At 47.3% G+C, this 72,089-nt stretch overlaps 1 protein-coding gene and 1 long non-coding RNA gene across 2 annotated transcripts; one reads left to right on the forward strand and one right to left on the reverse strand.

Moving 5' to 3' along the window:
• Nucleotides 1–15,469: 15,469 nt before the first annotated feature.
• On the forward strand, nucleotides 15,470–16,899 carry LOC124699883. Its single transcript, XR_007001549.1, has 3 exons — nucleotides 15,470–16,105; nucleotides 16,220–16,358; nucleotides 16,854–16,899. It is a non-coding gene; the product is annotated as an uncharacterized LOC124699883 (long non-coding RNA).
• Nucleotides 16,900–31,305: 14,406 nt separating this feature from the next.
• LOC124699884 (VAN3-binding protein-like) lies at nucleotides 31,306–33,168 on the reverse strand. The gene is made up of 5 exons (XM_047232112.1): nucleotides 32,772–33,168; nucleotides 32,417–32,692; nucleotides 32,267–32,316; nucleotides 32,127–32,184; nucleotides 31,306–32,045 (listed from the first exon to the last, which is right to left on the reverse strand). The coding sequence occupies exons 1-5, from the start codon at nucleotides 33,166–33,168 to the stop codon at nucleotides 31,837–31,839; spliced, it is 990 nt and encodes a 329-aa protein (XP_047088068.1). The 3' UTR covers nucleotides 31,306–31,836.
• Between the last annotated feature and the right edge of the window lie 38,921 nt (nucleotides 33,169–72,089).

Consider the following 72,089-nt stretch of genomic DNA (forward strand, 5'->3'; position numbering starts at 1 on the left):
CGGATGAAAATAGGAACTTTGGCGTTGATTTCGTCCGATTCCGAGAATATTTCGTTACTAGGATTTACGAAACCAAAAACAGCGAGAAAACGAGGAGCGGCACTTCGGCATCTTGTTAATAGGTTAGTTCCAGAAAATGCACGAATATGACATAAAGTGTGCATAAAACATGTAGATAACATCAATAATGTGGCATGGAACACAAGAAATTATCGATACGTTGGAGACGTATCAGGGACTTCTCAGTCCAACCCGGGGGCTTCATCGCCACACTCGGGGGCTAGCAAGCCGAACCCGCCGGCTAGCAAGCCGAACCCGGCGACCATGCAGTCGAAGCCGGAAGCTCCCACGCGGGAGACCCTGTTGGTCGGCGTATTCGAGATAAGATGCGTACCTTCATGGGCACAAGAATTCCTCTCCTACCTCACCGACGGTGTGCTGCCCGATGACGGAGTCCGGGCCGGGCAGATTGAGAGAAGGGCCAAGGCCTATACAATCATCAACCACGAGCTGTACAAACGCAGCGTAAGTGGGGTGCTCCGACGGTGCGTCGAGCCGGCCGAAGGGATTGAACTCCTAAGGGAAATCCATCAGGGTGAGTGCGGCCACCACGCCTCCTCCCGAGCCATAGTGGCCAAAGCCTTCCGGCACGGTTTTTACTGGCCGACTGCGCTCAGAGACGCAGAAGAACTGGTGAAGAGGTGTAACGGCTGCCAACGCTTCGCCAAGCAAAGGAACACGCCGGCTTCCGCCTTGAAGACCATCCCCATTACCTGGCCATTTGCCGTATGGGGCTTGGATATGGTGGGCCCATTCAAAACAGCCCGAGGCGGCATGACTCATCTCTTGGTGATGATTGACAAGTTCACCAAGTGGATCGAAGCCAAGCCAATCAAGAAGCTGGACGGCTCCACAGCCGTCACATTCCTCAAGGAAATAATCGTGAGATATGGCTACCCGCATAGCATCATCACCGACAATGGCAACAACTTCGCCGAGGGCATCTTCAAACGCTACTGCGGAGAGATGGGGATCCGGATGGACCTGTCGTCCGTGGCGCACCCGGAGACCAACGGCCAAGTGGAGAAGGCTAATGGCTTGATCCTAGCCGGCATCCGGCCCCGGCTGGTGGAGCCGCTTGAGCGCTCAGCCGGCTGCTTGGATTGAAGAGCTGCCCGGTGTCTTGTGGAGCCTGCGCACGACGCCAAACCGCTCGGTCGGGTTCACACCCTTCTTCCTCGTATACGGGGCCGAAGCCGTCCTGCCAGGCGATATCGAGCACGACGCGCCAAGAATCAAGCTCTACACGAAGCTGAAGCCAAAGAAGCTCGCGAAGATGGAGTCGACCTGGTTGAAGAGGTCCGGCTGATGGCCGAGTCCGGGTCAACCATGTATCGGCAAAGCCTCCGTCGCTACCACGGCCGGAAGGTCAAGACCTTAGTATTCCGAGAAGGAGACCTAGTGCTCCGGCTGATCCAACGGACAGCCGGACGGCATAAACTAGCATCCCCATGGGAGGGTCCCTTCATCGTGAGCAAGGCGGTAGGCAATGATTCCTACTATCTCATAGATGCCCAAGAGGCTAAGAAAAACAAGCCGGACAAGGCTGACGAGGAGACTAAACGTCCCTGGAATGTCGGGTTACTCCGCCCATTTTACACATGAGAACAGGAATGTATGTATCCCTTGTATCCCTTTTGTGAGTTATGAAAAAGCTTGCGCCAAGAGCGCCGTTTCCGACAAGTTTTTCGCGTACTTTACCTTGTTTCGCCAATTGGCTTGAACCCTCTCACGCGGTCGGCTCGGTAACGTGATCCGGTTTCCGACGGCCGGCTTCCGATCCGGCTACGGACCGCAACCCGGCTGTCCGGCTGGCGGGAGTAAGGCCTAGGGAGCCGGCACGCGAAAAACGACTAAGGGAAAGAGTAAAAGCGAGTTGACTTGCAACTTTTCATAAAAGTGCCGGATTGCCGAATTCAGCTCGTTCGGCGAAATCTTGTCGGCCACACCCAGCGGCCCGCTCTTGATCCGGCGACGGATCGCAAGTCGGACGTACGACCGGCAAGAGCACAGCCAAAGAGTGGGGCGGATGGGAAAAAGCGAACGAGTCGAAAGAAAGCAACTCGGTACACAAATGATTAACAAACACATTAAAGTGCGACATAATTAAAGGGCGATAATATTCATACATCTGCACCCGGCATCCCGGGGATTTAATAAATTGTCTTGGCAAAAGAACAAGCTGGAAAGCGGGAAATCTAAGCCGGAGGGGCATCAGTGGAGCCGGCTGCCGGGTCGTCCTCGGGCACGTCCTCCGCCTCCTCATCGTCCATGTAATCTCCATCGGACGGAGGAGGGTTCGGGTCCGCGACGAAGAGGGTCTTGTCGACGAACTCGGCGATGGTACTGGCTCGAGCAAGACGGGCGGCCTTGAGATCGGCTGGGAGCTTGTCCTCCACGCCGGCTCGCCGGAACTCAAGCTGCCCCAGGTCCACCTCGTTGTACCAGGGAGAGGACGAAGGACGGCGCCATGTCGGCACCGGCGCGCGTGGCCGACTCCTTCCGGTCGAGGAAACGGTCCGGCGCCCGCTCCATCGCGAGAGATGAGGCCGGAGATATCTTGCGGCGCCGCCTCTTCGGAGCCACGGCATGGGCACCGGCTCTTCGGCCGCCTTCCGAAGCTCCCAGCCGAGCTTGGTGATGGGCTCGATGCGGGCAGCCATGGACGCCAGGTGGTCCTCCATGGAGAAATACTCCGAGCTGCCCTCGCCGGTCTCCCGCCTCCTGGAGTCGCGCGCGACGCCAACGGCTGTCAAAGCCGCCTCCTGCGTCTCCGGGAAGGCCGCTGCAAGAAGAAGAAACATGTCAGGAGCTGTCAAAGCCGAAATAAGCTGAAAAATGCAAATTTTCGAAGTCCTAAAGTAGGCCTGGCGGCAGCCGGCAAGAACCGACTGCCCCCAGCCCGAAGATGGAGATTCCGAAGCTCTAAAGTAAGCCTGGCGGCAGCCGGCAAGAACCGACTGCCCCCAGCCCGAAGATGGAGATTTCGAAGAAAAAAAGAAAGCCTGGCGGCAGCCGGCAAGAACCGACTGCCCCCAGCCCGAAGATGGAGATTCCGAAGCTCTAAAGTAAGCCTGGCGGCAGCCGACAAAACCGACCGCCCCCGGCCCGAAGATGGAGATATCGAAAAAATCAAGTTTCGCCGCCGGCTGCTAACCTAAGCCGGCAGCCGACGGCCGAAAGCCGGCAAAGGGAAAGGAACATAAAGATGCACTCACCCGACAAGCCGCGATCAAGCGCGCCAAAATCGTCGGTCCGGCGTTTGGCGGTAGCCGTCGGCTACTGTGGACTTGGCGGTGACCTCCTCTGCGGCGCAAGCCGCTGCTTCTCCACCTCCGTCGGCCGCCGGCTCGGATCATCCACCTTCTCCTTCTCCGCCGTCCCGAGGAGTTGAGCTCGGTGAGGTGGTTACTGCTCCGGCGGGCGCAGCCGCGTCGGCTCTGCTCGGCCGGCTTAAGCTTGCGGGCGGCGGATCGGCCCGCCTCCTCGCTCACGGCGCAGCGGTCGCGAGCGGCTCGGAGATCCGACTCCGAGCTGCGGGACCTTGGCGGCTTCAAGCTGCGAGGCGGCCGGAAAGAAATGTCGGCCAACCAAGATTAGAAAGAAAACAAGACATCAAGTCGAAAGAAGCATAGAGCTTACCCTTGACGGCTTCCAGCTCGCGGGCCAAGTCGGCCCGGTCCAGCTTGGCCTTGTGGTAATGGGTGACGGCGCGATTATACAAAGTGGTGCGCCGATCCATCACAGCCTGAGGAAAAGAAAAAGTTAGTCGATCAGGCGAAACCCGTGCCGGCTCCAAGCAGCCGGCCCATGCCTCGGAGGGCTACCAGGATAATAATCAGATCAAAAACAATCGAAGCTTACCTTGCTGGCTTCCTCCACCTTGGCGACGTTAGCCGCGGCCTCGGTTGCCCCGGCCTTGAGATTGGCCTGCGGGCTGGAGAAGAACATCTCCACCGATGCTTGGCCGGGGTTCCCCTCCCGGCTGGTCACCTCGTAGGAGTCGGCGCGGAGCCACGCCTGCTCCATGGTGGCAGCCGAGCCGAGGCTGGAGTCGGAGGCGGACGGCACCTGAAGAAGAAGTGCGCCCTTGGCCACGTGCAGGCCTTGCGGTGATGCCGATGAGGTTCCCGTCCTCACCAGCGCGCGCGAGTCGGCGCCCTCCGTGCGCGCCGGCTCGTCTCTCGCCGGCTCTGCCGGGCCGGCTCCTCCGTCGTCGGGCTGCGGTGGCGGCGTCGCTTCGGGCGCGGCGGATGGCCCAGCCGGCCCGGTCGCCTCCCGGCGCAGGGGCGCCCCCTCCGGACTCCCGTCCAGCTCCACCACGGTGGGCCCGGCGCCGGCTCCGGCCGCAGGCGGCACAGCCCTGCCAGCGCCGGTTCCAGGAGCAGCCCTGCCGGCTCCGACTCCGGCTGAAGGCGGCATTCCCAGACCAGCCCCAGCAGCTGGGCCCAGAGGACGAGTCCGGCCCGGGAACATGTCGTCCAGCGTCGCCTGGCGAGTCGGCTCAACCCGCGTGCCGCGATCGGGCGGCGAGGCCGGCGGCACGGCGAAGGAAGGCGCCCCTGCGGCGGGCGGCGGCGGTGTAGCTGCGCGCGAGGAAGGCTGCGGCGTGCTGCTCCCTCCTGCGGCGGGGAAGCGGCGACACAACGCGCGGAGCTTGCCGGGAGCCGCCGCCCTGGGCAAACTTGATAGGGGCCCTAGCCGGATAAACAGAGAGATAATAAGTATAAAAGTAAGGAAAGAAAAGGAATCAAACAAGAAAAGGAGAGAAAGAGCTCACCCGGCCTGCTCCGGGACCATCTTCGGCTGCTGCCGGCGCAGTTTCTTCGCCTTCGCCTCCAAGGCGGCGGTGGAGCCGGCTCGCTTCGTGCCCTTGGGCGCCGAAGTCGCCGTGGTGCTTGGCGGCCTTGTACGCAGAGGCACGGCGGGGATGGGCCCCGTGCCGGACATCGCCGGCTCCTCCTCCTCTTGCTTGCTCCGGTGAGGGGCGGATTGTGCTCCCCCGGCCGCCTAGATCAGGCGCCTGCGGCAGGTCGTCGTCGCCGGCATGTTCGCCGGCTTGATCAGCCGGATCGACGTGATCCGGCGTCCACCTCTTCGTCGCCAGGTCGCCGTCCTCGGCGTTCTGGCGCTCAAAAAGCTAGAAAAACAGAAAAAACATGAACATATGACAAGCCGGCAGTCGGCAGAGGAAAAAGGAAGTCGGCCTCGCAGCCGCAAGCCGGAAAATGGCAAAGACATGGGACTTACCCGCGCCGGCGGATGCTCCCTGTCGCAAGGCACCAGCCCGTAGCTCCAGTTCTCCGTTAGGTTCGCCTTGGTGATGTGGTTCACCCGGCTGGCCACCTGGGCCTTGTTGAGCGGCGCCTTGGACGTGCGGTTCGGATCGAACCGGCCGGACATGTGCCCGATCTTGTGGGTGCGCATACTGGAGCGGCAGCACCCGGCGCTCGGCGATGGTGCGAGAGGAGATCCTCGGCGGTCAGCCCGCCATCGGTGGCTGTCGCCGGGAAGTCCCACAGCAGGTTCACCTCGGCGTTCGGATCCGTCGAGCGGGCGTTGTGGCTCCAGTTGATCCGGCCGACTGGAGGAGCCGGGTTGAACTCCGGCAAGTTGATCCGGTCGACGAGCGCCCCGTCGTTGCGCACGTAGAAGAATGACATCTGCCAGTTCTTCACCGAGTCGACGGTGGGGATTTTGGGGAAAGGCGTGCCAGGCCGAGTGTAGATCGAGGCGGCGCCGCAGGCCCGCAGGCGGCCCTCAGTGGTTTGGGCCTTCAAGTAGAAGAGCCGGCTCCAGAAGTCGATGTCGGGCCACAAGCCGGCGTAAGCCTCCATGAACGCTACGAAGCAGCTCAGGAGGACGCACGCGTTGGCCGGCAGGTGATGCGGCCGAAGGCCGAAGTGGTCGAGGAATTGCCGGAAGAATGTCGAAGCCGGCGAGGCCCGGCCCGCGATCGAGGTGCGCGCCGAGCGCGCGCTCGCCGGGCTCCGGCTTGGGCTCCACCTCCCCGCCGGGCGCCCGCGTGATCACCAACCGCGGGATCCGCCGGAGGCGCACCGGGCGCTCGATGTCATCCTCCCGCATGTAGGAGCCCCTCCACGATCCGGCGGGGGACGCCATTGACGAGGCCGAGGAAGAAGATGACCAGGAGAGGCGGAACGGCGAGGAAGAACCTTGCGACCGCGGCGGCGACAACGGCGGCTGAGGACGCTCCGTCGAGACGCGCGGCCCCGTGGCGCCGGATTGACGGAGTGGCGGCGGCGGATCGGTGGAGGTTCGCCCGCCGGAGTTCGCCAGCGGAAGACGTTCGCCGGAGCAACAGCGAGCTCGAGCGCGCGGAGAGCGATGGAAGCAGGAGCGCGAGGAGGAAGAGAATGGCAAGTGGCCGCCTCGATGCCTCCCCCACGGCATTTATAGCCTCCTGCCGCGGGCGGTTGGCCTCCAAGTGGCGGTCGTGGGCCACGTCCCCGGATTTACTGCGCCGTAACTCCGCCCACGTCCACAACGGTTATCGGAAACGGCCACACCACGTCGCCCACTACCGCACCGGATCCGGAGGGACATTGATGTGACCAGACGAACCGACCGCCAGGCCAGGCGTCAGACCGGTCAAGTCGGGCGCAGGACCCGAGGCGGCGGAGACCCCGGCGCGCAGCAAGCCGGAGCCGGACAAAAAGTTCCACTCGAACCAAAATTCATCAGCAAGGCGGAGGCGCCATCAAATCTTGCGAGAAAGCAAAAAACTATACAAGTGTAAAAAGCGGCCGGCTGGGAGCAGCCGGCAGGAACAAGCCGGATGAGGGCGCAGCCGGCTGAAAGGAAATCCTCAGTCGGCCCCTCCAAGTGCCGTCAAATATATTCAAGAAGCCAGGAAAACCTGCCTAGGTCCTTCTAAACGCAGGACCTTGCCGGCTTCGGGGGCTAATGTCGGGGGAAGACCCCGGGTAGGGCAATGGACGCGGAGCAGCCGGCTGGCCGCGGCCGGCTCGCGGCAAAGGCCGGCCGAGGAGCAGCCGGGCTGGCGCCGTGGCCGGCTGGTCGGAAGCCGGCGGGCTCTAGGTCCTAGTCGGCCCGGCTACGGCCGCCAATGCTGTAGGCTGGGCCGGCTTCTACAAGCCATATCCGGCGGGGGTCCGTACCTCGGACCGACTCGAGGCTGGCGAGTCTTGCCTTTGGAAGGAACCGGGTTGGTGATCCGGGTTCCCAAAGTCCACGCTGACTTCATCTTCCGTAAAGCGCGGGGCACCGTGGAGCAATAGTGCCACGCGCCGGACAGGCCATCATGGCTTACGACGCGCCGTACGGGCTACGGTGGGCGGCGGCGACGGGGACGCTTCCTCTCCATACCGCTGACCAAGGCAGCCGGATGGGACAGAGCCATGACGCCTCAACGGCTCCTGACGTCACCGCCTCGGGAAGGAGCGGAAGCCGAAGCCGGCCAAGCCGGCCAGTAGACTATAGGGTCTTATATGTAAAGTGCCGGTGCCTATATAAGCCGCACTACCCCCTCTCGTGCGGGGACGATCGATCACTTATTGCTTTCACCTACCTACAGCGCTGCCCTGTGAGAGAGACCTTCGTCTCCCTTAGCCTCCCGGGGCCAGCCGGACACGGCTCTAGGAGCACCATTGTACTTGTGTGATTACCATATACACTCATAGCAGGAGTAGAGGTGTTACCTCCACCGGAGGGCCTCGAACCTGGGTACGTCGCCGTGTCGCTCGTGCCCATACCCGCTTCCGGATACCGCCGTGAGATCTCTCAGGAGCCCCTTCGATTAGCCACCCTATGGCATATGCCGTGACGATACCACGACAGCGGTGATGATGATGAAGATTATGGTGATGATGATGGAGATGATGTCCAGCTCGATGACGGTGACGATGGCGTCGATTTCCCCCTCCGGGAGGGAATTTCCCCGGCGGATTTCAGCCTGCCGGAGAGCTCTTTTCTCTCTGGTGTTCTCCGCCCCGCAGAGGCGGCTGTGACTCTTCGCGACTATCCTCTGGAGCTTAGGTTTTCGGGACGAAGAAGTACGCGAAGGAGAGGAGGCCAGAGGGGGCTGTGGGCCCCCTCCCCACATGGCGGCGCGGCCAGGGAAGGGCCCGCGTTGGCCTATGAGGGGGGCCCATGGCGGCCCTCCTCGGCTCCCCCTTTTGGCTACCTCCGTCTTCTGGAAAAATAGGATTTTCAGTATAATTCTGTCAATTGTTGATCTTCCGAAATATTGCATTCTGACGGTGCTTTTTCCGGCGAGAATCTCGACTCCGGTGCGCGATTCTCCAATAATCATGAAACATGCAAAATAGATGAAATAACATAAGTATCATCCCTAAATATGAAATATATCAATGAATAACAGTAAATTATGATATAAAATAGTGATGCAAAATGGATGTATCAACTCCCCCCAAGATTAGACTTCGCTTGTCCCCAAGCGAAACTGAGCTCAGTAAAAGTGAAGAGTCGATAAATAAAATACGGACAAGAAGCATCATATCAATTCACACAAGGCATTCTAGTAGACAACTTCCTCATATAATTCAACTTGAAACAAGTAGAAGGTAGTCACAAATAAAGGTGCATAGGAAATCATAATTGGTGATGGCAAACTTCGTTCTTGGTCAGAGAACAGTTAACAGATTATACTTATCTATTGAGAAGTGCTCTCATATTAAAGCTTATAATAAACTTGCATACTGAATCATAGTAATCTTCTCATAATCATTGATAACTTTCAAAGCTATATTCATTCAGATAAAACTTGTACCAAACAAGGAAGAATAAAAGGCATGATTAAGTAGATCACAATATAGATGGTTGGATCACAACAACTCAATTGCTTGCTTAAGATGGAGGGAAATAGGTTTACTGACTCAACATAAAAATAAAAGAAAGGCCCTTCGCAGAGGGAAGCAGGGATTAAATCATGTGCTAGAGCTTTTTAAGTTTTGAAATCATAAAGAGAGCATAAAAGTAAAGTTTTGAGAGGTGTTTGTTGCTGTCAACGAATGGTAGCGGGTACTCTAACCCCCTTGCCAAATAGACTTCCTAAGAGCGGCTCCCATGAAGGACGTTATCTCCACCAGCAAGGTAGATCATCCCTCTTCTCTTTTGTTTACACATGTACTTTAGTTTATTTAAGGATGACACTCCTCCCAACCTTTGCTTTCTCAAGCCATGGCTAACCGAATCCTCGGGTGCCTTCCAACATTTCACATACCCTGGAGGAGTGTCTATTGCAAAATTAAGTTGCTTACTGATGAATCAGGGCAAAACATGTAAAGAGAGTTATTAATGAAAGTTGATTAATTGGGGCTGGGAACCCCGTTGCCAGCTCTTTTGCAAAATTATAGGATAAGTGGATGAAGCCACTAGTCCATTAGTGAAAGTTGCTCAACAAGATTGAAAGATTAAACACCACATACTTCCTCATGAGCTATAAAACATTGACACAAATAAGAGGTAATAGCTTTTGAATTATTTAAAGGTAGCACATGAAGTATTTACTTGGAATGGCAGGGAAATACCACATAGTAGGTAGTTATGGTGGACACTGATGGCGTAGGTTTGGCTTAAGGGTTTGGATGCACGAGAAGCAATCCCTCTCAGTACAGGTTTTTAGCTAGCAAGGTTGATTAGCAAGCATAAGAGTTGAGGGAAACAAACAAATATACATGTGATAGAAACAATCATGCATCTTCCTTGTAAGCACAAACAATTTTAACTTCGGAATACTAAGCTAGGAACTAACAAGAAAGATAATAACATATCTACATGTACTTCCTCTTTTCTAATTAAACTCAAAGTGTTGTTGCTATTGACCAATGCTAAGTTTGCCAAAACCAAATAGATTACTCAACGCTCCCAAAGTGATACCAATACTAACAACAAGATCAATCATATAATAGAAATTGCAAACTAAAATAAGATGTGCAATATGTAAATGATAAGACTTCTCATTAATATTCCATAACGATAACTCACACCAAGGGATACATAGATAACCAACTAAAGAGAGATACTTCCATAACGCAACACATCTTATATGATAACTTCCCTACTCATGATATGACACTGCTTGATAGTAAAAAGGTAAAAGATAGTGATGATGTGATACCGCGGTACTCCCCCAAGCTTGGAAAAAACCAAGGGGATGCCAATACCGATGATGAATTACTCCTTCGGCGGTGATAGTGGTAGCCCGTTACTGCGATTCTTAAAGATCTTCTTCAGCTTCCGCTTTTCAGTTTGGCAATTCTGCACTAAGACATGAAGAGATTCATTGTTATCCAAAGATGGCGGTGGTGGCCTTGTGATGGAAATTGAGTGATACTCCAGCATTCTGCGAAGTCGGTTGTTCTCCTCCTGAAGTATCTCCATTTCCCTTCTCAGAGCACGGTATTGATCACAAAACTCATCGGTAACCCGTAGTGCTTCCTCCACAGCAGGGAAAGAGCCGAGGCTAAGGGCAGGTGGTAGAGGTCCCTGCAAGTTATGAGAAAAAGAACGTCCAGTGTTAACCGATCCCACCAAGATTGGCTTACTCCCCGCAGTTTGCCGCCTCCTTTTTGTTGATGACATCCCCTTCACTTCCTCCAAAGGCTCCTTGTCCTTGTTGTTGGAGGCCATGATGCTTCTAGATCAAAGACAGATCCTGGCAGAAACAGCTCGAAACAAAACACATCGAGAAAACGATATACGGACCTCCAGGGGTCCGGGGGATTATATAGCAAAGATTTTCACGACAAAAGGAAAGTACCAGGTCGAACCAGAGTCGGAGAGGGGCAACGAGGGGCCCTCCTCATAGGGCGGGGCGGCCAGGCTGGGGCCCGCGCCGGCCTATGGGGGCACTCCCTCGTGTGTCTCCTCCACTCCGTTTCGATCTCGTAATTTTTCATATTTTCCAAAAGTTGCAAAAACATTGTTCGAAAAGTTAAACGCGGACTTTTTCTTACCAGTACTGTTACCTATTCAAAGTCGAACTCTGCAGGACTGTCAATTTGGCCTTTGATGAAAGCTTCCAGAGTTACCACTTGAATAACATCAACATCTTCATTATAAGAATCGCCGGAGATATAATGCTTGAGTCTTTGTCCATTTACCACTTGTGTGGCATTACCTTGCAGAGAGCTAATTTTAATTGCTCCTGAACGATACACCTCATCAATGACATATGGTCCTTCCCATTTTGAGAGTAATTTCCCTGCAAAGAATCTGAGACGAGACCGATACAATAGGACTTTATCCCCAACATTAAATTCTCTTTTGATAATTCTTCTATCATGCCATTTCTTAACTTTCTCTTTAAAGAGTTTAGCATTTTCATAAGCTTCACTTCTCCATTCATCTAGAGAACTCAACTGTAGCAATCTTTTCTTACCGGCAAGTTTAGGATCTTTATTTAGTTCTCTCACAGCCCAATAAGCTTTGTGCTCTAGTTCTAAAGGTAAATGACAAGCTTTCCCATAAACCATTTTATACGGTGACATACCCATGGGATTTTTATAAGCAGTTCTATAAGCCCAAAGTGCTTCCATCAATTTAATAGCCCAGTTCTTTCTAGATTTATTAACAGTCTTTTGCAAGATAGATTTAATCTCTCTATTTGATAATTCTACTTGCCCACTAGTTTGAGGATGATAAGCGGAAGCAATTCTATGATTAATACCATATTTAGCAAGAGTTTTTCTAAAACCACCATGAATAAAATGAGAACCTCCATCGGTCATAATATATCTAGGAACTCCAAATCTAGGAAAAATAATATCTAAAAGCATTCTTAAAGAGGTCTCACCATCGGCACTTTTTGTAGGTATGGCTTCCACCCATTTAGTAACATAATCAACAGCGACAAGTATATGAGTGTTACCTTCTGAAGAAGGGAAAGGACCCATGAAGTCAAATCTCCAACAATCGAATGGTTCAATAACAAGAGTATAATTCATAGGCATTTCATTGCGTCTGGAGATATTACCAACCCTTTGACATTCATCACAGGATAGAATGAACTTTCTCGCATCTTTGAAGAGAGTTGGCCAATAGAAACCTGATTGTAGAACCTTTTGCGCGGTTCTATCTCCGGCGTGATGTCCTCCATAAACACTACCATGACACTTACTCAATATCTCTTGTTGTTCATATTCGGGAACACATCTTCGCAGAATACCATCCACTCCTTCTTTATATAAGTGTGGGTCATCCCAAAAATAATGCCTCAAGTCATAAAAGAATTTCCTCCTTTGCTGAGCTGAAAAGGTTGGAGGCAAGTACTTGGATACAATAAAGTTAGCATAATCAGCGTACCAAGGACTATCTCGCGAGCTCACCTTTATTACAGCCAATTGTTCATTTGGAAAACTATCATTAAGAGGAACAGGATCAAAGCAATATTTTCCAATCTAGACAAATTATCAGCAACAGGATTATCAGCACCTTTCCTATCTATAATATGTAAATCAAATTCTTGCAAGAGAAGCACCCATCTAATAAGCCTTGGCTTAGCATCTTTCTTTGCCATAAGGTATCTAATTGCAGCATGATCAGTATGAATTGTAACCTTTGAATCAACAATATAGGATCTAAACTTGTCACAAGCAAAGACTATAGCTAATAATTCTTTTTCAGCTGTAGCATAATTTCTTTGAGCAGCATCAAGAGTTTTGCTAGCATAATGAATAACATTCAATTTCTTATCTACTCGCTGTCTAAGAACAACGCCTACAGCAAAATCACTAGCATCACACATAATTTCAAAAGGTAAATTCCAATCAGGAGGTTCAACTACAGGAGCAGTTGTTAAGGATTTCTTTAGAGTTTCAAAAGCTTCCTTACAATCATCATCAAAAACAACAGGTACATCTTTTTGAAGAAGATTAGTAAGAGGCTTTGAAATCTTGGAGAAATCTTTATTAAATCTCCTATAAAACCCAGCATGACCAAGAACACTACGAATACCTTTAACATCCCTAGGATAGGGCATCTTCTCAATTGCTTCAACTTTAGCTCTATCAACTTCAATACCTCTCTCGGAAATTTTATGTCCCAATACAATTCCTTCATTAACCATAAAGTGGCATTTCTCCCAATTAAGAACAAGGTTAGTTTCTTCACATCTCTGCAATACTTTATCAAGGTTTCGCAAGAAATTATCAAAAGAATTCCCATAGACAGAAAAATCATCCATGAATACCTCTAAAATACTCTCACAAAAACCATGAAAAATAGCAGACATGCATCTTTGAAAACTAGCAGGAGCATTACATAAACCAAAAGGCATACGCCTATAAGCATAAGTTCCATAGGGACAAGTGAAAGTGGTTTTCTCTTGATCTTTAGTTTTAACAGACAATTTGTGAAAACCCGAATAACCATCAAGAAAGAAAAAATGAGTATTTTTAGACAACCTTTCTAACATTTGATCAATAAAGGGTAAAGGGTAATGATCTTTCTTAGTAACTTTATTAACTTTTCGATAATCAATGCACATTCTATACCCTACAACTACTCTTTGAGGGATGAGCTCATCATTATCATTAGGCACAACGAGTCATTCCTCCTTTCTTAGGAACACAATGCACAGGACTAACCCATCTACTATCAGCAATAGGATATATAATACCAGCTTCAAGAAGTTTTAATACCTCATTCCTTACCACATCCTTCATCTTCGGAATTAGACGACGTTGATGTTCAACAATAGGCTTTGCATCATCTTCCATATTGATAGCATGTTGGCAAATAGAGGGAGAAATCCCCTTCAAGTCATCAAGAGTATAGCCAATAGCTCCTCGGTGTTTCTTCAATATTTCCAATAACCTTTCTTCCTCAATATCTGAAAGCTTAGAACTAATAATAACAGGATATATTTTCTTATCATCAATATGAGCATATTTAAGATTATCAGGCAACGGTTTTAAATCAAAAACAGGATCTTCCTTTGGTGGTGTTGTTGTACCTAAATCTTCAACCGGCAAGTCATGTTTAAGAATAGGTTGACGAAGGGAAATTTCATCAAGCTCATTTCTTTCTTCCCTAAATACTTCACTCTCACTATTCTCCAAATGTTGCTGCAAAGGATTATTAGGTGCAAGAGCAATAGACGCACACTGTTCAACTCTAAAATCATTATTAGGCAAATCAGCTTTATAAGGAGTTTTGGCAAATTTAGAGAAATTAAACTCATAAGATTCACCAGCAAATTTAGTCACAATTTTTTCCTTCTTGCAATCTATAACAGCTCCACAAGTATTTAGAAAAGGTCTACCAAAAATAATAGAACAATACTTACTAGCAGCAGAACCAAGTACCAAAAAGTCAGCAGGAAATTTAATCTTAGGGCATCTCCAGCGGCGCGACGCATTTCGGACGTCGAAACGGACGCGTCGTGTCCGTTTGCATCGGCCGAAATGGTCGAAATCGTTCGGGCGTCCGTTTGCGTCGGGGGGTGGCTCCAGCGGCGCGACGCATAAATTTTTTTTTTCATTCATGCAACCATAATTTACGTTAAAAAAAACATAAAAACGCCATAAAGGCGTGCTAAAAGTTGCTTCGCCGCCTGCGGTCGTCGTCGGCCGACGAGGTTAATGAATTCCGGCGTCGGCAATGGAAGCTCGTACGCCGGCGGTGGAGGAGGTACCGCCGCATGGGCAGGAGGCTGTGGCCAGGGATCCCACACCGGAGCAGCAGGCGGAGCGCGGTCGTTGGAACGCGTCGGCGTAGCCGGAGGAGTCGCCGGCTGTAACGGCCCCGGGTAGAACCCCCTATAGACTTTGTTTGCTCTTTTTCTTTTATGCATCATCATGCATCATGCATCATATCATCCATGTTTTATCAAATAAAATTATTTTATAAACCCCCCTTGTCTCTTCCTTTAAATAAAACCCTAATCTCTCTCTTCCTTTGTTACTTATTTTATAATTAATATTTTCCAACAAAGAAGTTTTTGAATATAATGTGCTTTGTTTTGGTTACAATAAAATAAATATTTTGAAAACTATTTTAAAATCTCGTACTCACCTTTGTTTCAAATTCAAAACAGAAACAGGTTTTGAATTCAAATGTTTTAAATAAAAAGTAAACAAAGAAAACCCAAACCCCTCCCTTGGGCTCCCTCTCTCCCTGGCCCGTTCCCCTCTCTCTTCTTTTCTCCTCTTTCCGGCCCACTTCTTTTCTCCCACCGGCCCATACCCCTTGGATGGAAAAAGGATCTCCTTCTCCTGTCGTCATCCTCCACACGAGAGAAGCATGAGCCCCCCGTGCTGTCATCATCACCATGGCCGCCTGGACCATGCCCGTTTCCCCCACCTGCTCCTTTCCCCCCCTTTAAATCCCTCTCCATATCCCCACCAAACCCTAGCTTCCCTTCCTCCTCTTCTCCCTCGCGCCGCCATCCTCTCTACCCTCTATGTCCCTTTTCTTCAACGTACAGAGAGAACCCAAAACGTCTGCCTCCACCTCGCCATGGCGCCGCCTGTACCGGCCACCCCTCTTCGATCTGAGACCACCGTTAGATGCGCCTCATCATCCTCTCCCTCCGTGTGCAAGGAATCGACCCGAGTCTCCCCGTATCAGCCACAAAATCGCCGATTCCATCTCCGACCTGCCGGCGAACTTCTTCGATTGCGGCCGCTCTGGCCCTCCCCTGGCTTCCCCGACTTCTCCATCAGCTTCACGGTGATCTCCTCGTTCTCCACGTATTTTTCCCGGTCTCGTTCCATCTCTGGTTCGTCCCCCCCGCCGTTGACCACCTCTTTCCGCCGCAGGACCTCATCGCCGGCGGCTGTCCGGTGAGCCCCTGGCCCCGGAACCACCACCATCAGTTTCCCCATGCTGAGGCGCACCCCCGACGCCTACTTCCCCGTCCCGTTTCGCCCAGAATCGCTGGATCGATTCGTCCCTGACCTGCTTCTCCGCCATGGATGAACGTGTACAATTCCTGTGTGTGTGGTCGCTGTGTCTTTTAGCAGTGCTTCACGTCTTTGACAACAACATCGATCTAGCACAGTGGCTGGGTCTATCGTCCTCAACTAGATTGACCAAGGTTCAAATCCCCCCAGCACCATATCCTATTTTTGTTTTGTTCTTTAATCCCTTTTATCCCGACGACATCGTTCAAAACCGTGACTGCTTTGTTTTGTACGTGCCTGATTCACAGAGCAGGTGGTCTGTCCTAGGGACATTAATCCCTGAGGTGCTGGGCTCAATTCCTGTCCAGAACATATTTCTTTTTACCTCATCCGAACCTCAGATGGGCCTCAGCCCACCAGTTTGCAAGTCAGCTCCGGCGGCCGCAGGTAGCCCATCTCCATCTAAATCCGACCCAGATCTTCCCTTGCCTATCCGTTCATTCTTTTATTAAAATGTGTTGTTTCATATCTTGCAAAATATAACTCCAAATAAAAAGTATTTTATATGAAAATTAATCAGAAAAATATAAGAATATGAATATGCCATCCATTCATCTGTTTGCATTTCGCATCATGTCATTCCGTTAGTTTGTGCATGTCACCTCACATATATGCGGAGTATTTCGGAACATCGATGTGGTTTTCCCTGCTCCGTTTAATATTGAAGTAGCTCACCCTTGCCATGTCGTGCCATGCTAAACAACACTTAACCTTGTCGGTAGAAATGCAACTCCAACCTTAATTTGATTGTTCGGGGTTCCGACTCCGATTAATATGGATAAGTTGCATCGCATCATGTTTGCCATGCCATGCATATCATCTTGATCATGCTGGATCTTCTTTATCCGTAGTAGTAAGACTTGCATCCGTTGTTTGTACCAGCATTTGCTTCTTCCCGGATAGGATCGCGAAGTGTTGACGTGAGATACGACGAGTTCTCCGACAAGTGCTTCTGCAACTTTTCACAGGCGAGCCCTCTCACTTCACCTATTATACTCTCTCCCTCGCATTGCTATCCTTATGTTGCGCTTCTTTATCGAGTCACGTGTCCTATTCCACTTGTTTTCATAATAATCCTATATGCATCCTTCCTTACCCATAGCCGTTGATTGATGTTTGAGCCTTGCGAGTCGTAGGCGTGTTTTAGGCTCTGTTGTTATCTCGATCTGATATCGGGATATGTTGGGTTGTTGGGAGGTTATCACATGCTATATCAGTTGTTGGAGATACACATGCTCTACTTATTTGTTAACAACTAAAATTGTAAGCAGAGGCATCTGTGAGCCCCTTTGCGAAAGCATCGGAACTTTGACTTGCTAATGTCCCCTAGGACCCGAGTTCTTGTTATCTGTTCCGAGATTGAGCGCTCTACCCATGCGTGGGGATTCACTGGGACCCCCCTCACCCATTACCTTTTCTCGAGTTAGTTGAAAAGGGGGCCACAACCTTGGTTTTATTTGGCACCTGCATGTTTATATACTGTTGCCTTCGGGTGTTTACTTCCTGTTGCCTTCGGGTGGTTTATTTCTGTACTGCACTGCATAATTGCTAGACGACTTATCTAGTGCTTGGCCGTTAGTGCCCGCCTAGACGCCTACGCAACCTCTGGGTCCGTCTCGGAGTACGGTCGGACTTCGTCACGGGTAGCTTAGTTGGGTGGCCCCCCTAGACTTTCTTGTTGAACTGGGAACGGTCTTGTTGTGAGACATCGCTCGTAAGAAGCGGGTCGAGCATGCGTATGGTTACATTTGGGCAACCCCTGCAGGGTGTACATCTTATCGATAAGCCGTGTCCGCGGTTATGGACGACTTGGAATTGTATAGCTTGATCATAGAACAACTTACACTTTATACTTGTTGTTAATAATTTGCTAATAACTTGCGTAGTAATATAGCATTACTATAACGACTACCTAATAAAACTTGTCCACCGTTGAGTGCCTTTTACATTGCCTCTTCGCAATTGTTGAAGGGGATATGTGTATTTGGCTGGGTTATGTTTGTGTAGTATTTATCTGTTACCTTATGCGCTCTCTTATCTTATCTGAGTAGACGGATGTTGTAGTGTGTCTCTATTGGTTATAGTTTTGCTGCTGCTAAACCTACAATATAGCCCCAGGCGATATATATATATACTCGAGCATAGCCATTTCTAGTCTCGCTAAGTACGTGCCGGAGTTCGTTCCTTGGTACTTACTCTCGCCTTTTCCCTTTCTCTTTTGCTTTCTCCCTTTTGTCGGCAACCGATGGCCCGACTTTGACAGGTACGAGATGACGATGTTAGCAAGGTTACCCTTCCGGCTTGGCCTGGGCAGGGTTATGGACGCCACTGGTTATCTTCAGGACTCTTAGTCCAATTTGTATCTTGTCCGTACTTGGACGCATTTGATCTTCTGTATGATTCGGATCTTGAGTTGTATATTTGTATCTTGACTCGTTGGAGTCATTGTTGTAATATATGTATCTTGTGGGCTCTATTGTAATCCTGTTGAAATGTTACCGCTCGTGTTAATTCCTCTGGCATCACGTGTGTGATTCGTCGCGCACGTCGTGTCGGAGGGCGTCTCTGAATCGATATCGTGCGGATTTCGGCGGGATCGGCCGGAATCCTCATGGTACCGGTTCCGGGCGTCACACCGGCCTCCCTGCGCGAGCGCCGACTCCCGCAGGCTGGATTGCGAGCCCCTCCCACAAAGCGAGCTCGTTGAGCTCGTCTCGCGCGGCGTTGGCCAGTGCCATGGCAATGGCCTCATCCTCGGAAAGGTCCGGCGGCTGGGTCTCCGGATCCCACGCCGTCCCGCCGTCGTCGTGGTCGTAGTCGACCATGTGGACGTCCTCGTCCTCCTCGTCGTCCGCGTCCTCCTGGTCGTTCTCTTCTTCTTATGCGGCGATCTCTCGGTCGAAGAAGTCCACGTCGCCGAGGTAGCCAGCGCGGCGGCGCGCGTCGAACTCCCACGTCCCGAATAAAATCCAGTTGTAGGAGTTCAGCGCGTACGCCTCATCCTCCCGCAGATCCGGCGGCAAGATCGCTCGGTGGCGGCGCACCTCGTCCCGCCGCTCTCGGCCCTCGCGCAACACGGGGGGGACCGGCACGCGCCGCGAGTTCAGGTACCAGCCCCCTCCCGGCAAGTTCGCGTCCGGCCATGGCACAGGCCGGTTTTCCTCCCATAGCTGTCGCGCGAGCTCAACGCGGACGTACGGCCGACCCTTGCCTTCTTGCCGGAACTCGAGCCGCTTGCCTCATGGTCGTTCTTCGTCTTGCGGAACGGCCGGCATTTCTTTCCCATGGCGTCGGTGGGGTGGATGCCGTGGGATTTGGCAATGGTTTGGTCGTCGAAATGGACGCCGGCAGCGTCCATTTAAAAGGCTCCGACACCATATCGCCTTCAATGGCCTGCCAGTGCAACGTCTACTAGCTGCGCACGCTCGCGGAAGCCGAGGCACGCCATTAACGCGGCCCTGCGAAGGCTGCAGCGCGCCGCCCGGAAGTAATGCTGTGGAACACGAAGCAGTTGTGCCGCTGCTAGGCGGGCCCGTGCGAGGACCGAGCGGACACTTTGTGCGTCCGCGCAGCGTCCGCCGAGACGCAAACCTGGTGCATATTTGGGCCAGGTTTGCGTCTCTGCGGACGGCCCGGTCACTTTGTGTCGCGCCGCTGGAGGTGGTGCACGACGCATTTTCGGTCACGGCGGACACAAACGGTCGCTCAGCGTCCGTTTGCGTCGCGCCGCTGGAGATGCCTTACCACATAGAACTTCCACATCTCGAACAATACCAATAGGAGAGATAGTTTCTCTATTAGCTAGCCGAATAACCACATCAATATCTTCAAGTTCACAAGAACCAATTTCATGCATGATCTCCGTATAAAGCTCATAAGGAATGGCGCTAATACTTGCACCATCGCATAAACCATAATAGCAATGATCACCAATTCTAACAGAGAGCATAGGAACACTGGCTTTCCTAGACTTATTAGGATGCGAAACAATATTAGAAGCATCTTCACAGAAAATAATATGACCATCTTCTACATTTTCGGTCACAAGATCTTTAACTATTGCAACGACGAGGTTCAACCTTTATTTGTTCTTCGGGTTCTATAGGTTTCTTTGCACTTTTATTAACCGCACTAGATATAACAGAGTACTCCTTCATTTTAGCAAGGAAAGGAGTTTTTTCAATATAAGCTTCAGGAAGAATATGATCAACAGTTTCAATTATAGCACATTTATTTATAGATGAATCAGTTTTATCTTTATATGGTTCATGATACTTATCAAAATTCTTCCTAGGCAATTCAAAGTGAGATGCAAAAGCTTTATAAAAATTTGCAACGACTTGAGAATCAAGACCATAAGTAGCACTCATATTACGAAATTTATCAGTATCCATAAAAACTTCAATGCATTTATAATCATAGTTTATACCGACTCTCTATCTTTGTCGTTCTCCCATCCTTCGGTATTCTCCTGGATCCGATCAAGAAGGTCCCTTTTAAACTCTTCTTTGTTGCGTGTAAATGATCCAGAACAAGAAGTATCCAGCAAAGTCTTATCTTGAAAAGACAGTCTTGCATAGAAATTATCAATAATAATATTACCAGGAAGCTCATGAATGGGGCATTTGAGCATTAAAGACTTCAATCTCCCCCATGCTTGGGCAATACTCTCTCCATCATGAGGCCAGAAATTATATATGCGGTACCGATCTTTGTGAATTTCACTTGGAGGATAGAATTTGAAATAAAATAAAGGCAGAATGTCTTCCCAATCAAGAGAATCCCTATTCTTCAGCAATTTATACCAATGCAATGCTTTACCAGACAGCGATATAGAGAATAGTTTCTTCCTAACTTCATCCATAGCAATACCTGCACATTTGAATAACCTGCATAATTCATGTAAAAACAGTAAATGATCTCCAGGATGGACAGTTCCATCCCCTTCATAGCGGTTATCCACAACACGTTCAATAATTTTCATAGGTATTTTGTATGGAACCTCTCTCTCACCTGGCGCCTCATCCACTACCTTTGCAGTAGTAGTAGATTTTCCAAAGAGGAATTCAAGAGAAGACCTCTCCATAATGAATTATAGCAGCAGGCAGAAATAAAAACAGCACGTACAGTAAAAGTTTCCCTTACCAATTCCACTTAGCAATAACGCTTCACTCCCCGGCAACGGCGCCAGAAAATAGTATTGATGACCCACAAGTATAGGGGGTGTATCGTAGTACTTTCGATAAATAAGAGTGTCGAACCCAACGAGGAGCAGAAGGTGTTGACAAGCAGTTTCGATGAAGGATTCACCGTAAATGCTCACGGACAAGTATTCGGGGGTTTTGATATAGCGAGATGAATAAAGTACAAGTAAGTAAAGTGCGAGAGAAATAATTGCAGCGAGTGGCCCAATCCTTTTTAGCACAAAGGACAAGCCGGTTTGTTTACTTATAATGACCAAACGTTCTTGAGGACACACGGGAATTTAGTCTAGTGCTTTCGCTTCATATAGTTGATTAATCTTCATTGTTTTGATAAGTGTTGTGTGGGTGAACCTATGCTAATGCACCGCCCTTCCTAGGACTAATACATACTTATGATTATACCCCTTGCAAGCATCCGCAAATACAAGAAAGTAATTAAGATAAATCTAACCACGAGCCTTAAACTCGAGATCCCGCTATCCCTCCTGCATCGATATACCAACGGGGGTTTAGGTTTCGTCACTCCGGCAACCCCGCAATTAGCAAACGAATACAAGATGTATTCCCCTAGGCCCATAAATGGTGAAGTATCATGTAGTCGACGTTCACATGACTCCACTAGAAGAATAACACCACAACTTAAATATCATAACATTGAATACTAACCAACATACTTCACTACTAACATTTAGACTTCACCCATGTCCTCAAGAACTAAACGAACTACTCACGAGACATCATATGGAACATGATCAGAGGTGATATGATGATGAATAACAATCTGAACATAAACCTTGGTTCAATGGTTTCACTCAATAGCATCAATAACAAGTAGAAATCAATACGGGAGAGTTTCCCCTATCAAACAATCAAGATCCAACCCTAATTGTTACAGCGGTGACGAGGTGCAGCGGTGGAGATGGCGGTGATGACGATGAAGATGATGGTGATGATGATGGAGATGATGTCCAGCTCGATGACGGTGACGATGGCGTCGATTTCCCCCTCCGGGAGGGAATTTCCCCGGCGGATTTCAGCCTGCCGGAGAGATATTTTCTCTCTGGTGTTCTCCGCCCCGCGGAGGCGGCTGTGACTCTTCGCGACTATCCTCTGGAGGTTAGGTTTTCAGGACGAAAAAGTACGCGAAGGAGAGGAGGCCAGAGGGGGCTGTGGGCCCCTCCCCACATGGCGGCGCGGCCAGAGCAGGGCCCGCCGGCCTATGAGGGGGGCCCATGGCGTCCCTCCTCGGCTCCCCCTTTTGGCTACCTCCGTCTTCTGGAAAAATAGGATTTTCAGTATAATTCCCGTCAATTGTTGATCTTCCGAAATATTGCATTCTGACGGTGCTTTTTCCAGCAGAATCCTGACTCCGGTGCGCGATTCTCCAATAATCATTAAACATGCAAAATAGATGAAATAACATAAGTATCATCCCTAAATATGAAATATATCAATGAATAACAGTAAATTATGATATAAAATAGTGATGCAAAATGGACGTATCAGGGGGTTTTTAACAACAATTACTCTACTAATATGCTTTTTATGTTGTGTAAAAGTCAATTCATTAGCTTTGACCAACATTTATTACATCTCAAACATAGTCTTGCTTGGGATCAATGGACAGTGACGACGAAAGAGATCCTAGCATCTGATAGAAAGAAAAAAAAATGCTTGAAAATCGGGCGCTAGGATAGTCTATACCAAAGCCAGTTTCAAGCTCGTACCATGAACTGCTCATTTCCCCTCCTCTCTCGCTCTCAAGCCGCTACAGTATCTGACCTCACTTTTCTTCTCACCGGGCCTCTCCTTCCTCCCCTCCGCCGGGCTAGCCGGCTGGAGCTGGAGAGGAGATGGCGCCAGAGTAGGTAGCTATAGTATTAGGTCTAGTTTATGGTCCTATTTGGCGTATGGCGTTGATGCCGGGAGGGAGGTGCCAGATATCGGCGGTCGGATCTGGTACTGCCTTGTTCTCTTTCTCTGCTTCATGGAGCTCCGGTGGTCGGAGTCGGAGATGAGGTGGTGGAGGAAGACGAAGACTTCCATAAATAAGGTTGCTTTGCGCGGATCTGGTGGACAATGATGCAGTGGCGGTTTTCTTCTTCATGTTCTTCATGGTGACGAGTGAAGAGAGGAGCTGTTGCTTACTGCCTCGGCCTGGCTACCACATCTTCAGCAGGGGAGCATGGCTGCTTCTCGTCGGAGGTCTACCACGGCGCCGCTGTCGCCATACTCTTTGGTCGTAGGGCGGCCAACCTGCTGCGACGACGACGAATCTCGGTCGTCCTCAGGTTTTCTTCAACCTCCAGACAATCATGCAAAAATGGAGGCTCTCTAGTCTCGTCGGAGTTAGCTCCCGCCTCTATGCCCCAAGTGGTTCTGTCCCCGGTGGCGTGGAGGTTGGCTCCGGCGAGCTCTACGGTGGTGGATCTGGAGCTGGACTTGATGGCGTTTTCAGTTTTCAGTCAAAGGTCCTTAGTGCAAAATGTATGGGTCTGTTTGTAATTTCCTCTTTCTTTAAGACCCTTTCTGTAATTTGTATCTCCACCGCTGATAATGGAATGAAGCTCTAGGTCCTTCGGGACCTCCCCTGTTCAAAAAAAAAGCTCGTACCATGACAAAAGGAAAAACAATGTTGCATTAACATGGGGTATTATTCGACGCCGCTTTACTTCACATCGGTACATTCAGTCATTCCCGATGTTACGTCGCACATTCCTACTGCCGCGGCTCTCGTTTCATCGAACCACACTGACCAATTATTAGTCACTAGGACAAATTGCCCGTGCGTTGCTACGGGCAGATTTGTGCTTCCGTCGTCACTCACCTCCATTGTTAAGCTTATACATTAGCAGGTTTTTCCTCTTGTCCTCGCTGTGTGACCTTCGCATCCATGACGTCGGCCAGTTCTTCCATCGTGATATCGGCATAGGCGCCTACATGCACCCTAGACTTTATAAAGTCGGTTGCGTCGTCCAAGATGAGCCCATAGTCATCGCATGCCTACCCACCATTGCCTAGTCGGAACTGCAAGCGAGATTTCCATATGTGTTGCTCTTCCCATGTCTCTTGCTATGAGAAGGTGGCCGTGATCTCATCGTCGGGGTCATCGTATTGGTGTCTCTTTGTGGCAAATTGTTTCACCGCACATATTGACTGCGAACCATTTCACCTAATCAGTGTTTGCTGCAACATTTAACACATCGGTCATCATCCTTGCCGACACGATTGGATCATGGCGGATGGATTTCCGTGGAAGCCGGTAGAGCGGTTTCCATTGTTGCCTCAAGTTAAGTCAATCATAAAAAAATTATTCTCGCCTTCACAATCGCCTACAAGCAAATATTGTAAGTGAAAAACTGAAAATGCATGGTTTGCCTTTTTAAATTGTGCTTTACAATTTGTTTTTGTTTTGAATACGCATGATCTTCTTACTTTGCCATAAGGAGAAACCATCTGCTGAAGCGTTGACGTCGTGATATTGTCCCCCGGCTTCTCGCTCCACTCGCATACATGGTGCTATGAACTTATGATACACGGTCTATGTGACTTTCTGAAACTAATTGTACTTGGAATTGTTATGCTTTGTTTTTAGAAGTGCAGTAGCATTGTTCCTGCATATATTCATTTATTTGGGATTTATAAGTTGCAGTTGTACAAGATTATTGTAAGCGCTTTTGATCACAACTCATGTCACTCGATAGCCTATTTGCAAGGTGCGTAAATGTTTTCCGATCAAGCCTGTGTCGAGACCGACCCTACTAAAATTTCTTTAAAAAACGTAGGGTGATTTCTTTGCTTTGCGTTGTCTGTCACAGTGCTTGTTGCCTCTTTGAGGCAACTTGTCGTGCTTCGGTGCATCTTAATACACGCTAGTCCTAGAAATTTCATTAGGACTAGATGGACCTCGCGCGTCTTGCCGCGCCGCTTCCGTTCTTGGCGGGGTTTAGTTTGGAAAGTAATAAGAACACCACCACCATCATCAACCATGCAGACACCCCTAAAACTTCTTAATACAATGAACCACACGAGCAGCAAAACAGAGAAATCCCTGGAACAGCGGTGCGGGTGGTTGCCACCGCGAAACCTGTTTACAACTGTGACGTCCCTAAAAGACACCTCGGGGATTGCATAAAAGGCAGATAGAAACTCAAATGAGCATGGACAAACAACACAAAAAGGAGAAAAATGGCCAACAACAACCTCTAGCCACCCAAACCCACTAACCATCCACACATCCCACCAAGCAACACCAATGACAGTAAAAACAAAAAAAAACACAGGTAGGAGCGACAGTAAACTTGCAGCGAGCGAGGATTTACCAAATCAACGACAAATCGCATTGCCCCGTTCGAAACAGTACAACACACACATGGCTATGGAAAAGAATTGCCGACGATACAAAGAAAATGAACCAAGCACTAGCCACCTGCCACCCTGGTGATCCGAAACACGAACACAAAAAAGAAGAAATCATGGTACATTTCAACCACAACACATATTAAACCTAGATAGGGATCCAGTGGTAAAACAACCTCTGAGAAAAAAACCCAAGAAGCCGGTACCCACCGCTGCCAACCATGCGACCACATCCATTTTCCTTGCCAGAAATACCCATCGCACACCGCATTTTCCAATGGTAAATGCCCACCTCATAAAAAAAAGGAGAGCATGAGTAAACCAGTGGCGAAATCGCAGGTGAGCAAGCAAGACACCTAGAGCAGCACACCGAACCGACGCCGGCAAACTCGGTGTGGAATCACACCCCCAAATCCTAGTAACTTATATATCTTGCATATGAGTATATATAATTCAACAGTTATAATAATGGCTATCGCTATCTGAACTGATGCTAGTTGTACACATGTAAATAGAACAAAATTAATCGCGGTTCACACTACAGGTTCCCAAATAATATAGTAACGCAAATTACTACGATGAGACAAACAATATGCTGACATATATCAACTAAACAAAGCATTGGAGCCGAGCGTGGACAGCACTTCATTTTTCATAAAAACTGTTGTGGGCATACCTCAACCAAAAGAATTGTTGCAGCCACGTCGCTGAATTTAAATGTCGGTATAGGATAGAGCTACACATTATTAATATGAGCACACGACTTTATTATGATAAGTGTCAACCTAAAAAGGGAAATTCTCCAAACGACAATTGCTGCAGCCATACTGCTATAGGTATAGGATAGAGCTATACGTTATGAATGGGAGCACAGAAATCTATTATGAAAAGTGGAATCTAAGGCCAGTTTGTCAAACAAGCTAGAGAGTGGGGTCAGGAAATCATCTCTTGCTAGATATCTGATAAGAGCAGAAAGAGAACAGAATGTAGAAACTTCAATCATGTTGGAGTAAAAAAAAATACCAGGCATAACATAGTGTTGTAGTTAAAAACTAAACTTATACTTCTACCCATGGAATAAACCTAGTAGCCAGTAGGTGTACTATAACAGGACATGAGTCAAGCATGTGCAATGCTGAACTTCAGGCAGTGAAGTAGCACTGCTCCAATGAATGAAAAAGGTACCTACTACAACAACTTTACCATTTGATTCCCTTTTAGTTTTGGAATGAAAAAGCCTTTCATAGATGGACTCTTCGAATAGGAAAGTCTCAACAAAAAAAAACCATGTATCAACCCCAAGAAGCACATGTAACGGAGAATCCACCATCTTGCCAACTTGCCATCATCAGGGACATCATGGTTAGGACAGCCTCGCGTAGAGATGGGTATGAAAAAAAGAGAGCAGACTGCAATATATGCTAAAATAAATTGGGATTCACGGTAGATTCAAAGATACAGAAAGCACAAAAATCAGGACAGAGAAATACTTGGATTGTATGGAGAGGCACCAGTGAACCTAAACACTATCATATTACGTTATTTTCCAAAACAGTGGTTATCCATGACAATATAATTTGAGAAGGAGCACTGACCTTGTCTAAATTTTTGCTGCATAACTGTAGCAGGAGCAGACCTAGTATAGAGATTAATTTAGTTGTTGGCTACTAACACCACAAAGCCCTTGCTTTGGGTATGCAATACGATGAATTCATGCTCTGATGCTGGTAACCAAAGATAAACCTCTACAACATTATCAGATTATTACTTGATGTACAATATATATTCTACTTCAGCTGCAAGGAAATACATGAACCAAGATAAGTGAATACACCCGGTTAAGGACACATGTTTATTCAGCTGGGCAAAAAAATTAAGCTAACAGCCCAGCTGCAAATTAAATACAGCAAGTGAGGTAGTAACTAAAAACGTCAAATTAAATCAATTCAATCACTCACCCCAATCACTCTTGATGACCACACAGACTAAAAATAAATACACATGCATCTCCTACATCTAACAGAAAACGCCAAATTAACTCGATTCAAATCACTTTTCCTATATCCAAATTACTCTTATTTCTTACAGACAACAAATAAATATACATGCATCTCCTATATGCACTTTTATCATAATGGAATCAATCTCCTCCCTGAAGTCTCCATTCGCCCTTTCGAGAACATAGTAACGGATCTAAAAGACACCCACAAACATGGAAAGAAAATGGAGCAAAATTTCATGAGCTGAACGAAAAATGTTTTCCCCCTCTAATCTGAACATGGAAAACGAACCAAGAATGCAGGAACCTGGAACTTTCGGATAAGGTTCCTCTCTGAAAATCATGAAATCTGAATTAATCAACAAGGCATCAAGAAGGCTCCCGGGATCTTGACGGAGATGATGGACTGGGAGAGGAGGGCATCAAGAAAGCATGGAGTTGCATTGCTTGCTAGGGAGCTTAATGTTTTGAGGAGATTGAGATCACTAACTGTAGTAACCAAATGTATACCTTCACTTATATAACCTAATGACAATAGCAATTGGCTCGAAGCTAAGCATAGTTTCAAGTTTCAACTGAACAAATAAGACTAATAGTTCTGAGCTAGACAGAAATATTCTCTCCAAATGAAAAATAAGACTAATTATCACATAGAGATGCGCTATCCTTCCAAGTGATCATCTGTCAAAGAATCAGATAATGATTATATCCCTCCGCATCTTCAGTAGAAATCATATCTAGTAGTGTCTTAGTAAGGGAACACCACTCTCGCTAATCTGAAGTTCTGAACACAACAAAAGGTATCTGAATCGTGAAGTAGAATTGAATCATCTCTGAATCAGATACACGAACAGCGAGGGGTTGGGGATAGAGAGGAGGAAAAGATAAAGGCAAGGTCAGAATATTCTACTCACCACGCTTTGGATCTCCTTCATCCTTTTCCGGGACAGATGGATGCCGCCGTCTATTCGTTGCTTGTCGTTGCCGAGGTAGATAAACGATGTGCAAGCGCGACCTTGCCTCCCTCGTCTGACCACGTCTCCAGCGACGGCCAGAATCGCCGGACCCGATTAGTCTTGGCCTCCGTATCGATGTGGTCCGCCTTCGCCGGCGTGGTTTGGCACGCCCACGCCTCCGCGTTGATCCGGAACTCCAGCACTAGCACGGCCTCGCCTACATCTCGGTCCCATCGAGCGCGGCTCCGTCCGTCTTCAACCTACGGGAGAGTATTGTTGCGGCCGCAGCGTTCCATTGGTAGGATGGGGGAGCAGAACAAGCGCTGCTTCCTTTTGTCGGAGGTAAACTGGTTTATACATAAGAAGCGGTGGAACGGGTCGACCAAACCGACTTAGGTGGAAAGCGACAGGCCAATGCTTCACAGGCGCCGGGAACCCTGGGAGCTTAGAGCTCTTAGGAGATGACTGAAGACCTCTACTATAGAATAGGAGAATCTGGCTGACTCACGATGGACTCCATGAACCAAGGCCTGACATCGCCGTTGTAGACCAAACTATCTCCGATTCCTTGGTTCGTCAGGGAGCAGTAGTTCGCCAATGAGCGCCGTGAGCTTCCCTGGAGGCAGAAGGTGTGGGCGCCGCTCGGGAAGGCCACCATGCGTGAGTGGGCGTCGCAGGAGTGCAGCACTGCTCCTCCCCCTCCGCAACGTCTTCGTCACCAAAGCCATCCAACGCGGGGAGCGCCGTCTTAGGCGGAGTTGTGGCGGCGGCCATGGCCAGTAAATCCTTAGTAATCTAGTCGGAAAACAGAGAACTTCAAACCGCAATTCAGCAATTCCGGCGGGACTTCGAGCTTCGATTTCGATTATTCCGAGTTCTAAATCCCCAGTAATCTGGCCGAAAAATAGAGAATCTCGAACAACAATTCAGCAACCCCGGCAGGATTTCGAGCTGAGGTTTTGATTTCGGTTGAGAGGCTGGACCGCTGGCGTTCTTTTTATGACGACACCCAATGGACGCCTGGTCGAGCACGGTCCTATTGGAGCGGTCGAGCACAGCCTGTGTTTGAGCAGTGTTCGTACCGGAGACGCGAGGGCGATCGAGGCGTTTCTTGAAATTTTTTCCTTATGTCGGGATGAATTTGGCAAGCAAAGCGATGGGCCATCCGGGGCAGGGTGGACAGGGAGCTTGAACACGATGTGCAGGTGGATGGGCTGGGCTGCGTTCGGGGAAGTTAATGGCCCACTTCGGGCGGATAGCGGCCAGGCGTGAGGACGCGTAAGAAACGAATCGTTTTTCACTTAAGCGGTGGCAAAGCTGTAATTTCTATCAAAAATCAGGGGCAATAACTGACGGACGAACAAGAAGCCTTATTTTCTTTATTATTAGGTATAGGTATATAGATATAGTCGTGGCCACAATGCCCTTGACAGATAACAAACACCAAACGAGCTAAACAATAGGAGCCGATTAGGAAGTGGGAGTACTAATCTATTAGAAAGGGGCATGAGTATTGCGTAGCTTGGATTTGGAGAAACCAGCGTGAGCCTGGAAGAACGTGGAGCGAAATTTACCATTACTCACTCATGACGGCATCGCCATTATACATGTAGAATTGTAGATGTAAATCAGATGTTACACAAAGGCGTTGCTTTGCATGTCCAATGGGTCAGATGAAGGCATGCAGCATCTCACAGCTACGGCCTGAATCGGTCTCGTCTCTTTCCAATCTGAACTTCAAAAATCACCACTCCCAAATCCAAACATCTCCTTTCACTGCAATCCTATGAATCTTTCCGCTCCCCTCGATCACAAGAAACCCAGCAAAGGCACTTCTTTACATGGCCAATTTCACTCCTTTTCTACTCCCTCGCCCAAGGTAAAACTAAAGCGGCTAGATTCTCTCGTCTGGGCGACCACGGTCTTCTTTCAAGGTGTTGGTGATCATTTGAGCTCTTCTTTTTTACCTGTCAAAGGGATGAGCTAGTAGAGATGCTCGGCCTTTTACATCGGATCGATCCCGATCAGATCACATCCGGTCCAGGTTCCATATGCTCGCCGTTGCATTGGATACGGCACAAACACTCACTGCGTTCTGCCTCTGCAAAGCTGAGAATAAAAAGTTCTTTAGCTCACCAATCTCGAGGATGCACAAGACCATCGCATCGTGACATCGTTATCACGTCTCCCTGGTGATTCAATCAGCTTCGGGCAATCGGGACAAAAATGAGTACGGCGTGAGATTTCTTAGTACTGTGTGAGGCAGTTGTAATGCAGAGTCTATTTCTGAATATTCCCCGTTTTATAGACGATAGAGGATTTGATTTCACGTATACAGGAAGAATCATTTCAAACCTGGAGAAATTACCAAGTAAGAACACAAAATTATCCAGCATTAAGGTGGTCCTGAATCGACTGCATCAGTAGAAGGGGAATGTGATCTGCAAAGAAAAGAATGAGAGCAGCAGTCCTTGAGCAGGAAAGCATCTTGCAAAACTGGGAGAGGAGCAGAGAAGGGCCCAGGGAATTCATGATCATGCGGCAACAACTTTACTGGGCCCTGACCTCAGAGCTAGGCAAGAGGGGCAGATGATGTCCAAGGAAGGAAGACAGCTTTTGTCCCCAGTCAAAGATGCTAAGCTGCAGCTACATCACTATAGCTAATCACTCGACTGTTTTTAGGAGCTGTTAAGGATAAATCAATCAAGAGGTATCAGCAAACATCACCAAATGCCAGATCTTCCCTCCTATGCTAGCAGTTAGTTAACTGGATCAAACTCTGTGACAGTGTAGCTCATAGTGTCTTTCACCAAAGATTGAACACAACTTCACAAAGTATTCCAAAACAATGAAGAGAATTTTGCATCCTTCAGCATTGGAGAAAACAACCATAAATGGAATAAGCACATGCTTTTCTAAACATTAACACATCATTTATCTTCTCTTGCCACTGCTCCAGATATATAGGCCACACCCCATGGCCAGGTGAGAAAAAAAAATTACAGGAGACAAACCAGAAGAGAAGGTAAAAACCCAATGGATATAGAAGAGCGAAGAAAGAACTTTCACTCTCCTCCCCTTCTCTTCTTACCATATGAGTTTCCGATGAGGGATGGAACCCCATGCATTGCATTCCCCACATGCACATAAACACACCGCATTTAATTTAACTCCAGCCCTAACAACACAACAGCAACAGGAACAAGCCCTAGCTACATAATTCTCTTGTGGGACAAGAGGTACACCCAATAGCCCATGCCATTTTGTTGTTGCCCTCACTTCACATCTACAGCCTAGCAAACAGATGGCTCCGGAGTCCAGCCAACAGAGACCCGCGTCGGCAGCTCTCACAGGGGACGTTTCCGCTCGCCAGCGATGCTGAGGAGCCGCGCTACGCCCTTGGTCCACAGCTCGTACTCCCTCTGGCTGGTGCACTCGAACTCGATCACCCGGTGGTCTGCCGTCCTCAGGCCAAAGTAGCGGCGGTGCTCACCGTCCTCCAGAAGGTGCCGGCCTGGCCACGCCGCGACGTCCTTGCAAACATCTATCACCACGCCTGCAGACGACAAGGATCAGACCTCAGTGCCATGGATGGATAATGTGATGTTTACATTGCCATCATTTGCCTGCCACTTACTTTTCTTCTTCTTGGTGATTGTTCCTGCAACATGCCGGCTCTTCATTTTGAGAGCAACCTGCAAACATGCCATGATAGCTAAGCGAAAAGTCCTGAATTTCCATGAAAAGTTCAACACAATTCAAGAACAGAAGCATTACCAGGCCCATTCTGTTGATGTACACTGACACAACCTTCGAATGCAGTGCGCCTGCAGAAAAAAAATATGATCACGAAACACGAACATCAGTACATGTGCCTTTTATCTAACACATCATGAACCAGAAATATTATCACCAAACAGCAAGCACCTTTCCGTGTGCGCTTAAGGAGCTCAGTGCCGCGAACAAGGAGTTCTTGGCTGCACACGCCCAGGAAGGTGTTCTCCTCCTCGAGCGAAAGGTCACTGAGGCTGCTGCCGTTGCTCTCCAGCTTCCGATGCTGCTTTGGCATATTCTGCTGCTTCTGATGGTGCCCTCCTCCTCCTCCTCCTCCTCCCATTGTCCCCTTCTCCACCGGGATCACCGCTGCGATGTTCCACACCTCCTTCAAAGCCCTTGCCCTCAATGTGGCTGCACCTCGCAATGCTGCAAACAACAAGCCACACGATGATCATCCAACCCAAAGTTTAGCAAACAGTTATCTGATCTGGTCGAAATGACAAACCAGTAGCCGCGGCAGCCGTGACCGTGACAATGTCTCCGGGTGTCCTGACATTCACTGCCGAACTAACAACCGCCTCCAAGTGCTCACGCTCCGCTCCCATGGACTCAGCAGCCTCGACACATTGTGCAGCCACAAGTGTCGCCGCGGAAGCCATAGCAAGGTCGGTGCGGGCTGCGCGGTCATCCTTGCCGGATCCTGAGGCTGCAGCAGTGGCAGCAGCGACAGCCGCAACCGCAGCAGCCACCGCTGCAACTGAAACAGCGGCATGGACCTGCGCATTGTGTGCTCGCGTCTCCTCTTTCTTCTTCTCCTTCCTGTCCTTGAGCCACCGACCTACTGTCTTGCTGCCGCCTCGGTATGCCTGTGGCTTCGGCGTGCCCACTCTGCAGTACTGCATAGTTTTAAAATGGTCCAATTAGCAAAGTGCAATCAGGTGGATGCTTATAATTCTCTATTCTTCTGTTCAAGAATAAATTCCTTGTTTTAAAATTGTCTAGTTAATAGAGATCATTTAGAAAATCTGAAGGATGCTCACAGTTCTCTTATTTTCTGTTCAAGAACCAATTCCTAGTTCTATGAACAATATTGTATGTCAAACAAATTTAACTGCCAGGAGTTGTTGTTTCAAGTGATAAATTCCTTACACTTATGGCTGGCCAGGACCTTGAAGTGATAGGTCAAACACAAATTTCTCGGTGGGTCCTTAACTCATAGTACTAACATAATTATTCAAGACTCGTTAGGTCAGTACAAACTACTATGTTTGCACAATGTTGAACCATAGTACTATGACTTAGGTCGAAATGTTTAGCTAAAGTCGTGGCATATACTGGTGCATACACCAGTAAACTATGTACAATCACAGAATAGAAAAATCGACACAATCATGAAGCGGTGTGGAATGCAACATTAGTCCTGGATCAGATAAAAGAATGCATCATTACATTAGATTAGAAAGCTGGAGGAATAAAACTTGATTAGGGACCGAAAAGGCACAGCTAGCCTCATGATGCAGAAAAGCGAGGAGACCAATCTAAAAGGCAAGGACTGCATGCCTGCGAGCGAGCCTGCTACTTTCTACCCAGAGAGAGAAACGGGTGCATGGAGAGTGACATGGGCAGGCAGGACGTGCACAGTGTTTGCTTGCACAAGCAGCAGCAGACCAGACCCCAGAATCCAGACTGAGACGGTACCGGAATTGGAGCTTCATTTAACACATACCAAGAAAACATCAAAAAACATTTTTGAAATAAAATTAGCACTGCAAAGGGGAGGTTATACAACTTTGATTAGCTCAGCTGGGATGAATAGAGTGCCCTGTCTACGGCTTGCATATCCTAATAAGATCTTTGACCTTGACCTCTCATAACTTGTCTCTCTTGGGGTTGGGTGCATGTGGTACGGCAGCAGTGTGGGGCATTCTAAGGACTTTTTTCTTTACTCTTAAACCCAAATTCTGGTGACCCATGGAACAGATTGGATCTTTGGAGATTTCAGATTGCTTTATCATGAGCTAAATAAATGGTTCAAGGACTATTTTAAGAAAGATGCTTTCAAGTTGCAAAACTAATAATTTGTCAGGTGAGACAAACCAAATTTATGGGCTGGTCTGTCTGCTTAACACATCGCTTTGCCTCTGCATATCCAAGCACATAATTCTAGCACCATACCGTGATGGCTTACGAAATGACCAAGCTGGCATTTTTAAAGGTGACATTCTAAAGCAACACAAAGAGGATATAGGAACAAATCAGATACTGTTGTGAGCACGCATCTGAAATGACATTTAACAACTACTACAGTTAAAAGGGGAACAAGGTACAAGCAAGGTGAAAACAATGCATGAAAGATGGTAGATAAGAGGGAATCAGTCACTTTTTTTGACAGATGGGCAATAGGATCCGACATTTGGAAAAGAGGATTCTTTCCTCAAACCAAGAATAGAGCAAGCAAGTTTCTGCATCAAATTTGTAAAGATTCCATTAGATGCACGTGAATAAAACAGTAAAGCATGTTACATTTTGCAGGAATTCGTGAAATGTGGTGGTAAAAATGGCTGAATATATGATTGTTCATGGGCAGCTCCATCCAAGAAGATGATCCTGCATGTGAAATGGGTACAGGCTTCAAACTGGAATACAGGAGCTGTCGGTGAGCGGAGATGGGAAAACATTGCACAATGGGGTGGCGCCGAGATCGCAAACTCTCAAGAGAGAGAGAGCGAAAGCGATAGGGCAAAACAAAAGATGTGGGGAAAAAGAGAGAAGGGTTAGAAGCCAGGTGTTTTATCGGAATGAGAGAAAGGCAGCGGGCCTGTTCTTTCTCTGCCTTTGTTTTCTTCCGTGCTCTCTCTCTGTAGAAAATTTTGTGCACAGGGAAGGCTGCAAGACTGGTCTCTTTGTTCCAGGCAGTTTGAGAGTGTCCCATAGCTACCTATAGTTACTTTCATGAACAAATGACTCTTCTAACCTCCTCTGTTCGACCACAAGTCCACAACCAGGTTGCGGTAATGGGGTCTCTAGTGTGATAGTCTACCTTATCCGTACTAATCTTCAAAATCTTTTTATATTTAGTTCAGAAAATTGTATATATAGGCATCTTCTGTACATAAACCTTGAGGGGGATTGTTTAATTGCATCCTATAAAGTATAAACTGAAGAGAAAATATCTTGCCATGTATAAAAACACAAATGCAGAACATAATTTAGTAACCACTGCAATGAAAAGTTTGGTGAACAGAATATAATTTTCCTAGAGAAATAGCATGGTAAAGCTGCACAAAAGATCCATCATTTAATTTTCTTCTTTTTAGTTGCAGAGCCCAGAAAAGATGATTTCCCACTAAACAAGCACACGACCATTAGTCGTGCACACAGTACAATTTCCTTTGGTGTTTTTCCGAAAGCCTGAAGAAAATCACGCATCAGACAGCGCGTACACTAGTCCCCTGGGTTCTTGTTTCTTTCACCAGATTATTATTTAAACACTTGAAAACATCCAGGAGTGGTACTGGTACTAGAAATTAGCGCAAGACAAGACAAGCCTGCGGGCTAGTGCTTGGTTTTAGCATTAACAATTGCAGCAAAGTACTGCTAGAAGTGCCAGTACTACACGACCAGTAATTAGAGTACACATGAGGAGCTGGAAGAACAGGCGCCTAGAAACTAGCAGTGGTAGCCCAAAGGCAGGTGACAAAGGTGCGAACCTGCGAGTCATCAATCTCCGGCGAGACCGGCGGGCTGTCGGTGAGGGAGCCGCCGCCGGTGAGAGGGCCACTGCTGTGCGAGAGCCGGCCGGACGTGAGCGGCGCCACCTCCTGCAGCCAAAATTTGCAACAGTGCAGTACTTCAGGTTTTGATTGTACAGATCAAATTAAAGGACACAGTTTTACTAGTAGTATTGATTTGCGCGTGCGAACTGGGAAAGATGAAAATAAAAGGAGCTGGATATGATTCTCTGGATAAGGCATGAATTTGTGTTTGGTGATAAATGGTCGCCTTGGCCGTTAAGCTTGGTTGAAAAATAGAAAAAGGTTGAGGATTACACTTCTTCTAATTGCCCTTAGCAGAAGAATCTCCCCTTTGGCCGTTTCCCCTTGTCCGAACTCCCACCATTTGAAGTCAAAATAAAGCTGGAATTCGATGGAGCGGCTGGTGAGGGCAACAAGACGGTCATGAATTCCCATCAGAGATGGCTGGATTTCGTACTGGAGCGTACGCCCCAATAAGAAGGGTCTGACAGAGATTCACGGGCGATGAGGAAACCAAGAACTCATCAGAGAGACGTACTAGAGTACTAGTACAAAATAGCCAACGGCCAGCAGAAACTTGTGAATTACTACCAGCTGGTAGTAAATCTCAGTAGAATGCAGGTGGGCAGAAGAACCAGAAATCTCCACAATAAGAAACGACCAAAGCGAGCAGAGCGCACGCTTTGTTGTTTGTTAATTAAACAAAAGAAAACAAAAAGAGAGATGGCAGAAGCTGACGACATCGACAGAACAGCCCGGGCTATCTTTAATTTTTGCTGGACTCGTGGAAACGGATCGTGAGTTTCTTTCGATGTGAGCAGAACTGATCTTCTTGGCTCCGGCTGACCGGGAGAGAAGAGCGGAGACGAGAGGGGAGGAGCCGGGGACGGGAGGAGGGCTGACCGACTGCGCGAGGATCCGCTCCATGATGAACTGCGAGGTGGCGGCGGAGGCGAAGGAGAAGGAGCTGCCGGCCGTGGTGGCCCCGTCGTCGAGGTCGCAGGCGGCGTCCTCGGCGATGGGCCCGACGAGGGCCGGCGACGGCGGCGCGGCGGGCCGCGGGCGGGGGACGTCGACGGCGGAGGCGCTCCAGGATCGGGAGAGGAACTCGAACGGGTCGAGCGGCGGCTCCGGCGGGCGGAGATCGCCGCCGGCGGGGCGGGCCCGCGGTGTGGTGGTCGGCCATGCAGGTGCCCCGGTGGCTGTGGGGCCGGGAGAGCGGGGCGGTAGAGTGGGAGAGTGTGTGCAAGAGAGCGAGTCGGGCGCGTGAGTGAGGTTCGCTGCGAGTCGAGTCGTGTGAGTGAGTGAGAAGGGGAGGGGCGCACGGGGGAAGTGGAGGTGGTGGTTTTGGGCTGGTTTTATAGATGCCAACCGCCTCTCTTCCTCTCTGGCCAAGCTCTCGCTTCCTCCCTTGTGTACCATGCCTACGTGTCATTCTGGTGCACTGCCCTCGCTTTGCACGGTGGGTATGTACATTGCGTGGTTCAACAGTATTGAAACAATTCAAAATCTACAGCTCAAAGTATTGTGTATGGCGTATTATCGATACTCATTTCCATCTTTCTAGGCTTTGAACCCCCAACAACGACAATGCGCCTCTGCACCAAGTCATTCCGCCCACCCCTCTCTCATTCTCTCTTCTGAACACCTTGAGAGGTCCCTCTCTCTCTCTCTCACCGGCTCCCCTCCTTCAACGGCCTTGCCGGTCGGAGTGATAGGTAGAAGGGACACCGAGTATAGGCTGCTAGGTTTAGTGTGTTTTCCCTATGTGGTGTATGGCGTTATGCCGCTAAGATCCAGGACATTGATGCATATGAGTTGCGTTCAGTGGATAGTGGTCGTGATGCTTCTTGGCATGTTGCTCCGGTGTCCAGAATCGGATTTGGGAATAGGGGAGCCTACTGTGTTGTCGTTCAATAAGCTCATTGTGCAACCTCTAGATCTAGAGGTCAAGGCAGTTGGTTCGCAAGATATGCAGCAGGGGAGTGATGAAGCTGCTCCTGGGAGTGCATCCACATTGGCTCTGCTTTGGTCAACATCATGTATGTTCGAAGGGCGACAACTCCCTCCCTCTCCGTCAACATCAGTTCATCTCCTCGGCCGATGACTACATGTCAAAATCAACCTCCATGATGATATGCCAAGGTGGAAGCCCCCTGCACCAACTCGGTAGGCTCCGACGGTGTGGTGCTCGGTTGTGTTGTGATGCCAAGAAGCGGTGGTGTTGGGGTTGGACCCCATCATATTTCCATTATTCCTATTAGGGTCGTTGGTGCGAAAAGTTTGGACTTGATTGTAATTTTTTTATTCTCGCAGTCCTCCATGTAACTGAAGCTCCACTGAATGAAGCTTATGGGTCCCTCCGGGACCTACCCCTATTACAAAAAAGAACCCCACCTCTCTCCCCCCTCGCTCGCTCTACCTACCACTCCCTCTCTCTCATGGGTTTGGAGTTCTTGTGCTCCGACCGATCACTAGAATGTGCGTTCGAGAAATATCTGAACGAACATCGATACTCCTGATCCCAAGTTTTGAAATGTGCAAGTCATATGTGTTTGCAAGTTTATAAAATTTAAAATAAATCATCTACATGCATATATGAGTTGAAACTTTTTCGTGCAAAGATTTGAGAAAATACCGCACGCTGCCTTGATAAAAATGAAAAAATGGAACTTCAACAGTGGAAGGTACGGAACTTGCTTTTTTCCCTTAGGTATTTGGTCATTTTATATCATGTTATATACTCTCATGCTTAAGTTTTTATGGTTCATCGAGACCTTTTTACGGAGGTTCACTAGTGGAAAATAGCTCATCTATGACGTACCAAATTTAAATTATGTGGCGCATATCCCTCTCGCCACAGTTGCGCATATCTACATGCGCCACAAAAATTTCAAAATTTCTGTGGCGCACCAGGTATTCATGTGCCACAGAAATCTTCTGTGGCGCACCAGGTATTTATGCGCCACAGAAAAAATTGAATTTTTTTAAAAAAAGGCGGCCAGGATTTTGCTATTTTTTTTTTGAAATTTCGCCGGAGGAGGAGGTGGTGGAGTAGGAGGAGGAGGTGGTGGTGGGTGGAGGAGGCCGAGGAGGCCGGCCGGAGGAGGTGGTGGTGGAGTAGGAGGAGGAGGAGGAGGTAGGTGGAGGAGGTGGTGGTGGTGGTGGAGGAGGAGGAGGATGTTGGAGATATGCCCAAGAGGCAATAATAAATTAGTTATTATTATATCTTAGTGTTCATGATAAATGTTTGCATCCTATGATATAATTGTATTAACCGAAACATTGATACATGTGTGTTATGTTAACAACAAGGAGTCCCTAGTAAGCCTCTTGTATAACTAGCTTGTTGATTAATAGATGATCATGGTTTCGTGATCATGAACATTGGATGTTTTTAATAACAAGGTTATGTCATTGGGTGAATGATATAATGGACATACACCCAAATAAGCGTAGCATGAGATCAAGTCATTAAGTTCATCTTGCTATTGAGATCATGTAAATCACTTACACCGGAAGGATACTTTGATTAAATCAAAATCCATTGCATAAATGGGTGGTTATAAAGATGGGATTAAGTATTCGGAAAGTATGAGTTGAGGCATATGGATCAAGAGTGGGATTTGTCCATCCGATGACGGATAGATATACTCTGGGTCCTCTCGGTGGAATGTCGTCTAATTAGCTTGCAAGCATGTGACTAGGTCACAAGAGATGACATACCACGGTACGAGTAAAGAGTACTTGTCGGTAACGAGGTTGAACTAGGTATGGAGATACCGATGATCGAACCTCGGACAAGTAAAGTATCGCATGAGAAAGGGAATCAGTATCATATGTTAATGGTTCAATCGATCACTAAGTTATCATTGAATGTGTGGGAGCCATTATGGATCTCCAGGTCCCGCTATTGGTTATTGATCGGAGAGGAGTCTCGATCCAGTCTGCATAGTTCACGAATCGTAGGGTGACGCGCTTAAGGTTCGATGTCATAAGTAGATTCGGAATATGAGATGGAGACTGAAGTTTGTTCGGAGTATCGGATGGGATCCAAGACATCACGAGGAGGTCCAGAATAGTCTGGAGAATAAGATTCATATATGGGAAGTCATTTTCAGGGTTACCGGAAAAGTTCAGGATTTTTCGGTATTTTACCGGAGGTTCTGGAAGGTTCCAGAGGGTACCATAGTGGGTCCCAAATATACCGGACGACCAACATGGACCGGAGGGGTCGCATAGGCCCACATGGGCCAGGCACACCAGCACCCCAAGGTCCATGTGGTTGGATCAAGTGGATAAGATCAAATCCCTTGAAAATAGGGACTTAACTTGAGGGGGAAGTTGCCCCCCTTGTTTTGGCCGACCCTAGGGCTTGGAGGAGGGGCCAAGGCAGCCCCCCACGCCTATATAAGAGGGAGGGGAGGGCTGGGGCGCAGCACATCATCCCTCAAGCCATAGCCGCCCCTCTCTCCCTCCTCCTTCTTCCTGCGCAGGCTTGGCGAAGCCCTGCAGGAATTTCTACTCCACCTCCACCACCACGCCGTTGTGCTGCTGGGATTCCGAGGGGATCTACCACCTCCGATGCCCGCTGGAACGGGGAGAGGATGGACTTCATCGACACCGTACGCATGACCGAGTACGGAAGTGCTGCCGGATTGCAGCACCGGATGATCGACTACATCAACAACGAGATCTGATCTCGTAAGGCTTTGGATCTTTGAGGGTTAGTCTCTCATACATATCGTTTCTTCTATCTTCATAGATTATATCTTGGCTTTTCCTAGATTGGATCTTGGTTTTGTTCTTGTTCACGGTAGAAATTTTTTGTTTTCTATGCAACGAACCCATCAGTGGTATCAGAGCCGTGTCTATGCATAGATCTGTTGCACGAGTAGAACACAATGGTTTTATGGGCATTTATGCTCTTGTTGTCTTTGGTTAGTGTATTTTGCATCTTGCGGGATGGTGGGATGAAGCGGCCCGGGCTAACTTTACATGACCGCGTCTCATGAGACTTGCTCCACACTTGACATGCAACTTGTATTGCATAAGTGGCTTTGCGGGTGTCTGTCTCTCGCACCATAGTTAAGATTCTACTCTTTCTATTGACAACATTAGTATCACCGTTGTGGTTCATGTTCGTAGGTAGATTGGATCTTACTCGAAAAACCTAAACCACGTAAAATATGCAAACCAAATTAGAGGCGTCTAACTTGTTTTTGCAGGGTTTGGTGATGTGATATGGCCATGATGTGATGATGATTATATTTGATGTATGAGATGTTCATTATTGTATTATGGTAACTGGCAGGAGCCTAATGGTTGCCTTTAAATTTGTTAAGACCTGCGTGTCTATTCATCATGTAATAGCTTTATTTCAAGTAGTTGTTATAGTAGCTATAAGTGATGGACAACCATGAAGCGGCACCATGGACCTTGGTGCAATGCTGGTGATGATGAAGATCATGCTCATGTGCTTAATCAAAGTATCCTTCCGGTGTAAGTGATTTACATGATCTCATGGTCGAAGGACTAGGGAAGTTATCATATAAGATGGGTTGCAGTGTGGAAGTATCTCTCTTTTAGTTGGTTGTCTATGTATCCCTTGGTGTGAGTGTTGCCAGTCGCTGCCCGAATATATGGTGGTCCCGTTGGCACGTCCTTGATCGATGATGAGAGACCCACCACCGCCAACTCGACTGCTTCTTTTTCACTTACGTGAACCGAATAGCATCGGTTCCTAACGGTCCTGAAGCGCTGGATGTATTCTGACACCTGTTTCCCCGCGCTCCGTCGCACTTGTGCAAGATCGGCAATACCAGCCTCGGAAGCTTCGAGTGATACCGTAGGTGGAACTCGCTCTTCCAACCGCTTCCAAGTCCGGACTGAGTTCGGTGGCAGCGATGTGTACCATCCAAAAGCCGATCCCGTGAGGGACCGTGCGAAGAACCTCACACGCAGCTCGTCCGATGCTGAGATCGTGCCCAGCTGTGCCAAATATCGGCTCACATGCTCGATGGAGCCGGAACCATCCGATACACTAAACTTTGTAAAGTCGTGGAGCCGATATTTGGGAGGTAGCGGAATCAATTCGTACTCGTTGGGGTACGGCTTGGTATAGCCGATTGTCCTCCTTTTCGGCATCATGCCGAACTGGTCTTTCAGGATTGTACAAATCTCATCCGCGGTGATGGCTGAAGGCGTTGGACCCTGAAGATTCGCCGAGGTGGCATACTTGGCCAGCCATGCTTGCTTTTCCAGCTTCGAGCCAACCGCAGGAGCTGAGCTCTGGAGGTTTGTCGGAGTGGCGTACTTAGCTAACCACGTTTGCTTCTCAAGATCTGCTCCCGACGTTCCTCCTGCTGTCGTACAAGACATTGAGCCTATTCTGCCAGGTAACTGCTGAAATCGGCTCTATGATTAGCCAAGGCACTCTGCCAGTCGCTGGAACAACTCAGGGCTGCGGCTGGCCCATCAGGGCACCACCTTGGCCGATGATACCTGTCTTCTTCTTCATCATCGTCCTCTAGTTCCTCGAGATCTTCCACCCGAGCAGGCTCGGCATGTTTGTTCCGAGGCGGGAGAGGCCCTAAACGTTTGAACACGGACACGTTAGCTGCATCCTTCTTCTTTTGTTTGCATTCTGGGCAGTTGCCGATTGTAGGCAATCGGCTCATTCCTGAATCCCAGCAGTGTCTGAAGAAGAGGCAGTCGCAGTGCCTATCCACGTCGTCTTGCTCCCTCGGCTTTCCCTTGGCGTGGCGCTCATATCGCTCCTCATCGTGATCATGCCGATGACGTCTCCTGTCGTCCCTAGCCAGCCGATCTTTTTCATCATCATCGCTGGACCGTCGGCGTTGGTCATACTGACTCACATACTTGTTGAGGAGGTGATCAGAGAGATGTCGCTGATATCTTATGTTCTTCACTTCTCCCTCTGTGATGTAGCGCTCGCCGTCGTGGCGGAGCCGATCGCGTGGAGCGGCTTCCTCTGTGTCTTTGCTATGAGAGCAGCTGCCCTCATCTCCGTCCTTACCAGAGTGGTGCCCAGGTCCCACCATGTTGATATTGCACGAGAAATCTGGCTGGCACCCTCCATGGTGAGTATACTCCACCATGTTAATGGCGGGAAGGGGTGTGTGTCGACCTTCATGGCGTACTCGGTTGAAAATTAGCCGTCCTTTTTCTATCGCCATTTGGATCCGCCGACGCCACACCCCGCATTCGTTGGTGGTGTGGGTGAACGTGTTATGCCACTTGCGGTATGGCTTTCCGTTCAGCTCTCGCACCGTGGGGATCTTGTGGCCTTCGGGTACCTTCGACCGCTTCTCCGTGAGTAAGAGGTCGAAAATCTGCTCGGCTTTGGCCACGTCGAAGTCGAACCCTTTGGAGGACCTTGTGGCTTGACCCACTTACAGGACACGGGGCTCGCCGTCCGAGTCCATTCAGCCACTGCTACCTCCTGATCTCCCATAGCACCTTCATCCTCGTCCGCCTCAACCAGGACCACCGCACGCTTGAATTTATCCTGGTAAACATCTGGGTGGCGCTGTTCATATGCTGACAGCTTCTGTACCATGTGCGCCAATGAGGGGTAGTCTTCTTGGGAGGCCACGTCCTTGATCGATGATGAGAGACCCACCACCGCCAACTCGACTGCTTCTTTTTCACTTACGTGAACCGAATAGCATCGGTTCCTAACGGTCTCGAAGCGCCGGATGTATTTCGACACTCGTTTCCCCGCGCTTCGTCGCACTTGTACAAGATCGGCAATACCAGCCTCGGAAGCTTCGAGTGATACTATAGGTGGAACTGCTCTTCCAACTCGCTTCCAAGTCCGGACCGAGTTCGGTGGCGGCGATGTGTACCATCCAAAAGCCGATCCCGTGAGGGATCGTGCGAAGAACCTCACACGCAGTCGTTATCACCGGAATTTGACCAAGTCGAGAGGTGGGCCGCGATCGAAGATGGGTGTGAAGAAATATATATAGAAGAAGTATGTGGATCGGCCTTTTTACCAAGTTGGGCTTAATTGCCCGTGTATATGTAACATATTAGATCGTATCTTAGTTTAGAGATAGAATCTTATTCGTGCACGGTTTGGTGCACGCCCGCATTAGAGAGTCCGCTGGACTATAAATATGTATCTAGGGTTTATGGAATAAACAACAACTCACGTTCAACCCCAAAACAAACCAATCTCGGCGCATCGCCAACTCCTTCGTCTCGAGGGTTTCTATCGGGTAGCGACATGCTGCCTAGATCGCATCTTGCGATCTAGGCAGCACAAGCCCCACGTTGTTCATGCGTTGCTCGTATCGAAGCGCTTTTGATGGCGAGCAACGTAGTTATCATTAGATGTGTTAGGGTTAGCATTGTTCTTCGTTTAAGCATGCTTACGTAGTGCAACCCTTGCATATCTAGCCGCCCTCACGCCTATCTTAGGTGTGGGGCGGCACCCCGCTTGATCATTATTTAGTAGATCTGATCCGTTACGATTGCTCCTTGTTCTACAAGGATTAGTTTAATATCTGCAATAGTTAGGCCTTACAAAGGGGGGGAAGATCCAGTGGCACGTAGGGTGGCGTTCGCAAGTCCTAAACGGGATGTTCCGAGGATCAACTTCATGTTGGTTTTTTGGCCTTGTTTAGGATCGGTTGACGAGCACCGTGCGTGGCCGCGAGGCCCAACCTGGAGTAGGATGATCCGATTATGCGGTGAAAACCCTAAATCGTCGTAGATCTCATTAGCTCTATCTTGATCAAGCAGGACCACCAAGTATTCGTGCACCCCGTACGAATCATGGGTGGATCGGCTCTTTGAGCCGATTCACGGGATAACTCGAGAGCCGATCGAGGCTCGTATTTAATGTTTACATGTATGCCCCTGCAGGAAACTAAGCGAGGCATCCCCATCACCTTCCCGACCGGGTATAGGTCAGGTGGCACGCCCTTGCACTTCGCATCGCCGCGTGTGACCGGAAGAGCATTGCGGGCCGTCGCTCGGAGGGGTCTCAGCCCAGCCGCAGCTCTAGGCTCTTCCCGGCTCTACGGTGTTGACAAGGCCGCTGCCCGCCGGTGGGTTTTGGCGATCAACACATTCCGGCACGCCCGGTGGGACAATCGTCTACATCAACCACATCGCCATCTACATCCGAGATGGCGGACGGCACGCCGATCACCTACGAGGATCCGCCCGACGAGCTCAAGAAGCGATACAACGAGATCAAGGCTACCCTCGAAGCCGACCTCATCGGCTCATATCGCAGAACCCGTCCGCATGGCGTCACGCGGAAGGAGTTCTCACCGGAAGGCGCACTCGATGAAGTGGACCTATCTGTCCCGTCAGAAGAACGTACCGGGGCCGTACGCCACGAGATTGGTGGCATGGTGGCTCACTCGTTGCGCCTCCATTCCGAGAGCCTGGTGAATACTTTGGAGCATGTCGCCGTTCGGATGATCAGGGAGGTCATGAAGAGTCAGCACTCTTTGTTAGAGTCAGCTCTCAGAACCTACCAAGGAAAAGTGCCACTCCAGCCCCGCCTGCCGTTGTCGCGCACATCGGCGACACCAGGAGCGCATAATTCACCGGCGCGTGCCGTTGACGGGATTAACGGTACTCACCCCTGGAGGTGCCAACCAGGACATCCGTTCAACATCAACATGATAGAACCGGGGCACCCCCTTGATGAAGATAAAGGCGAGGGCAACTGCTCTCGTGGCAAAGACAAGGAAGAGGCTGCTCCATGTGATCGGCCCCGACACCGCCAAAACATCCTGGTGATGATCAAGGTAGAAGCCGACGCTAGTAATCGGCCCGCTGTATCCGTATCGCCCGCTCTCCCAGTATGCGGAGTCGACCTCACAGGTGACGGGAAGCTGGGGTACGGGTTCACATCAGCTGACGAGCTAGAGGAAGTTGACATCGGTCCTGGGGATAAGCCTCGACCTACTTTTATCAGCAAGAAGTTAGATCCGCAGCTCAGGGGACGGATGATAGCCCTGTTGAAGGAATACCCGGATTGCTTTGCATGGGATTACACAGAGATGCCTGGTTTGGACAGGAGCATCATTGAGCATCGCCTCCCCCTGAAGAAAGGATTTCGGCCGTTCCAACAACGAGCACGTCCGATGAGGGCCGAGATTCTGGAAGAAGTCAAGAAGGAGATTGAGAAAATGTTGGCCGCCGGATTCATCGAGGCCATGCAGGTATGCTTGAGTGGATCTCCGAGTATAGTTCCGGTGGAGAAGAAAGACGGCCGATGGCGCGTGGCCATCGATTTCCGAGATCTTAACAGAGCTACCCCAAAGGACGAATATCCGATGCCCGTGGCGGAAACATTGATAAACGCCGCTGCTGGCCACAAGGTGTTGAGCTTCATGGATGGCAACGCCGGTTATAATCAGATTTTCATGGCTCCGGAAGACATACACAAGACCGCATTCGAGTACCGGGGCGGTAGGCTTGTTCGAGTACGTGGTCATGACCTTTGGGTTGAAGAATGCTGGTGCAACGTACCAGCGAGCCATGAATTATATATTTCATGATCTGATCGGCAAGTTGGTGGAGATCTATATCGACGACGTGGTGGTCAAATCGGTATCCATGGAGGGGCACTTGGACGATCTACGGCGCGTCCTAGAACGGACTCGGAAATTCGGGCTGCGAATGAATCCGAAGAAGTGTGCCTTTGGCGTGACGGCTCGGTCAATTCCTAGGTTTTCCGGTTCATGAACGGGGAATTGAGATCGGCCTGAAAAGTCAGGAGGCGGTGCGTACCATGCAGCCGCCGACCACGAAAAAAGAGCTTCAACGCCTCATCGGCAAGATCAATTTCGTCCGGCGGTTCATCTCTAATCTGTCAGGACGAATCGAGCCGTTCATGGCGCTCGGTGAAGACCAAGTCCGACGACGAGTTTCACCGGGGGCGAACGAGCAACGGGCGTTTGATGAAATTAAGCGATATTCGACAACGCCGCCCTGTGCTAGTTCCGCCCCGGCAAGACGAGGCCATTCTACATCTACCCGTCGGTAGGCTGATACGTCCATCGCTTCGGTAGTGGTGCAACTTTACGATGGCGTTGAAAGAGTCGTTTTCTACCTCGAGCAGAAGGATGCTCGGACGCGGAGACAAGATACCCCGAGGTCGAGAAACTTTGCCTCTGCTTATTCTTCACCTGCACCAAGCTTCATCACATCCTTCTGACGGCGGAGATCATCGTCATCTGTAAATCAGACGTCGTCAAACACATGTTGTCGGCCCCTGTTTTGAAAGGCCGACTCGGCAAATGGATGCTTGCGCTGTCAGAATTTGATCTCCGGTACCAGCCTGCGAAGGCAGTTAAGGGCCAAGCGTTAGCCGATCTCATCGCTGAACGGATCAGCACCAATATAGCAGCACTATCCATTCGTGCATGGGCTATGTTCTTCGATGGATCAGTTTGTGACGATGGTTGCGGCATCGGCATTCTGCTCGTATCGCCTCGGGGGGCAGAATACTCCTTCTCCATCAGATTGTCTACCCCTTGCACCAACAACGTAGCGAATATGAGGCAATACGTAAAGGAATGGAATTGTTATTGGAAGCTGGAGCTGAAGGCCGTAGAGCTCTTCGGGGACTCAAAGTTGGTGATTAACCAGCTCACGGAGGAATATAATTGTGAAAGTGAATCGCTGTTCCCATATTGGGTGGAATGCCGTGAGTTGATGACACAGTTCCGGTACATCAACTTCAATTGGATCCCAAGGTCCCGGAATACCGATGCCAACAATCTCGCACAAATGGCGTCAGGCTACATAGATATAGCCGACGGAGCGGAAGTTCGAGATACAATTCCTGGAACGAGAATGATTGGAGAGCCGAGATCTTCGATTATTTGAAAGATTCGGCTCGGGGGCACCTAAACGGGTGAGATACGAGCCATGAAGTATGTCCTTATAGGAGACGATATGTTCTACGAGGACATTAGAAGGGTTGCTACTCAAGTGCCTAGGACCGACCGAGTCCAATCGGCTCTTACATGAGGTGCATGAAGGCGCTCGTGGAACACATCGATCGGCTCATAAGATGAAGTGGTTGATCGGGCGATCGGGGTTTTATTGGCCCACTATGCTTGAAGATTGCTTCAATTATTACAGGGGGTGCCAAGCATGTCAGATGTTTGGAAAAATTCAGATGGTGCCAGCATCGGCGATGAACCCCATCATCAAGCCTTGGCCGTTTCGGGGGTGGGGCATGGATATGATCGGCAAAATCCATCCAGCATCAGGTAAAAAACATGAATGGATTTTGGTTATCACAGATTACTTCACCAAGTGGGTGGAGGCCGTCCCTATGAAAAAGGTAACATCAGAGGACGTGATCAAGTTTGTGAAGGAACACGTCATTCATAGGTTTGGAATCCCCCAGACTATTACGACCGATGGAGGTTCGGTCTTCACTTCTAAAGAATTCAGGAAGTTCTGTGATGACGTAGGGATTAAACTGATCCGATCATCCCCATACTATGCTCAAGCTAACGGACAGGCCGAGGCGTCCAATCAAAGCCTGATCAAGCCGATCAAGAGGAAAATTGACGAAAACCCTCGGGATTGGCACGAGAAGCTATCGAAGCGTTATGGGCCTACCGCATGTCGTGCCATGGAGCTATAAAGACCTCGCCGTACCAGCTTGTCTATGGACAGGAGGCCGTATTGCCTTGGGAAATTACGGCTGGATCAAGACGCGTCACGTTTCAGAATGATCTGACGGCCGAAGAGTATGCAGCTCTGATGAGCGACACTATTGAGGACGCAACAGAACTCAGGCTTTGGTCGTTGGAGAAGATTAAGGAGAACAAAGCCAGGGTGGCTCGTGCTTACAACAAAAAGGTTAAGCCAAAGGAGTTCCAAGTTGGTGATCTTGTGTGGGAAGCTGTGTTGCCATTGGGAACCAGGGATAAGGCATATGGCAAGTGGTCTCCTAATTGGCACGGTCCATACAAAGTGGTCCAGGCCTTGAAGGGTAATGCATACATGCTCGGAGGAATTGAGCGGCGAAAAGTTCCCTGTGGCTGTTAATGGTCAACACCTCAAGAAATATTTCCCAAGCATGTGGGATGATGGACAGTAAGATGGGCCGATCTCAGAATCGGACAGTAAGATGTGGGGGCCGATTTCAGAATCGGCCAGTAAAAATCCAAAAAACAAAGAGGCACATATATATAAAAATCACAGCCGATGCACGGGCATCGACTTCAGAGAACAGAGCCGATACGCTGATATCGACTTTAGTGAAGTAAGTTTATACAACAGCTTGGCCTCAGATAGCAAGATGAGCCGATATTCTGCCATCGGCTCCCTGTACGACAACTCCATTTGACAATCGGCAAGGGAGTTAAGGGATTTTCTTCATTGCTAAGGGGATTTCTTACATAGAAAGAGCCGATTGCTCGGGAAGGAAGAACAAAAGAAGGGTCTATTGACCAATCTACTACTGCTAGGCCTATACTAGTAGATCTTAATCTACGGGCCGTTGCTTCCTTCGTCGTCGTCTTCGGAACTCTCATCGGCGCTACTGCCGATGGGTTCTTCGTCGCTGCTCCCATAGCCCTCTACGGGGGCTTCATCTTCGTCTTCATCGTCGCTGCTGTCGTCGTCCCACCACATGCGGAGGCGCTTCGCTGGCGGGTAACCCTCGAGGGAGTCGTCGTCGTCGCCGTCGTCTTCCTTTTCCTCTTCTTCGGAGGTGGGGCAGCCGTCCCGGGGAAACTGGTCGTCCTCGCTCTCCGACTCCAGTTCCCCGACGGCGAGGAACTGAAGATCTTCGTCCCCACTGGTCAGGGACTGGTCGTCTTCGGACCAGACAGAGGAAGCGTGGTCTTCCAGGTCCCATGCTTCTGGGGCGCGGATGTCTGGTGGTGTTTCACGGGAGGAAGAGGACCCGTAGGAAAGCTCGGAGGAGGAGTCGTGGAAGACCGACGAGGAAGAGGAAGAAGAGGAAGACATGGCTGTGGGAGTTTGGGGGTTTTTTGGTACCGATGGCCAGGACGAAGCAAGATGGTGAAATGGCGAACCACTCGGAAGCGGTTAAATAAAAAGGGGGCTACGGTGAAAAAATTCAATGCCACAGCAGTTTTCGAGGAGGCGGTACTCAAAGACAACGGTCAAATTGTGCGGAGCAATGGTTCTGCTCTGCCATGACATGACCCGACGAAAAATGCTGCAATGGTTCTCTCTCGCCATGACATGACCCGACGAAAGGAAAGCGTAATGATTTTGGAAATATCATTTCCAAAACCAGGGGGGCATGTGTTATCACCAGAATTTGACCAAGTCAGAGGTGGGCCGCGATCGAAGATGGGTGTGAAGAAATATATATAGAAGAAGTATGTGGATCGGCCTTTTTACCAAGTTGGGCTTAATTGCCCGTGTATACGTAACATATTAGATCGTATCTTAGTTTAGAGATAGAATCTTATTCGTGCACGGTTTGGTGCACGCCCGCATTAGAGAGTCCATCTGGACTATAAATATGTATCTAGGGTTTATGGAATAAACAACAACTCACGTTCAACCCCAAAACAAACCAATCTCGGCGCATCGCCAACTCCTTCGTCTCGAGGGTTTCTATCGAGTAGCGACATGCTGCCTAGATCGCATCTTGCGATCTAGGCAGCACAAGCCCCACGTTGTTCATGCGTTGCTCGTATCTGAAGCGCTTTTGATGGCGAGCAACGTAGTTATCATTAGATGTGTTAGGGTTAGCATTGTTCTTCGTTTAAGCATGCTTACGTAGTGCAACCCTTGCATATCTAGCCGCCCTCACGCCTATCTTAGGTGTGGGGCGGCACCCCGCTTGATCATTATTTAGTAGATCTGATCCGTTACGATTGCTCCTTGTTCTACAAGGATTAGTTTAATATCTGCAATAGTTAGGCCTTACAAAGGGGGGGAAGATCCAGTGGCACGTAGGGTGGCGTTCGCAAGTCCTAAACGGGATGTTCCGAGGATCAACTTCATGTTGGTTTTTTGGCCTTGTTTAGGATCGGTTGACGAGCACCGTGCGTGGCCGCGAGGCCCAACCTGGAGTAGGATGATCCGATTATGCGGTGAAAACCCTAAATCGTCGTAGATCTCATTAGCTCTATCTTGATCAAGCAGGACCACCAAGTATTCGTGCACCCCGTACGAATCATGGGTGGATCGGCTCTTTGAGCCGATTCACGGGATAACCTCGAGAGCCGATCGAGGCTCGTATTTAATGTTTACATGTATGCCCTGCGAGAAACTAAGCGAGGCATCCCCATCACCTTCCCGACCAGGTATAGGTCGGGTGGCACGCCCTGCACTTCGCATCGCCGCGTGTGACCAGAAGAGCATTGCGGGCCGTCGCTCGGAGGGGTCTCAGCCAGCCGCAGCTCTAGGCTCTTCCCGGCTCTACGGTGTTGACAAGGCCGCTGCCCGCCGGTGGGTTTTGGCAGTCAACAGCAGCTTGTCCGATGCTGAGATCGTGCCCAGCTGTGCCAAATATCGGCTCACATGCTCGATGGAGGTGGAACCATCCGATCCACTAAACTTTGTAAAGTCAGGGAGCCGATATTTGGGAGGTAGCGGAATCAATTCGTACTCGTTGGGGTACGGCTTGGTATAGCCGATTGTCCTCCTTTTCGGCATCATGCCGAACTGGTCTTTCAGGATTGTACAAATCTCATCCGCGGTGATGGCTGAAGGCGTTGGACCCTGAAGATTCGCCGAGGTGGCATACTTGGCCAGCCATGCTTGCTTTTCCAGTTCTGAGCCAACTGCAGGAGCTGAGCTCTGGAGGTTTGTCGGAGTGGCGTACTTAGCTAACCACGTTTGCTTCTCAAGATCTGCTCCCGACGTTCCTCCTCGCTGTTCCGCAGGCCCTCGCTGTTGCAGCTTGGTTCGAGAGTGCCCAGTTACTGCAGTCTGGCACGTATGCGCACGTGTATCCGTGCGGGATCTCCTTGGGCGCCTCATGTAGGAATTGGTAGTCACTTGGGTCACCACCAATCTTGTAGACGACGTAGGCCGATGAGTTCGGCACTTCTGGCGCTGCCAACGCGAACGGCAGCGGTGGACGGGAGTGGAGTGGCATCTCTCCTTGGTACGTCCCCGAGCCGGTCCCGAAGGAGAGTACCGATGGCTCATGATTTCCTGGATCACGCGAAGAGCGACACGCTCCAAAGTGTTCACCGAGGCTCTCGGAATGGCGGTGCAGCGAATGAGCCACCATGAAGTTGATCTCCTGACGCAGCGACATCGGTGCGTTCTTCGACGGGGCGGACAGGTCCACTCCATCGAGCGCGCCTTCGGGGAGAACCCCTTCCACCTGATGCCATGGGAGCGGGTTCTGTGGAAAGAGCCGATGAGGTCGGCTTCGAGGACTGCCTTGATCTCGTCATGTTTCTTCTTGAGCTCGTCAGTCAGATCCTCGTACTTGACCGGAGTGCTTTCCGCCATCTCGGATGTAGATGGCGATGCGGTGAATGTCGAAGATTGTCCCACCGAGCGTGCCAGAATGTGTTGCGGTCAGAAACCCACCGGCGGGCAGCGACTGGCAACACCGTAGAGCCGGGAACAACTCAGGGCTGCGGCTGGCCCTAGTCCCTCGGAGCGACGGCCCGCAAAGCCTTCCGGTCACACGTCCGATGCTTGTCGCAAGGGCGTGCCACCTGACCTATACCTGGTCGGGAAGGTGTTGGATGATGCCTCGCTTAGTTTCCTGCATGGCATACATGTAAACATTAAATACGAGCCTCGATCGGCTCTCGAGTTATCTCGTGAATCGGCTCGAAGAGCCGATCCACCCATGATTCGTACAAAGTGTCCGAATATATGGTGGTCCTGCTTGATCAAGATAAAGCTAATGCGATCTACGACGATTTGGGGTTTTCACCGCATAATCGGATCATCCTACTCACGATTGGGCCTCGCGCTCGCGTACGGTGATCGTAAGCCGATCCTAGACAGGGCCTAAAAACCAACACGAGGTTGATCCCGGAACATCTCGTCTAGGGCCAGCAAACTACACCCTACACGCCGCTGGATCCTCCAACCCTTTGTAAGGCCTAACTATTGCGGATATTAAACTAATCCTTGAAGAACAAGGAGCAACCGTAACGGATCGGATCTACTAAACAATGATCAAGCGGGGTGCCGCCCCTACACCTAAGATAGGCGTAAGGACGGCTAGATGCATAAGGGTTGCACTACGACAGCATATGATATGAAGAACAATGCTAACCCTAACACATCTAAGATAACTACGTTGCTCGCCATCAAAAAGGCTTCAGTACGAGCAACGCATGAACAACGTGAATAAACTTATGCTGCCTAGATCGCAAGATGCGATCTAGGCAGCATGGTGCTTACCGGAGAAACCCTCGAGACGAAGGAGTTGGCGATGCGCCGAGATTGGTTTGTGTTGAACGTTGGTTGTTGTTTATTCCATAAACCCTAGATACATATTTATAGTCCAGGGGACTTTCTAATTTAGGCGTGCACCAAACCGTGCACGGGTAAAATTCTAACTTCTAAACTAAGATGCGATCTAATATGTTACAGATACACGGGCAACTTAGCCCAACTTCTTCGTGTCAGGCCGCTCCAGAGATCCTCCACGCGTTTAACCTTCAAGCCCATCTCACCTACGGCCCATCTCCTGATTTAGCCAAAATCTGGTGATAACAGTGAGTTATCGTTATAAAATATTAATGAGAAGTCTTATCATTTACATATTGCACACCTTATTCTAGTTTGCAATTTCTATTATATGATTGCTCTTGATTTTAGTATTGGTACCACTTTGAGAGCATTGAGTAAATCTATTTGGTTTTGGCAAACTTAGCATTGGTCAATAGCAACAACACCTTGAGGTTTAAGGAGAAAAGAGAAATACATATAGTTGTTTCATTGTCTTCCTTTCTTGTTAGCTCATAGCTTATTATTCTGAAGTTAAAATTGTTTGTGCTTGCAAGAAAGATGCATGATTATGTCTATCACATGTATATTTGTTTGTTTCCCTCAACTCTTATGCTTGCTAATTAACCTTGCTAGCCAAAGACACTGTCTGAGAGGGAATGCTTCTCGTGCATCCAAACCTGAACCCAAACCTATGCCATTTGTGTCCACCATATCTACCTACTGCATGGTATTTTACGCCATTCCAAGTAAATACTTCATGTGCTACCTTTAAACAATTCAAAATTTATTACTCCTTATTTGTGTCAATGTTTTATAGCTCATGAGGAAGTATGTGGTGTTTTATCTTTCGATCTTGTTAGGCAGCTTCCACTAATGGACTAGTGGCTTCATCCACTTATCCTTTAATTTTGCAAAAAGACCTGGCAACGGGGTTCCCAGCCCCAATTAATCAACTTTCATTAATAATTCTCTTCACATGTTTTGCTCTGATTCATCAATAAGCAACTTAATTTTGCAATAGACACTCCTCCATGGTATGAGATTGTTGGAAGGCACCCGAGGATTCGGTTAGCCATGGCTTGTGTAAGCAAAGGTTGGGGGGAGTGTCATCCTTAAATAAACTAAAGTACATGTGTAAACAAAGGAGAAGAGGGATGATCTACCTTGCTGGTAGAGATAACGTCCTTCATGGGAGCCGCTCTTTGGAGGTCTGTTTGGCAAGGGGGTTAGAGTACCCGCTACCAGTCGTTGACAACAACAAACACCTCTCAAAACTTTACTTTTATTCTCTTTATATGATTTCAAAACTGAAAAAGCTCTAGCACATGATTTAATCCCTGCTTCCCTCTGCGAAGGGCCTGTCTTTTACTTTATGTTGAGTCAGTACACCTATTTCCCTCCATCTCAAGCAAGCATTTGAGTTGTTGTGATCAAACCATTATATTGTGATTTGCTTCATCATGTCTTTACTCTTCCTTGTTTAGTACAAGTTTTATCTGAATGAATATAGCTTTGAAAGTTATCAATGATCATTATGATTGAGTATGCAGGATGAGCCACATAAGCTTTAACATGAGAGCGCTGCTCAATAGATAAGTATAATCTGTTAAGCTGTTCTCGACCAAGAACGAAGTTTGCCATCACCAACTATGATTTCTTATGCACCTTTATTTGTGATTACCTTATACTTGTTTCAAGTTGAATTATATGAGGAAGTTGTTTACTAGAATGTCTTGTGTGAATGAATATGATGCTTCTTGTCCGTATTTTATTTATCGACTCTTCACTCCATAAACATGTGGTCCTGTTTACCGAGTTCGGTTTCGCTTGGGGACAAGCGAAGTCTAAGCTTGGGGGGAGTTGATACGTCCAATTTGCATCACTATTTTATATCATAATTTGCTATTATTCATTGATATATTTCACATTTGGAGATGATACTTATGTTATTTCATCTATTTTGCATGTTTCATGATTATTTGGGGATCGCGCACCGGAGCTAGGATTCTGCTGGAAAAAGCACCGTCAGATTGCAATATTTCGGAAGATCAACAGTTGACGGAAATTATATGAAAAATCCTATTTTTCCAGATGACGAAGGGAGCCAGAAGGGGGAGCTGAGGAGGGCCGCCATGGGCCCCCTCCACAGGCCGGCGCGGGCCACGCCACGGCCGCGCCGCCTGTGAGGAGGGGGCCCACAGCCCCCTCTCGCCTCCTTTTCTTCGCGCACGCCTTCGTCCCGAAAACCTAAGCTCCAGGGGTACGTCGCGAAGAGCCACGGCCGCCTCGCGGGGCGGAGAACACCGAGAGAGAAAGAGCTCTCCGGCGGGCTGAGATCTGCGGGGAAATTCCCTCCCGGAGGGGAAATCGACGCCATCGTCACCGTCATCGAGCTGGACATCATCTCCATCACCATCATCATCATCTTCATCATCATCACCGCCGTCTCGCACCGCTGCACCTCGTCACCGCTGTAACAATTTGGGTTTGATCTTGATTGTTTGATAGGGGAAACTCTCCGGTGTTGATTTCTACTTGTCTATTGATGCTATTGAGTGAAACCGTTGAACCAAGGTTTATGTTCAGATTGTTATTCATTATCATATCACCTCTGATCATGTTCCATATGATGTCTAGTGAGTAGTTCGTTTAGTTCTTGAGGACATGGGTGAAGTCTAAATGTTAGTAGTGAAGTATGGTTGAGTAATATTCAATGTTATGATATTTAAGTTGTGGTGTTATTTGATACGTCTCCAACGTATCGATAATTTCTTGTGTTCCATGCCACATTATTGATGTTATCTACATGTTATATGCACACTTTATGTCATATTCGTGCATTTTCTGGAACTAACCTATTAACAAGATGCCGAAGTGCCAGTTCTCGTTTTCTGCTGTTTTTGGTTTCGAAATCCTAGTAACGAAATATTCTCGGAATCGGACGAAATCAACGCCAAAGATCTTAGAATCCCCGGAAGAATCCAGAACACACCGAGAGAGGTCGGAGGGGGCCACGGGCCCACCAAACCATAGGCTGGCGCGGCCGAGAGGGGCCGCGCCGCCCTATGGTGTGGCCCCCTGTCGGCCCTCTCGCGCCGCCTCTTCGCCTATATAAAGCCCCTGGATCGAAAACCCCGAGACGAAGAACCACGATACGGAAAACCTTCCGGAGCCGCCGCCATCGCGAAGCCAAGATGCAGGGGACGGGAGTCTCGTTCAGGCACCCTGCCGGAGCGGGGAAGTGCCCCGGAAGGCTTCTCCATCTCCACCGCTGCCATCTCCACCGCCATCTTCATCACCGCTGCTTGCTCCCATGAGGAGGGAGTAGTTCTCCATCGAGGCTCGGGGTACTGTACCGGTAGCTATGTGGTTCATCTCTCTCCTATGTGTTTCAATACAATAATCTCATGAGCTGCCTTACATGATTGAGATTCATATGATGATACTTGTAATCTAGATGTCATTATGCTAGTCAAGTGAGTTTTACTTATGTGATCTCCGGAGACTCCTTGTCCCACGTGTGTAAAGGTGACGAGTGTGTGCACCGTGTGGGTCTCTTAGGCCATATTTCACGAGAATACTTACTCAATGTTGAATGGCATAGTGAGGTGCTTATTTATATCTCTTTAAGATTGCAACATGTTTTGTATCACAATTTATCTATGTGCTACTCTAGTGATTTGTTATTAAAGTAGTTTATTCCTCCTGCATGTGTGCAAAGGTGACGGTGCGTGCACCGTGTTAGTACTTGGTTTATGCTATGATCATGATCTCTTGTAGATTGCGAAGTTAACTATTGCTATGATAATATTGATGTGATCTATTCCTCCTACATATGCATGAAGGTGACAGTGTGCATGCTATGCTAGTACTTGGTTTAGTCTATTGATCTATCTTACACTAAAGGTTACTAAAATATGAGCATTATTGTGGAGCTTGTTAACTCCGGCATTGAGGGTTCGTGTAATCCTACGCAATGTGTTCATCATCCAACAAAAGTGTAGAGTATGCATTTATACTGTTACGTTATGTGATCAATGTTGAGAGTGTCCATTAGTGAAAGTGTAATCCCTAGGCCTTGTTCCTAAATACTGCTGAGTTACTACTTGCTTGTTTCTTGTTTCTTGCGTTACTACTGCTGCGTTACTACTGCTACATTACTACTGCTTGTTTACTATCCTGGGCAAAGCACTTTTCTGGTGTCGTTGCTGTTGCTACCACTTATTCATACCACCTGTATTTCACTATCTCTTCGCCGAACTAGTGCACCTATTAGGTGTGTTGGGGACACAAGAGACTTCTTGCTTTGTGGTTGCAGGGTTGCATGAGAGGGATATCTTTGACCTCTTCCTCCCCGAGTTCGATAAACCTTGGGTATCCACTTAAGGGAAACTTGCTGCTGTTCTACAAACCTCTGCTCTTGGAGGCCCAACACTTGTCTACAAGAATAGAAGCTCCCGTAGACATCAAGCACTTTTACGGCGCCGTTGCCGGGGAGGAAAGGTAAAAAGGCTCTCATACTACGGTCCCGGAGTAAAGTATTTTTACGGCGCCGTTGTGTGTGTGCTCGAAGCTATTTCCTTTAGATCCTGCAATTGCATCTTTTTGTTTCTTGTCTACACTAGTTTGGCATAATGGACAACAATGAGCTTCTTATTCTATTTCCTGATTTAAAACATGGATTGTTTGATGCGAAAATTAAAAAACCTATGAAATCTTATTTGCATGCTGGTAGTAATATTAGTATGAACGCTTTGAACACCATTGTTGATAATGATATAGAAAGTTCTAAGCTTGGGGAAGTCTGGTTTGCATGATATTTTTAGTCCCCCAAGCATTGAGGAGAAAATTTTCTTTGATGATACTTTGCCTCCTATTTCTGATGATGATAATGATAGTGGTCTTTTTGTGCCACCTACTATGGAGAGTAAATTTTGTTGTGATTATACTATGCCTCCTACACTTGATGAGAATAATAATGATAGCTACTTTGTTGAATTTGCTCCCACTACAACTAATAAAATTGATTATGCTTATGTGGAGAGTAATAATTTTATGCATGAGACTCATGATAAGAATGCTTTATGTGATAGTTATATTGTTGAGTTTGCTCATGTTGCTACTGAAAGTTATTATGAGAGAGGAAAATATGGTTGTAGAAATTTTCATGTTACTAAAACACCTCTCTATGTGCTGAAATTTTTGATGCTACACTTGTTTTATCTTCCTATGCTTGTTACTTTGCTCTTCATGAACTTGTTTATTTACAAGATTCCTATGCATAGGAAGCATGTTAGACTTAAATGTGTTTTGAATTTGCCTCTTGATGCTCTCTTTTGCTTCAACTACTATTTCTTGCGAGTGCATCATTAAAGCTGCTTGAGCCCATCTTAATGGCTAAAAAGAAAGAACTTCTTGGGAGATAACCCATGTGTTATTTTGCTACAGTACTTTGTTTTATATTTGTGTCTTGGAAGTTGTTTACTACTGTAGCAACCTCTCCTTATCTTAGTTTTGTGTTTTGTTGTGCCAAGTAAAGTCTTTGATAGTAAAGTAAGTACTAGATTTGGATTACTGCGCGAGAAACAGATTTCTTTGCTGTCACGAATCTGGGTCTAATTCTCTGTAGGTAACTCAGAAAATTATGCTAATTTACGTGAGTGATCCTCAGATATGTACGCAACTTTCATTCAATTTGAGCATTTTCATTTGAGCAAGTATGGTGCCATTTTAAAATTCGTTAATACGGACTGTTCTGTTTTGACAGATTCTGCCTTTTATTTCGCATTGCCTCTTTTGCTATGTTGGATGAATTTCTTTGATCCATTAATGTCCAGTAGCATTATGCAATGTCCAGAAGTGTTAAGAATGATTGTGTCACCTCTGAACATGTCAATTTATATTGTGCACTAACCCTCTAATGAGTTGTTTCGAGTTTGGTGTGGAGGAAGTTTTCAAGGGTCAAGAGAGGAGGATGATATACTACGATCAAGAAGAGTGAAAAGTCTAAGCTTGGGGATGCCCCGGTGGTTCATCCCTGCATATATCAAGAAGACTCAAGCGTCTAAGCTTGGGGATGCCCAAGGCATCCCCTTCTTCATCGATAAATTATCGGGTTCCTTCTCTTGAAACTATATTTTTATTCGGTCACATCTTATGTGCTTTACTTGGAGCGTCTGTGTGCTTTTGTTTTTGTTTTTGTTTGAATAAATTGGATTACATCATGCTTGTGTGGGAGAGAGACACGCTCCGCTGGTTCATATGAACACATGTGTTCTTAGCTCATAATATTCATGGCGAAGTTTCCTCTTCGTTAAATTGTTATATGGTTGGAATTGGAAAATGATACATGTAGTAATTGCTATAATGTCTTGGGTAATGTGATACTTGGCAATTGTTGTGCTCATGTTTAAGCTCTTGCATCATATACTTTGCACCTATTAGTGAAGAATACATAGAGCATGCTAAAATTTGGTTTGCATAATTGGTCTCTCTAAGGTCTAGATAATTTCTAGTATTGAGTTTGAACAACAAGGAAGACGGTGTAGAGTCTTATAATGTTTTCAATATGTCTTTTATGTGAGTTTTGCTGCACCAGTTCATCCTTGTGTTTGTTTCAAATAAGCCTTGCTAGCCTAAACCTTGTATCGAGAGGGAATACTTCTCATGCATCCAAATCCTTGAGCCAACCACTATGCCATTTGTGTCCACCATTCCTACCTACTACATGGTATTTCTCCTCCATTCCAAAGTAAATTGCTTGAGTGCTACCTTTAAACAATTCAAAATTTATCACCTCTGATTTGTGTCAATGTTTTATAGCTCATGAGGAAGTATGTGGTGTTTATCTTTCAATCTTGTTGGGCAACTTTCACCAATGGACTAGTGGCTTCATCCGCTTATCCAATAATTTTGCAAAAAGAGCTGGCAATGGGATTCCCAGTCCCAAATTAATTAACAAAAATAGACACTCCTCCATGGTATGTGATTGTTGGACGGCACCCGAAGGATTCGGTTAGCCATGGCTTGTGTAAGCAAAGGTTGGGAGGAGTGTCATCATAATAAAACTAAAATAAAAAGGCACTCCTTCATGGTATGAGATTGTTGGCGGGCACCAGAGGATTCGGTTAGCCATGGTTTGTGAAAGAACGGTTGGAAGGAGTGCCACCCAAAAATAAAAATAATTCATGGGAGCCGCTCTTTGAAGGTTTGTCTGGCGAGGGGGTTAGAGTGCCCATTACCATTCGTTGACAACAACATACACCTCTCAAAACTTTATTTTTATGCTCTCTTTATGTTTTCAAAATCAAAGCTCTAGCACAAATATAGCAATCGATGCTTTCCTCTTTGAAGGACCATTCTTCTACTTTTATGTTGAGTCGGTTCACCTATCTCTCTCCACCTCAAGAAGCAAACATTTGTGTGAGCTGTGCATTGATTCTTACATACTTGCTTATTGCATTTGTTATATTGCTTTGCATTGACAACTATCCATGAGATATACATGTTACAAGTTGAAAGCAACCGCTGAAACTTAATCTTCTTTTGTGTTGCTTCATTGCCTTTACTTTGAATTATTGCTTTATGAGTTAACTCTTATGCAAGACTTATTGATGCTTGTCTTGAAGTGCTATTCATGAAAAGTCTTTGCTTTATGATTCAGTTGTTTACCCATGTCATATACATTGTTTTGATCGCTGCATTCACTACATATGCTTTACAAATAGTATGATCAAGTTTATGATGGCATGTCACTCCAGAAATTATCTTTGTTATCGTTTTACTGCTCGGGACGAGCGAGAACTAAGCTTAGGGATGCTAATACGTCTCCAACGTATCGATAATTTCTTGTGTTCCATGCCACATTATTGATGTTATCTACATGTTATATGCACACTTTATGTCATATTCGTGCATTTTACGGAACTAACCTATTAACAAGATGCCGAAGTGCCGGTTCTGTTTTACTGCTGTTTTTGGTTTCGAAATCCTAGTAACGAAATATTCTCGGAATCGGACGAAATCAACGCCAAAGATCTTAGAATCCCCGGAAGCATCCAGAACACACCGAGAGAGGTCGGAGGGGGCCACGGGCCCACCAAACCATAGGCTGGCGCGGCCGAGAGGGGCCGCGCCGCCTATGGTGTGGCCCCCTGTCGGCCCTCTGCGCCGCCTCTTCGCCTATATAAAGCCCCTGGATCGAAAACCACCGAGACGAAGAACCACGATACGGAAAACCTTCCGAGCCGCCGCCATCGCGAAGCCAAGATCCGGGGGACAGGAGTCTCGTTCCGGCACCCTGCCGGAGCGGGGAAGTGCCCCGGAAGGCTTCTCCATCGACACCGCTGCCATCTCCACCGCCATCTTCATCACCGCTGCTTGCTCCCATGAGGAGGGAGTAGTTCTCCATCGAGGCTCGGGGCTGTACCGGTAGCTATGTGGTTCATCTCTCTCCTATGTGTTTCAATACAATAATCTCATGAGCTGCCTTACATGATTGAGATTCATATGATGATGCTTGTAATCTAGATGTCATTATGCTAGTCAAGTGAGTTTTACTTATGTGATCTCCGGAGACTCCTTGTCCCACGTGTGTAAAGGTGACGAGTGTGTGCACCGTGTGGGTCTCTTAGGCCATATTTCACAGAATACTTACTCAATGTTGAATGGCATAGTGAGGTGCTTATTTATATCTCTTTAAGATTGCAACATGTTTTGTATCACAATTTATCTATGTGCTACTCTAGTGATTTGTTATTAAAGTAGTTTATTCCTCCTGCATGTGTGCAAAGGTGACGGTGCGTGCACCGTGTTAGTACTTGGTTTATGCTATGATCATGATCTCTTGTAGATTGCGAAGTTAACTATTGCTATGATAATATTGATGTGATCTATTCCTCCTACATATGCATGAAGGTGACGAGTGTGCATGCTATGCTAGTACTTGGTTTAGTCTATTGATCTATCTTACACTAAAGGTTACTAAAATATGAGCATTATTGTGGAGCTTGTTAACTCCGGCATTGAGGGTTCGTGTAATCCTACGCAATGTGTTCATCATCCAACAAAAGTGTAGAGTATGCATTTATCTGTTACGTTATGTGATCAATGTTGAGAGTGTCCATTAGTGAAAGTGTAATCCCTAGGCCTTGTTCCTAAATACTGCTGAGTTACTACTGCTTGTTTACTGTTTTACTGCGTTACTACTGCTGCGTTACTACTGCTACATTACTACTGCTTGTTTACTATCCTGGGCAAAGCACTTTTCTGGTGTCGTTGCCGTTGCTACTACTTATTCATACCACCTGTATTTCACTATCTCTTCGCCGAACTAGTGCACCTATTAGGTGTGTTGGGGACACAAGAGACTTCTTGCTTTGTGGTTGCGGGGTTGCATGAGAGGGATATCTTTGACCTCTTCCTCCCTGAGTTCGATAAACCTTGGGTATCCACTTAAGGGAAACTTGCTGCTGTTCTACAAACCTCTGCTCTTGGAGGCCCAACACTGTCTACAAGAATAGAAGCTCCCGTAGACATCATTATTCTTCTAGTGGTGTCGTGTGAACGTCGACTACACGACACTTCACCTTTATGGGCCTAGGGGAATGCATCTTGTACTCGTTTGCCAATTGCGGGGTTGCCGGAGTGACAGAAACCCGAGCCCCGTTGGTATATCGATGCGGGGAGGGATAGCGAGGATCTCAGAGTTTAAGGTTGTGGTTAGATTTATCTTAATTACTTTATTGTAGTTGCGGATGCTTGCAAGGGGTATAATCACAAGTATGTATTAGTCCTAGGAAGGGCGGTACATTAGCATAGGTTCACCCACACAACACTTATCAAAACAATGAAGATTAATTAGCCCAATTTCTATTACGTGCTGGGTCTCTGGCTTGTCTTAGACGGTGACCTCTCGTTTTAACCGTCGGATCAAAATCTGACCGCTCGCGTTCCTCCTCGCTAACGTCCAACGGCCGCTGACGACGACATCCGCACGCGTGGCCTAGTCGGCTTCTTCTTCGCCTCTCTGTCCAAACCCAATTCCCCTCTCCCTCACATCGCGCTGCTCGGCTTCTCCCCCAAATCGATGGATCTCCTCCCGTAAATCACCGCGCCGCTGCCGAGCTCGTCGCCGGGGGAGCCGTAGGTCTGCTCTGGTGAGTAGAATCGGTGTCGTGGACGCGGGGATCGACTCGCCGTCGGTGTGATTTCGTCCCATTCGAGGTGGAGAGGAGGCGTCCGCGACGGCGATTTGTTCTGCGTCGAGCCCGCGTCGATCCACGGCTGGTACGCTGGTTAGTGCTTCGATTTCGCGCGCCCTGCCCCTCTTACGTGCTTTGATTTCGTCCCGATAGCTAGAGGTGTTCGTCCGCCGAGATGATTTTGGCCGTGGCGGAGATTTTTTGGTCGTATGCCTGTTGATTTTGTGGCGGAAACTCATCGGCGGCTTGGTATAGTTTTGCATTAGTCCCACTTGTTGTGTTTGATTCGCACCGGATCATGTCGATTTTGATGATTAGTATCTCGATTTGCACTTGTACTTGTTTGATCATTGTCGAAGTAGCTCGAGAAGTAGCATATCGAGTTATTGTAGTAGTACTTGTAGCAGATCGAGTTTATGGTAGTAGCACTTGTAGCAGATCGAGTTGCCCCGCTAACGGTAGTAGATTCTAGTAGTTCATCCTACGCCCCACAGATGAAATCCAAATCCAATGATGGCTGTCATGTATTTTTAGCGTAGTTCAAGTTCTTCGTGATGTACATTTTTAGTAGTTCAAGTTGCTCAAATCATCACTGTCATGTACTTTTAGAGTAGTTCAAGTTCTTCGTGATGTACATTTTTAGTAGTTCAAGTTGCTCAAATCATCACTGTAATGTACTTTAGAGTAGTTCAAGTTCTTCGTGATGTACATTTTTAGTAGTTCAAGTTGCTCAAATCATCACTGTCATGTACTTTTAGAGTAGTTCAAGTTCTTCGTGATGTACATTTTTAGTAGTTCAAGTTGCTCAAATCATCACTGTAATGTACTTTAGAGTAGTTCAAGTTCTTCGCGATGTACATTTTTGAGTAGTTCAAGTTGCGCAAATCATCACCGTCATGTACTTTAGAGTAGTTCAAGTTCTTCGCGATGTACATTTTTGAGTGTTGTTTGCATGTATTTTTTTAATAATGTGGGTGTATAAAATTTGATTAACATGTTGTTTTTTGTATCTGCATTTTGAAGTCAGCAAGATTTTATAGGAAGATTGATTTTACCTTTTGCATGTATATTTAATTACTGGTTGATGTATAAAACTTCATTAACTTATTATTGTTGTATCTGCATTTTCAAGTCAGCAAGTTTTTAAAGGAAGATTGATTTTACTTTTTGCATGTATATTTTTAAGTACTTGGTTGGTGTATAAAACTTCATTAACTTATTATTGTTTGTACCTGCATTTTCAAGTCTGCAAGGTTTTATAGGGAAAATTGATTTTACCTTTTTGCATGTATATTTAGTACTTGGTTGGTGTAATAGAAATTGGGGGACTCTTTTGCGTTTCATTTCATTGAAAAGATAGAAGAAGTTTACAACCCTCCTACGAGGTGTTAGCCCAGGCTGCCGCTTCGTCTTTGATGGTAGTACATAGGCTGCGGATGGAGGGCTGGTGTCCATCGAAAACGTAGCTGTTGCTGTGTTTCCGGATCATCCAGGATACCATCGGGGTTATGGTAGTAAGTCCTTTGCGTATTGGGTTGGGGGTGTGTTGCCTTGCCACGATCCACCAATCGTTTTAGGGATGCGTCGTCTGCGGCGGCCTGCAGGACATGCGCAGCCAAGATAGAATCTCATGCCAAATCACACACACACAGCACAAGAATTTTTTTCATGTGGCTCCAAGCCCGCCAACGATCCCTGTCCTCCTCGTGGCTTCTTCCATAGGCTTACCCACCGGATGGATGCATCTCCTCCTCGGCATGCACTGCGGAAACGAACAGGTTGCCTGTAGCATTGCGTACGACTTGTAAAGTTGTAACCCGACGGGCAACGGGCGAGCAACAGCCATGGAGCTCGCGACAACTAGCCTGATCTCCCCGGGAGCATCGTCCGCTGCCGCCGCTGCTGCGAACCACGGCTTTTGGCATTGTGCTGCAGGCCTCGCTCGGTGATTTGATCGGCGGTCCAGCATCGATCGATGTTTGGTGAGCCAATGGAAGAATTTGACTTGGTTAGGTGCCCAACTCTTCCATATGAGCTTCCATTAAGCGCAGATTCTTGGAGCCCTTGAACGATGCGAGATAGGCCGATTTTTGGCGGTATACTTGCTGTCTGTTGTGCCACTTCCGGATAAGGGAGTCATCATTAGTGGTGTATAAAACTTCATTAACATGTTATTTTGCATCTACATTTTCAAGTCGGCAAGGTTATAGGAGGATTTGACTTACCCTTTTTGGATGTATATTTTAAGTACTTGGTTGGTGTATAAAAGCTTATTAACATGTTGTTTTTTGCATATGCATTTTTCAAGTTGACTTATCTTTTTTGGATGTATATATTAAATATTGTGGATGTATAAAATCTTATTAACATCTTCGGATCTGCATATGCATTTTCATTTTCAGCAAGGTTACGGAGAAGTTTGATTTATCTTTTTTGGATGTATATATTTAATACTGTGGATGTATAAAAGCTTATTTAAATGTTGTTTTCCGGGTTTTCTACTCCGGATCATTTTGTTTCTGTCATCTATTAGGTTGCAATGAAACCTGTAATCCCTCTCGTAAGAAATCTGTCCCACTTGTATGCATGATCTTTTTATGGATTTTTTGTTATGTCTCGCTGATTAGGTAATTCTTGCGTTTTTTCTAATTTTTGTATGTTGCGAAACATTCTAAAACTCCAAAAAGCCGGCAGAAACATTCTAAATTCAAGAGGATGAAGGAGAGGTTACGGTATAAATTTGTATCTCGGGGTGTGCAAGAAGAACCGGTACCATTGCGAGACTGTTCCTCCTTCGATGAGCCCGCTATCGATGTGCCAGAGCATCCGAGTACATGATGATGAAAAGTTAGATGAAGAGGATGAAGAGGATAATGTTGTTGACAAGAAGGTTTTTTTGTAACTCTTTTTTTTGTTTCTACTGTATGCTTCCCCTTTTTCATTTCTTTTCTTACTTATGCATGGTGTAAATGAGTGTTGTTTCTCATGCTACTACATTTTTTGCTGCAGAATAACTTATTCAACCGATCTTCACCAATGAAGGTTGTTAGGGTTTGCAAAGGAATGACATCTAAGCAGCGTGCTTTGATCAGAGGAGCAGATTTTAGTGCCATCATTAATATGAAGTGTTCAAAGCTAATCCCAGAGTTATGCAGATTCCTCATGGAACACTTTGATCCAGTTGCTTGTGTTCTTGATTTTGGTGAGAGGGGTAAAATCCCAGTCAATGTTCGATCGGTTGTGAGTGTGATGGCAGTACCAATGGGTACACACCCTGTCCCTTACAAGCAAAACATCGATGCAACTAGTTCTGTGCTAGAGATGATGGGGATAAACAATGGGAGGCAACCAACCTTATCAGAGGTGGAGAAGCAGTTGGAACGCAGCTATCCCGCTGATGATGCTTACTTGAGGAAGTTCATTATCTTCCTTATGTCTTCTGTGCTTGCTCCTACAACCGGAATTTATGTTAGCCCAAAGTGCTATCCAGCGGTGATTAACATAGAAGCAATCCGAAGGTTGGACTGGGCAAGATTTATTATCGACATCCTCATTAAGACCGCGAACGCGAAAGGAAAAAAGAACTGGTTTAAAGCTTGCATGCCATACCTAATGGTGAGTTCCTTCATTTCTGTTTTGACTCTTTCTATTCCTTTTTTCTTTTGTTTTTTGTAACATTTTGCTTAAAAGACATAATCACTTGTTGTTTTCTACATTGTTTTTGTAGGTTCTATATGTAGATTCACTGGAATCGGATGTTGTTGATTTGCCGCCGGGACCTCGCATTTGTGTTTGGACTAACCAACTAATAAGGCATGTTGTAAATTTGGATACCAACACCGATGGATCATTTGGGAAATTACCAGTACTGCCCATTGTTCCTTTTAATTCTTTCAATTTTTTTTTTTCCAAAGTATGATCTGGTTCTCCTAATAATTATACACTGTTTTTTGTAAATAGTTTCTTCTTTGTACCTTCCATATGGTACCATTATTGGATGTTCAACATTTTTTTAGAATACCATGTTTGATTTTACTTAACAACCTTTTTATTTATAAGAAATTTGTGTTACTGCCACAGCTCAAGGCTTGCTTTCGGAACAAGACTGTACTTTTCAAAAATGACCCATCTGCTATAGACATGTTCATCAGATGTCATGCACAAGAATATCCAAATGAGGAAGTAAGTTTTTTCTTCCAGTTGACATGAAATGTTTTTCTAGTTACTATGAGTGCACTAGTTTCTAATGTTTTTCCATTCTCTTTTTCGGTTTTGTTGCAACGAAATTGGTACAGTACGGAGAAGTCTGTCATAAACATGTGCACTTGCGTTTGAGGATGGATTATCTCGGTTTATCGAGTCATTTCCTCCCAATCAAGAAAAAGAAGGCAATCCTGATGTTCATCAGGCACAGGATGAAGTTGATAACATGAGCAAGCACAAACACCGTAGGAGAGCTACAAAAGTGCAACATACTGTCAGAGACGACATGAATCAGAAAGATGTGCAAGTGGACCAGATGGAAGGTGAAGCAAATCCTAGAGACAATGAGGTAAAATCCAAGAAAAGGAAACCCGATGACAGATTTATAGCTGTGGGACGACCTAAGAAGAAGAAGATGAAAGTGTCTGCTTGTCGGTGAAGATTGTCATGTCGAAGGACCCGCGGTTGTTTCGAAGAAAAAGCATCGGATGGTCAAAGTGTTGACATTACATGCAACATGTTTGCTTGAAGAAAAAGCATCGGATGGTCAAAGTGTTGACATTACATGCAACATGTTTGCTTGAAGATGATCGGACACTCAACAAAGAACTCGCGAAACTATACGAGGAAGATGGTACCGATGAAGGCAATGTGAGTCTTGAAGAACTTGTTCAAGCCGGTGAGGAAGTACTTCCTATAGTGCTCGTGGAGACAGAAGTATCTCTTCCGCATACAAACACAGTTGATGCATTGAGGATTCTTCAAGGATATGGTACTGGATCTCAGTCAAGCACTGAAACTCCTCAAGTTCATATCACTGGAGAAGGCATGCAAGTTGAGCAAGAGGATGAGAGAAGCAATGGTTGTGCTCAACTGAAAACAAAGACGAGTAAATCTGTTTCATTTTCAGACCAGGGGCAGGTTACTCCAGTTGCCAGAAGGCCTGTCACTAGATCAATGTCTCCTGTAAAATCTCCATTTCATAAGGAAGATGTCAAAAATACTTCTCCTAGCCCAAGGAGGCTTACGAGGTTTGCTACTGCTGAAGCACGGGCTAATGCTAGTTTGACGAAGCTTTGCAATTCTCCTTCATCTTCTTCAAAGTCTTTTAGAAACATGTCCAAGAACTTGTCTGTCGAACTTGAAAATGCAGAAACTCCAGAATCGGAACATCGGAGGAAGGTTAGAGAGTTGGCGAGAGGATTGCCCATCCTTTGATCTCGGATTCGATCCTGGCAAGAAGACGAGTGGTTCGAGCATACGGTTCCTGAACCGACGGTTCGTGAGCTCACGATTCATGAGCTCACACTTTCGAGCGAGACGAGAGCAGACGGAGACAACACATGTCCGGCAAGTTGAAACGAGTACAAAAGGAACAAGATTCACAAGTGGATGAAGTTATTGTCATATCTAGCAATGATAGTGGAGACTCCTCGACAAGATTTTTGCTTCAATTGAGATGCCTATCTCAGGAGGAAAAGCCATTAACTTGCAGAATTCATCTGTTGTTTCACCTACAACTCCTGGTAGTTCCACACCCATTCCTCAAACAAAAAGGATTTTGAAGCTAGGACCTCAACAGAAATCGCCATTTGTTGCAAACGATAAGAAGCCTTCTGTACCCAAATCAGATACTGAGTTATACAATAAGGTGTGCATGTATGGAGGCAGAAATAGAGATAAGTTGAATGAGGAAAGGATTATCGACTATGGAAGTTTCTTCGTTGAACTCGGCGATTTATCAGACTCAGTCAAGCCAGGAGGTTGGCTAAGCAACACAACCTGCGAGATCGCATTGCAAGTTCTTTCTGCAGAGATGGCCAAGCAGAAGAAATTCATTATGCCTCTTATGATTGCGGTTAGTAAAATCATTTTTTCAATTAAAATGTTTTCTTCTGTGCATTTTCCTGGATATGTCTTTTTTTGCTCTCTCTAACTTGTCCCTTTTTATACTTTATAATGGTGTGCGAGACTAAACTAAGGAGTGCAACCAACTCGTATATTAGATAGGACTCGTTAGGAAAGCTTTCGAGTGTTCACCTACGCACCGCCTAGACCACAAAGATATGGTACGTTCTATCTCTTGTTTGCTTTTATGCTTCCTCCATTTTTTCCTTTTTAAAAGCTTCCTGGATACATGCTTACTGCATTTTTTCTCAAATATAACAATGATAAATTATACAGTGATAACAATGATAACTTATACAATGATAACTTATACATGCTTCCTGGATATGGGTGTTCTTTTATACAGTTATAACTTATTTTCATTGGAGATTCTACATGTAACTAAAAAACTTATTAGCAATACATGATTCAAAGAGTTAGAACATAATTTGGAAGTATTTTTTTACATTTCTTCTCAAATATAACATGCTTCTGTGTTTCTAAGCTTATGTTCCCGCTACGGTTATGTTCCTGATCATACTTTTCTCTACAACAACTGTACAGATAATGTTTTCAGTTCTTCAAGATTTGACACCTGAAATCAAGAAAATGACTGGGCACTACTATCTTATTGTGTTGAACTTGACGTCGGGGAGGTTTGAAGTGATGGACTCACTAAGGCGTGAGGGGGACAAAGCGGCGATGGCTGATGCTCGAACAATTATTGGAAGTATCATGCATTTGTGGGCAAAAAACTACGAGTGAATCAAAAATCGACATCTCGAAATACAAAACGAGTGCACATAACTACACCAAGGCAATTGACTACGTAAGTACTACTTCCTTCCGCATAAGAAATTCTACTTTTCCCTAGTTGTCCATGGATTTTTCAGCTGATATATGCATTTTTCCATTTTTTATGTTTCCCAAGGTATGACTTGTGGGTTCTTCATGCTCAAGTACATTGAGTGTTGGAATGGGAGAAGGATGGCACCAATTAATCCATCGGACATGCACAGCGCTTAGGAAGATATTCCTGAAGAAATGGATGGATTATGTCGAGAACAGGATTGACTGGGAGGAACTTCTCTTCCCAGTAAGGAAGTGTTGATCTTACTCTTTGATGATAGGGAGCCGGGTAATAATGTCCGAAGACCAGAATGAGTATTTTTGTTGTCTCGTTTTTTGTATGACAGTCTGTGGTATATAAGTGAATTTTCCTGTGTGCTATTTCTCTACACACCTGTTTTATACATATATGTTTTCTTGTACTTTTTTCTGAAACAATGTTTGATTGAATGTGTTTTTATACATCTCTGAATGTGCTTACAAGTACATTTCTAAATGATTGCTGTCTAGTAAGCACATGGACATCAATAAATGATTGATCTAACGAGTAAGCACATGGAATGCAATTTTACACAAAGTTTCGCATTCATCTAACATCATGAAGCACATGCATGTAAAAAGATCATGCCACCCTACCACCACGAGTAAGAATACAACAAGTTTGACTTCATCACAAAGCTAAGTTCATTACAACTTAAATCATAAACAAAACAACTTTGCATTTTTTAATAAGCTAGACCATGTCACGGAAGAAATCTATTTGCTTTGTTTCTGGTCCTGGCGTTATCTTATCTTTGCATGTAGCTGCAGTGTGTTGGATTGACCCACATACACTGCATTTCACAACCTTTGTAGCCTTCAAGTGCAGTCCAGATTTCTTCCTCTTTTCAGCTTGGACGACCTTGTTTCGCAATGATAAACCGGATCCTCAACATGGTCAAACTTTGAAGAATTCCCTTGCCCATCATCACCTACATTTTCTACATCTGGTGCCTCATCAGAATATGGAGCAGCCTGTTTCTTCTTCTTCCTTTTCGCAGATTCAGAAGCTTTCATTTCCAGTAACTCTTTCTCTAGAGCTAGAATGTATTTATCTGCAATGGCTTTCCCTTTCTCTGATGTTGATGCCATTCTTGCTACTCTGGTGTAATCATTGCATAGAGTGCCGTAGCGCAACTGCTGCCTTTCTCTGTTATTCATCTTCCCGCCTACAGTGCTGCTTAGGCAAGTCCATTTTTTCCTCCACAATTGTTTCCTCCTGTACTCTCCACCTGTCTAGTATGTATTTCTCTGGAATTTTGTTAATACAACCCAATTGCACCATTACTCTGAAAATATGGCAGCAGAGCAATCCATCCCTACTGAACTTGCAGCACTCGCAGCTGTAAGTTTCAGTTTCAACATTAGCCTCAACTTGGTAGCTCCTACTACCATAGCCATAGACGTAGGTTTTAATTGGGAGGACATCGTAACTTTGGCCACCAATAAGTTGTACAT

This window comes from Lolium rigidum, chromosome 3, assembly GCF_022539505.1.
Source record: "Lolium rigidum isolate FL_2022 chromosome 3, APGP_CSIRO_Lrig_0.1, whole genome shotgun sequence".
In the NCBI taxonomy this organism is placed as follows: domain Eukaryota; kingdom Viridiplantae; phylum Streptophyta; class Magnoliopsida; order Poales; family Poaceae; genus Lolium; species Lolium rigidum.

What these genes read in the sequence shown, in the direction of transcription:
- LOC124699884 (XM_047232112.1), bottom strand. Translation starts at nt 33,168, where the DNA reads ATGCAGTACTGCAGAGTGGGCACGCCGAAGCCACAGGCATACCGAGGC. An exon ending in CACGGCTGCCGCGGCTACTG is followed by an intron (nt 32,693 to 32,771) that starts GTTTGTCATTTC and finishes TGTTGTTTGCAG; the next exon opens with CATTGCGAGGTGCAGCCACA. An exon ending in AATCACCAAGAAGAAGAAAA is followed by an intron (nt 32,046 to 32,126) that starts GTAAGTGGCAGG and finishes TGTCGTCTGCAG; the next exon opens with GCGTGGTGATAGATGTTTGC.